We start from the raw sequence: 72,089 nt of genomic DNA, 5'->3' as shown, positions 1-72,089 counted from the left end.
GTGTATCTAAACCATGGCTTGTATAACTTATGAAGTGGTCAGGATGATGACCCCTCATATTTTCTTGCTTAGACCGGAATGAACCGGACCAGCAATATAAACGGTGTGACTCGAACCGTAAGCCATCGGTTTAAGAACTCGTGTGATTAGCACGTGGCTAGGGTTTATAGACTCCTGACTCCCAGAGGTAGCGAGAGATGAGTAACAGTTCCCGACTTTCTGCTCTTGCTATAAAGCTCGGCCAGTAACAAACCCTAGTTTTGGGTTTTCAATTTCGCCGCTTAGTTTTAGGGTGAGTGCGATTCCTCCATTAGTAAACTGCTCTTTCAAGATATATGTTTTTTTTATTTTTTTTCCTTGTTTAGAAGATTGCTTGTTTTTTGGTTTCTGATCAGAGAATCGGATCTGTATTTGCTTTGGGAGCCTTTGATGTTATTGATGGCTAGCTTTACTTGATTTTCAGGTCGGGAGAGTCTTTTTCTACAGGAATCTAGGGAGTGTAAATAGTAACCATGAGGTATTCTGCTTCTTTCATTTGATAATAGATGTTATTTGCTAAGAGAATTCATTTGATTTTATTTATTCGATAATGTTATTGTCGTTGACATTGAGAATCAAAGCAAAGGTTGTTCAAACTTGTTAACTCGTGGCCCAAAATCTGGAAATTTAGTTTCGTAAGAAAAGCCAGAGCTAGTGAATCCCTGGAAACAAGGGCTCCAAGCCAGACCGATATTGAGGCTGTAGCAATTAGATGAAAAGTAGCATTATTATCCTCTGGGAACATATGATACCTTGTATCCTCTCAAAATCAGGAAGCTTGTTGTTTCATTCTTTGAGATGTAATTGTTTTAAGGATTTCTCTTTTTTTCCTGATTCTATTTTACCTATTTGCTATTTCTCAACGTAAAATCTAAATGTGAAAGAGATATTTTTTTAGTTTTCAATCGGGAGTAGTTAGTTCTCTGTGTGAAATAGAAATTCTGTTTAGATTTGGGTTAACATTTAGTGTTTCAATTTATTGGTGCCATTTTTTTCTGTTATAAAAAAATCTCGAGTTTTTTATGCTCTAACATCTAGAGAGATTCTGGCCCGTGTTTTTAAAACCAATGCTGAATTCTTATTTTTTTGTTCTATTTCCTCTTACTTATTTGCCTTGCATAATTCTTCTTAACAAAAGCAACTCATGGGGGTTTTGACAGTCATACTGACCGAACCATGTACAATGTATGGATTACATGACTCAGTCGGCTACTTCAGGACAGTGTGTTAGGTTCTTAGACTGCTAGCATGATTTAATGTAGGTTGTTTGTTTTCTGGTCTATTCTCTTTACAATTTTGCTCCTTATCTTTCAGAGGTTTACAACTAAGTCTGGTTATTTTACTAAGGCTCAGTTTGGAAAGAGTACAAACACAAATATGTACAGTACAAATACATAGAGAATAATATAAAATACAAGGTTTTGCACTCTACATATTTGTATTTGTACTCCTTCCAAGCTGAGCCTAAGTGGGAAATATGGCGTATTATCAATGTTATACAATTCCTTTCCATGGTTAGTAGGTCTACTACTGTTGTATTTATGTGAAGCTGATATAGATCCTAGGAAATCCATTCAATTGCTGTTCCTTCTGTTTATATAGTATGGATGAATTTTGGTGTTCTGTTAGACATATCTATTGCCTAACTTTGTTGCATTTTTATTTTTTGAACTTCTATAGTAAGCTTCAGAGTGATGCATTGAGAGAAGCCATCTCTGGCATCATGTCAGATTCCAAGGAGAAGAAGCGAAACTTTGTTGAGACCATTGAACTCCAAATTGGCCTGAAGAATTATGATCCTCAGAAGGACAAGCGTTTTAGTGGTTCTGTCAAGTTACCACATATTCCTCGTCCTAAGATGAAAATTTGCATGCTTGGTGATGCACAGCATGTTGAAGAGGTGATTTTTCTCTGCTTGGACAAACTTCCATTGTAATGGTTATTTAATTGAATTTGATTGAATTTTCTTCAGCTTGATTCATTTCTAGTCGGATAGTTTGAAGATATTCTTGTATCGTTTTTATCCTTTATAACTTATAATTTGTGAAGTGCCAGTACTTATGCCATTACTTTGGTTTCTATGCTTGCATTGCATGCCCACCCAATACTGTGGATCTAAGGATCTCCAGAGAAGTCTGATATTCAGTAGTTATTTTTCATATTCCCCACCTCATAATTGTTTTGTCTGTTTGTACAATTAGGAAAAGTGACAGGTTGGGAAATCCGAGAAAATACAAGGGGGAGGATACTGTTTCATTGGTGGGGGGTTTTGGAAAATAAAACCAGAAAGCAAATAAAAATTTGTAAGGTTGGGCAAAGTGAAGACTGTTCATGATATTTTTCTGTTTTTTTATTTTCTTGTCTGATGGAGTTCTGAACAAAGAAGGTTAAGAATTAAGGGTTATTTGAATATTTTATTTCATGGGTATTTTCTTGTTTTTTGCTTGGATATTGACATGCCTTGAAAAACTGTTATGTATAATTAAATAATTTGTTAGATGGACCTCTGGTGTATGACATGTACGTACTATTTTTATGGCTTATGTGAAAGGGAAATAGGCAACAAGAATAACTCAAAGATAAAGTTTCAGCAATGCACTTAATCTATGGCTTCTCTTAGTTGTGTAATATGCTATTTTTTGGTTCACATTACCAGGAAACAGTATTACCTTATTGAGATTCTTTCTCTTGTTGACAATTCTGCATGCTTCTTTGTATGATATACTCCCCTTTATAATTTAAATTCTGGGAGAATTATATAAAATCTGAGTACTTGTACATTCCTACTGTATGGTGTTGGATGTGGCATGTTAATGCCTACTTGATGCAAAGCTGGATATTGCATGGATACTGTTGTACTTTATGAAATTAACACCTTCAAAATATATGGAATGGTATGTTTTAGAAATTTTTAAGTTGTAATTAAATTTGAAAAATTTAAAAATATAAATATGAAAAAATAACACTTTGCTCTAAAAACTAGTTAAAAAAGCATGACATAAACATCAAACGGAATTTCCATGCTTTTATTATTATCTGGTATATCCCCTTTTATGTATCAATGTCTGTGTTGGTATTTGTGCCTGAGTATCATTGGAAGAAATTTGATTCACTTGTGATAGTTTATGAGCTTTTAAAGGTTTCATTATTAGTATGCATTTTGTTTAAGGCAAACATTTATATTTAAGTTGGTATAATTTTATGGTGTTGTGCATTTATTGTGAATGATTTTTTTTTATTTGGACTGTAGGCAGAGAAAATAGGCTTAGAATATATGGATGTGGAGGGGCTGAAGAAACTAAACAAAAACAAGAAATTGGTCAAGAAGCTTGCAAAGAGATACCATGCTTTTCTTGCATCAGAAGCCATCATTAAGCAGATCCCTCGTCTTCTTGGCCCTGGCCTCAACAAAGCAGGCAAGTACAGTTTTTTCATGGATCATTATTATTGGTAAGGCTATTTAATAGTAGTAGCCGCACAATGACAACATTGAAATTATTTGATTGGTGTTTGCCATTTTTTGATCCAATAGGGATTATTTCTAAAGGTATAAATTAAAAAATAAAAAAGCATGAGAAGCAGAATTGGATTCCTGTAGTGGCTTTTGTAGGTTCCTTTATATGCTACATTTTAAGTAACTAGTTTGTGTTTTCCTTGTCTATTCACTACTTAATAGCTGTACCATAGATTTGATATTCCCCCTCTCCCAAGTAAGAGTTCCAAAGAAAGTTCCCTTTGTGATTGATGATCTTTTGGGTTGGTGGCTAATTAGCCAATCATGTACAAGTCTTATTGGCTCCATCATATGTGATTGGTCAGTAAGCTCACCTATAGCATATTGATGTTGGTCCATTGTTCATTGAACCTATTTGGTTTTGTGGATGCGACTAAACACCTAAATGTGCATCTAAAAGGTGACTTGAAACCTGATCAGGATTGCAGATCCTCTACGATCAGCTTTTTGATGCCTTCATGGCTAAGATCAACCTAGGGATGGGAATCAGATAAGCCTTGGTAATTATACCTACTTTGTAATTTTGTATAGTTACCCAATTGCCCCTGCTGTAGTGTTTGTTGCCATGTCATGGACTACTGGCTATTATTGGGACGACTCCTGGTATTGTCTCTACATTGTGCTGAAACATGCAATGTGAGTAGGTGGATTGGGGATAACTTTGGCTGTTGGGGGCCAACAGCATACGCTAGTGAAAAGTAAATGGACAACAAAAGAAGAAAAAACACATTCTAAATCATTGCATATTTGTCCTTGACATATTATATGTTTATACATCTGTTTATTCTGTTCATTGGATCACTAGGTCCATCTTTTAGTGAGAGCATCTGTGTGATTTGAACCATCTATTCAGTGGTATTTTTTAAGAAATGTTAAATAACTACTGATCAGAAAAAAAAGATAGGCTAAATACCTAGGAGCATTTTCTTAGTTGTCAACTGCATGGAATGTGATTTATGACAGTTTTTTCATAGTTACGAGTCTCATGTCCTTTGCTAATGCAGGGAAGTTCCCGACACTTGTGACTCATCAAGAAAGTCTGGAGTCAAAAGTTAACGAAACCAAGGCCATGGTGAAGTTCCAACTGAAGAAGGTTCTTTGCATGGGAGTTGCTGTTGGTAACTGCTCAATGGAGGAGAAGCAGATATTCCAGAATGTTCAACTCAGTGTCAACTTCCTTGTATCGTTGTTGAAGAAGAACTGGCAAAATGTGAGTTCATTTGCTTCCTCACTGATCACTGACTTTTTTTATGTGGAAAACTTGCTACAAAAAGCTATTAGGATTTTCAAGGAAACTAATCTGAGATAATTCTTACAGTGCTTGAAGTTTTTATGTTTTGTTGTTTCAGTAATTTCTCGTTGAGGATTTTGTTCATTGAAAATTTTAGGATAATAATGTCAATCAACTATTTCAAAATGACATTTTATCTACTAGTACAATCTAACGACTTTCTTATGAACAACTTGTTAAGGTAGTTTATTCGTCAGGTGCTTGTTTATTCAAATTAACTGCTTATTTTTCATTTAGTTAGTTTATACCTCAATTTCTGCATGTTCATTTGTCAATTTACAATTACACCGTGATTTCTATATACCATTATCTGCTCGAATAGAAAATAATTATTGTTTCTGTGACGAATCAGGTGAGGTGCTTGTATCTCAAGAGTACCATGGGGAAGCCATACCGCATCTTCTAAGCAACTTTGGATTCCTATTATTAGAGCTATGTAGTGAGATGTAGTGTGAGCAAGACTTCAACTTTTTCTGACAATTCTCAATTTCCTTTTTTTTGTTCCATTCACCCTCGTGGGTTTTTGCTGAAAGCTACTTGAATTCAATGTCTGTAAGTTCTTTATGGATATATTATTTAAGCAGATTTCTATGTTTTCATCTCTTTGATTCTATGTGTGTACATCGTTCATTTTTATTTGAGTCAGAATTCCGGTTGTGGCCTTCACAGGCCAAAACTGTTTTTTATTGCAGAGAGAAAATTCAATAAGAACTCGAAGACAAAACAAAAGCGTCCAGGTCCAGTAAAAAGCAGCGAGGCAGATGCTGCATTCAAATTACAACACTAATAAAAAACAACAAAACAACAGACACTGCAAAGCCTACAGTGCTAAATATCAAACTTGGGCCATCATCGACAGTCTCTATTATTACCTACCTGAGTTAACACGCTGTAGAATTTCTGATGGCCATGTAGAAGACCCTGAGACAATTCCCACTTGATCTTCCACGTGGGTCGCTTGATATACGTTCTCCTTACATGCTTGTAAACACTGTGAATAGACTTCGACCTTTGGGCTTTGGTTTCATGGAAATTATCGTGAAGTGTCAATATATATCTTTTAAGTTTTAATGGTGGAAATTACAAATCACACGTGGTGCCCGTTACCCCAACCCCACCTACCCCAAGCATGGCAGAAGTCAAATGCCGTTTGGTACGCAAGACACTTTAAAATGAAGAGTAAAATTGACAAGGATGCCCGTAATTTGTTTGTATTCTCTGTATGTGATTATAGGCGACTTATTTAGAATATCAGGCTTGAGTCCTTCAAGGGTGATCTTCCTATTCTATAAAACAGCTATTCATGCTTCCGCTTTGTAGACTTCTAAATCCTCTTAAGAGCAAAGTGCACCTTTTCATCCTCATCTCTAAACAAGTTCTAAATATTGACATGGGCCGATATGTCAATAGGGTGTATCAGCCTGTATCAGTATTTTTTTAAAGTCTCATTTATTTAATTTTTTTGAAACTGATTCAGGGGTCGGTTTAAGGCCCGACCACCCTTTGAATCAGTGTCTGACTTGATACAACTCCTGGAGGGGCATATCGTTAAGCCATCGGCATCGGCCGATACAACTCCCAACTGCACACTTTCCATTAGGGATGCAAATGGATCAAATTCTGATCCGATCCAATTCGATTCGTAATCTGATCCTAAATTAGCGGATTCGAATACCCCCTCTTCAGACTTTCAAATCGGATGGGATTGCGAATCGGATTCATTTGGAATTTGGATCAAATTCGAATCACCCCTTGATTCACTTCGAAAAGATCTGATCCGATTTGACCCTATATATAATCTTCCCATGGACGTAGGAGGATTTTCTCCAAACCACATAAATTCTTGTGTCTTCATCTCTATTTGCTTGAATTTTTATTTACTTTGCCATTTTGCATGTTCTCAATTTTTCTTCACGGGTTGATTCAGGATACGTGATCCAACGCTTCTACACCAACAAGTGGTATTAGAGCTAGGTTATTAAATCTATGAAGTATTTACGATGGCAAAGATGTCAACTATAAAGTTCGAGGTAGAGAAATTTGACGGCAAGATGAATTTTGGGTTGTGGCAAAAGATGGTGAAGGCGGTTATGGTACAACAAGGTCTTCACAAGGCTCTCCTTCGAAAGGAAAAGGCAGAGAAGATGACAAGTGATGAGTGGGCTGAGTTAGATTTGAAGGCATTGAGCATGATTTAGTTATACTTGGCAGATGAAGTGATGTGCAACGTACTCGATGAGGAAACCACCATTGGCTTGTGGACAAAGTTGGAGAAATTGTATATGACAAAATCTCATACCAATAAGTTGTACCTGAAGAGGTAATTATATAGTTTGCGTATGGTCGACGGAACCAATTTATTGGATCATTTGAATGCATTCAATTGGTTGACTGCACAGTTTCTCAATGTAGATGTGAAGATTGATGAAGAAGATAAGGCGGTTCTTCTACTCTCATCTCTCCTAGAATCGTATGATCATTTGGTGACGACCATCTTGTATGGAAATGATACGTTGGTGATGGATGAGGTCACAAGTACTTTGCTGTCAAACGAGGTGCGGCAAAAGCCTACTTTAAGTGGTAGTGAAAGTTTGACTACAAAGGATTTGGGTTATGGACATGGTAGATCTAAAGAGAGGGGACACAATGAGAATAGAGGTAGATCAAAATCCAAATTGAAGAAAACACAAGGAAAGTGGTGCAAAAAAAGATGGTCACTGGTTAAAGGATTGAAGAAATTTGCAGAGGCCCAAAAGAAGAAAGGCAAAGCTATAGACGAGGTAAACGTTGCTTTCGATACAGGGAATGATGGAGATATTCTTACGGTCTCTTCAAGTATGGATCCCTTGGATACTTGGATACTTGATTCTAGATGTTCTTATCATATGTGTCCTTATAGAGATTGGTTTTCTACATATGAATCACATGTTGGCGGCACAATTCTTATGGAAAATAATGCCGAGTGTAAAACTGTTAGGATTGGGACAATTAAAATCAAGATGTTTGATGGGATTGTTAGAATATTAACAAATGTTAGACATGTCCCAGATCTAAAAAAAAGTTTAGTCTCACTTGGTGCTTTAGATGATCTTGGGTGTACATATAGTGGGGTTGATGGAGTCATAAAAGTTAAAAGGGGTGCTATGGTTGTCGTAAAAGGAGAGAAAAAAAGGATCGTTATATAGGTTAATTGGAAAAACTAATATTGGGGATGTAGCTGTCACATCCACTTTAGATGATGATTCTAGTCAATTATGGAACTTGAGATTGGCACACATTAGTAAGAGAGGCATGATAGAACTATACAAAAGAAAATTATTTGATGGTGTTAAATCTTGCAAATTAGATTTATGCAAATATTGTATTTTTGGAAAGCAATGTAAGGTCAGTTTTATAATATCTACTAACAGAAGCAAGGAGATTCTTGAGTATGTGCATGCAAATATCGTGGTGGAGCACGATAATTTGTTAGCTTTGTTGATGATTATTTCAGAAAGGTTTGTGTGTACTTCATGAAGCATAAATCTAAAGCTTTTGAGAAGTTCAAGATTTGGAAGGCAAAAGTGGAGAAGCAAATCGAAAAGCAGATAAAATACCTATGGACAGATAATGGTGGAGAGTTTACCTCTACAGAGTTTGAAAAATTTTGTGCAATAGAAGGAATTACTTGACATCTTACTACTACAGGCACACCACAACAGAACGGGGTAGCAGAAAGAATGAATAGGACACTACTAGAAAAGGCAAGGTGCATGAGAATCTTTGCAGATTTACCAAAGCAGTTTTGGGCCGAGGCATATGGCCTATTATGTGGCAAACAGATCACCTTCCAAAGAATTGGGACTCAAGACAACAAAAGAGGTATGGATTGATAATTCTGTTGATTACTCAAATTTGAGAATTTTTGGATGCCCTTGTTATGTCTTGTTGCAGGAAAGAGAGAGGACAAAGCTTGATGCTAAGTCAAAAACTTGCATTTTTTTAGGATACAATGAAGGGGTGAAAGGATTTAGATTTTGGAATCCTAACACCAAGAAGGTTGAGATAAGCATAGATGTTGTATTTGATGAACCTTCTATGTTGAAGAAAAATCAGCAGCAAATCCGAGATGGTGAGAAGAGCAGTACCATAATTCAGGTGAAGCTAAGTGAGGAAGAGAAAATGGGTAGTGAACCAGTCGCTACAAATTCTTCTCATCAAAGCCAAGAAGTTGCACAATCCCAAGAGGAATCACCATATTCCATTGCTGCAGGCAGGGCTAAAAGGAACATCAAGAGACCAATCAGATTTGGTGATACAGTTGCATATGCATTAACAACTAATTATGATGATCCAATGATCTACAAGGAGGCAATGAAAGATAAAGACAACTCACTATGGATGGGTGCTATGAAAGAGGAGATGACTTCTCTTTGGAAGAATGAAACTTGGAAGTTAGTAGAATTGCCTAAGGGCAAGAAAGCTATTGGGTGCAAGTGAGTGTATAGAAAGAAAGGGGCTTCATCTGCAAGTGAACTTGTTAGGTATAAGGCAATGTTAGTAGCGAAAGGATATGCATGAAAGGAAGGAATGGACTTCAATGAGATTTCTTTTTCTTGTAGTGAAGCACTGTTCCATTAGAATCATGTTGGCGATGGTAGCTATGTGGGATATGGAGTTGGAGCAACTTGATGTGAAGACAACTTTTCTCCACGGGAGCTTAGAAGAGGAAATTTACATGGTGCAGCCTGATGGGTTTGTCGAGAAAGGCAAAGAACAACTGATATGTAAGTTAAATAGGTCGCTCTATGGCCTTAAGCAAGCACTGAGGGCAATGGTACAAGTGCTTTGACACTTTTATGACTTCACATGGCTAAATCGGAAGTAAGTACGACAGTTGTGTTTATTTTCGTATGGTGACTCCATTATATTATTGATGCTTTATGTCGATGACATGCTTATTGCTTGTAAAAGTTTGCATGATATTGCTAAGTTAAAGCAGGAATTGAGCATAAAATTTGAGATAAAAGATTTAGGTGGAGCAAAGAAAATCTTGGGTATGGAAATTCAAAGAAACAGGCATAATGAGAATTTGTGATTGACCCAAAAAGGGTATATTGAGAAGGTATTGACCAAATTCAATATGAAGGAGGCTAAGGTAGTGAGCACACCATTAGTTCAACACTTCAGACTATCTCTTCAACATTGTCCAAAGATAGAGGAAGAATGTGAGGAGATGATACATATACCATATGCCAGTAAAGTTGGATGTCTTATGTATGCTATGGTATGCACCAAATCGAACTTATCTCAAGCAGTTAGTCTTGTGAGCAGATTTATGGCTAATCTGGGGAAGGAGCATTGGAATGCTGTAAAGTGGATTCTGAGCTACTTGAATGGTACCCAAGATACATGTTTACTATTTTAGAATGGTTTGAAAGGAAACAAAGTGGTTGGGTATGTAGATTCAGATTTTGAGGGTGACCTTAACAAAAAGAAAGTCTACTACGAGATGTATTTTCACTCTTGGTTAGGGTCCTATTAGTTGGAGATCTACATTTCAAGATACGGTAGCTCTGCCTACTACAGAAACAGAGTGCATGGCAGCAGTAGAGGCAACCAAGGAAGCTATATGGTTGAGAGGATTGATTCAAGAGCTTGGAATTGATCAGAAGAATATTTATGTTCACTATGACAGTCTGAGTGCTATATATCTTGCAAAGGATCCAATATACCACGCAAGGACTAAGCACATATATGTGTAATATCACAGGCTTAGAGATTTTGTAGCAGATGGTGACATTCAGCTAGAGAAGATTTCTTCCCAAATGAACATAGCAGATATAATGACCAAGCCATTGCCAAGGGAGAGGTTTAGGCATTGCTTGAACCTTTCAAACATACAGCGGTGCTAAGTTGTGAAGACCCCAAGAAAGGGGGGTATTCTAGATAGAGAAATGAAGCAAGGTAAAGAAGAGAGTTGAAGAATTTTTTTTTTTTTAGTCAAGGTGGAGAATGTTGGAACTGACTCAAAAATAAAGTTAGTTACAGAAAGTGGCTATTAGTGCATGGTAACCACAAAGTTAGTTATAAAAAGAGTGGCTATCTTGTATCTTCTTCTTCTTCTACAATTTTAATGAAAAATCTCTCTCTCGAGTGTGTGCTCTTCCTGTCGACGTAGGAAGATTTTCTCCGAACCACATAAATTCTTGTGTCTTCATCTCTATTTTGTTGAATTTTTGTTTATTTTTCCATTTTGTGTGTTCTCCATTTTTCTTCACGGGTTGATTCCGACCTCAGCGTCTGTTTACCTCCTAATTTCAGCATCTGCTTATCTTAGCATCTGTTTACCTCATAACTTCTTCCAATCTTGTGATAATGCTCTCAGTCTGTAATCCCTACAGGCTTGTGTTATTGCTCTTGTAATATTAAATTGCTCTATAACTTCTTCCTCCCCATTACGAGTTAGCTTCTTGTTCCTTTCTTCTAACGATTAGCCCCTGTTCCTTCTTACCTAGATTCCTTTGTTTCCTTTTCCACTTAGATTCCTTTGCACCGTCCAACTTTATCTCTCCCGTACCACTTCTCCCTCCAAGGTCCCCACAGTGAATCTATTGGGAGGTAACTGCCTCTTATCCTTTCTCGTGAATATCAAATATCCACTTGGCCAAGATGTCTTCAAAAGGTAGAGAGATCATCTCCACTGCTGGTTTCATGCATGCAACGGAAGATTTTGAGACACTTCTTACATTCAGTTAATGTGGGTAGAGAAGATCAACCGCCCGGCTTTGAACCAATTGAAGAAGTTATTAATGTAATAGCACTTACCTTAAAATGACACATTTTTCCACGTCAACAAGTTACTAAAGATGCCCTCGCCAATCATGTTAGTGTTCAATGGAAAGTTACAACTCCTATAACTGCTCACTTTATTAAAGGAGGAAGTCTTGAGTTTTCTTTCACTGACCAGAATGATAGAAGAATTGCGCTAGAAGAGGGTCCATGGTTTTATCGTTCTAGTTGGATTCTTCTCGAGGAATGGCATGATTCATACACATGCACGGTGGACAAGGTCTTGACTCAAAGGGTATGGCTACAAATACATATGATACCCATAGGTACAGTAGAAAAAATTAGAGTTTACTCACTTTCTCAACAATGGGCTTCATTGTTCCCAACCAGGAGAAAATTCCAACAGGCTGTTTAACTCAAGGTTTGCATGTCCGGAAAAAATTATTATTGACCTTTGCAAACCTCTTTATACTGGCCATTTCATCTTTTATCAAGGAAAACCAATTTGGCTTTGATTCTGCTACAAGCAACTTCCTAGAGTTTGTGCCAACTGTGGTCTCATAGGACACGTTTGGTCAAATTGCAAGAGATTGATCCCTTCCATTGCCGACTATAGACAATTGCACGAAGAGAGGACTATTAACAATCCCGGAGAATGGTTTAGAGCAGAATTTCGTCCTGAGAAATCCTTCAACATTCCAGTTTACAATCCCACCAAAGCAAAGCCAGATTCTTGCAAGGTTCGTCATAGTGAACACGGGTCTGATGAAAACTCAGAGGATGGTTCAGGTGGTTGGAAAAGGAGATGTATCAACACTTCATGTGATCTGCTAGCAGTCGTCTCTGACAACTCATTCACCTCCATGCATGTAGATCTCGCCGAGTTCCCTCCTACCCAAAATGCCCCTACTCAAACACGTGGCCTCCATGCACCTTCAAGAAACCTGCATGCAAATTCAAGCCATGCCAAATGGCAAGGAGATTCGAAATCAGAGTTAACAACCCATTACTCTACCAAAACTGGGGGCTTAGATACAATAAACCTCCTCACTGGAAAAAGAAAACGCGACTGGCCCAGGAGCTATTACATGGATGTCCCTCCAATACCCTCTTGATAGTGTGAAACAGGTAGGTGGCAGAATTCTTCATTGGACAAGTGGTCCCCCCTGAATATCTCCTAACAAAAACCACATTGCATATTCCCTCCATATCCACCCCATGCCCGACCCAATAAGCCCATCCATTCCAACCACTGCTATACCAAGTCATCTCCACATTCACGAGCCTTCTGCCAATATCGAATATGAGGCAGCTACTATCCCAATCGATCACTGTTTGGAGGATTGCTACCAAACTGTGGATTTCAACAATTTCATTCTCCCTACCTCAAACCTATAACACCTTCATGTACATACTACTGATCTTGTTATATATTATTTTCTTTCTTTAGGAGAGTTATCCGTTTTTATTTATACTGCATTATTTTTATTTATAATACTCATCATGACAGTGCTAGCCCAGAACATAAGGGGAGCCAATGACAGCAAGAAAATAAGGGAGCTATCAAAATTATGCAAAAAAGAAAAAACCCAACATTTTATTTCTCTCTGAGACCAAACTCTCATCCTCCAAAAGTTCATCACTGGTTAAGAAATTAGGTTTCACAAATCATGTATTTTGGGAATCTTCTAGACAGTTAGGAGGACTACTCTGTTGCTAGTCATGCTCCTTAGACATGCAAGTCCTTCTTACACAAACTCATTTGATTCACTTACAAATACACAACCTCCCACCACATCACTCTTGGCAATTACTTCTCTTCTATGGTCATCCTGTTCGGCATATGCGCAAACCCTTATGGAGTTACCTAACTCAACTACAAGCAAACACCAATTTACCTTGGCTGCTTATAGGAGATTTAAATGACATATATCGTCAAGAGGACCATAAAGCTTTCAGGAATACCTACAACCTGATTGATCTAGATTTTATTGGTCCACCATTTACATGGACTAATGGTCAACATGGTAATGCTAAAGTTCTTGAAAGACTCGATAGAGATCTAGCAACCCCTTCATGGTGTCAACTTTTCCCCCACACCTTGCTATATAACCTTCCCATCACCACCTCGAACCATGGTCACATCTCCCTAGATACTAACCCATCCCCCCCACCACGGAGACCCCATTTTCACTTCCTACCCTTCTGGGCTGATTTCCTACAATGTAAAGAAATCATCACTCAAGCCTAGGACCTCAATATTACAGGTTCATCAACCTATCAAATAACCAAAAAACTGAAACAGTGCAAATCATTGCTTTAGGCTTGGAACAAATCATATTTTGGCCAAATCTAGGACCACATTCATACACTATCAAACAAAATTTCCAATTTGCAAATGTCCCATCTGAATGAGGAACAACATCACTTACTTAAGTCCCTAAAACAATAGTACCATTATTGGCTATTGAAAGAAGAACAGTTATGGAGGCTCAAATCCCATGAGCTATAGCTCCATGAAGGTGATAAAAACACTAAAGTTTTTCACCGCATGGCAAATTTCAAGAAGACAAAGAACAATATTGAGTGGCTTAAAACCTCTGATGGCTCTTAGACATCCAACCGGGAAACCATAGCTTTCACCTTCAAGAATGTAGTATTAAACACAAGAGGACAACTAGAAACCTTTGAGCCCAATATGTTAAGTGATGTTCCACTACCCATGTTATCTACCTCACAAAAAGATGCATTATTCCTTCCCCCAACCTTAGACGAACTATCCATAGTAATAAAGGGGATGGACCCTCACAAAGCACCGGGTCTGGATGGTTTCACAACTTTTTTTATCAATAGCTTTGGGAAGTGTTCAGTCATGATTACAAATTTCTTCAACACAATAGAAACCTAGTTTTTATCCCCAAAAATAATAAACCAGTGGATACCTCCAGCTATCGTTCAATCAGCTTATGCAATGTTCTCTACAAGATCATATCAAAATGGATGGTGCACCGACTTCAACCCATTCTACAAGAGTTGATATCCCCTTTCCAATTGGGTTTTCTCAGGGGCAGACAAATTACAGATAACATCCTCATAGTCAAAGAGATCCTTCACAAACTGAGGACCTAGAAAAGAGGAAAAGGCTACATTGCTCTTAAACTGAATATGTCAAAGGAGTTTGATAGGATGGGATGGTCCTTCGTATACCATGTGCTAAGTAAAATGGATTTTCCACCGAAGTGGTGTAACATGATTCCTCAATGCATTTCCACAACCACATTCTCAATCAAAATTATAGGTGAAACCTATGAGCAATTTAATTTGAACTGCGGGTTACAACAGGGTGACCCGATCTCCCCATACCTATTTATCATTGGTATGGAAGTATTCTCACAACTCCTGCTTCAAGCTTCTAAATCAGGTCAAATTGAAGGTGTCAAACTTTGTACAAGAGGCTCTCCCATCATTCATCTGCTATTTGCTGACGATCGCATCCTTTTCTACAAAGCTGACATATCACAAGTGAGAGCACTAGTAAATATTATTAAGTTGTTTGAATACTTGTCTGTCCAGCAAGTCAACTATGCGAAATCAAGCATATTCTTTAGTAAAAATGTCCCCTGTCAGCATAGGAAATTTCTCTCTCATATTCTTAGAGTTAACAAGCCTCTCATTAATACAAAGTACTTGGGATCTCTAGTAGGAGTGAACACTCGCCTTCGGGCTTCCCACAAAGATGTCATTAATTGTGTGTCTTCTAAGGTGAGTGCATGGAGCTCTAAACTTCTATCACAAGCGGGCAAAACAACCCTTATTAAATCGGTTCTGCAATCAATCCCCACATATGCAATGTCAACAACCGTCTTCCCAAGTTCAGTTAACTCACAACTTGACAAATTAGCTCGTACATTTTGGTGGAGTAACCCAAGTCATCCAACCCAACATACCATTTCCTGGAAGAAGCTCTACCGTCCGAAGACTCTAGGAGGATTGGGCTTTAGATCAAGTGGTGACATGAACAGAGCCATGTTTGGTAAACAAATATGGCGTTTACTCATTGATAAACGAGGATTATGGAGCAAATTGATAAAGGAGAGATATTTTCCCTCTACATCATTATTTGCAGCCAAGAAAGGACACATGAGCTCATATTGGTGGCAGCAAGCTCACCGACTATCACAAACCCTGAAGTCTAATCTGCTCTGGTCAATAAAGGATGGCTCAACCATTTCAGCAATAGCCGATCCTTGGATCCCATCTATACCTGGTCATATCCCACATACAGTTACCCAACCAAGTCAAAACAGTAGTAGGGACATCAAAGTAACAGAATTACTAACTTTTGACTTTAGTGGAACCTTGCAAAACTCCATCAAATGTTTGATGAATTTACCATTGCTCACATCCAATCCATCACACCTCAGCCCAACCAACTAGAAGATTTACTCATTTGGAAACATAACACTTCTGGAATTTATTCAGTAAAGTCAGCTTATCACTTCTTTAGCCATGCAGAATGCTCAAGTTCAAGTACACACTTCAATTGGAGTCTGCTATGGAAACTTTGAGTACCCTATCGATTTCAACTATTTCTTTGGAAACTACTATGAGACGGGTTACTCGCGAGAGATAAATGCCACAAATGGCTTAACCTTTCAGATCATCTATGCAGCTTCTACAAGGAACAGAAAGAAACAACTTTTCATATAAATTCTTTCAATGCCCATTCGTAAGAGCTGTTTGGTGTGGTTCAAAGATTGGCTTAAATCTAGCATCATTTACACCCCAATCACCACATATCATCCTATCAAATTGGTATGAGACAATGCGAATCCATTTTGGCAAAGCTCAAGCTCAGTCAAACCTAAGCAAATTCAGCTTGATTAGTTATTTCATATGGAAAGCACACAACAAACTGCTTTTTGAAAATATCATCCCAGATCCACTATCAGTTGTGCATATAGCTTCTCAACACTGCATTCAAGAACCAATGCCCTTCACAAGATCTCAACTTCATTCCCCAATATCATTGCACTCACTTACACTCACTTTGCATATTGATGGATCGTTTGATCCATTTATAGGGAATGCAGGACGGAGATTCATGCTGGGCCATCAACAGCTACGATGTCGAAATACAAGCGCTCTTAATGGGCCTTCAAGCAGCAATATCATGTGGCATCAGGCAACTTTTGGTATTTTCTGATAGCTCCAACTTGGTGGATCTTGTAAATACAGATCGACAAGCTAAACAATGGGTTGAACAACTACATCGTAGTAGGCTAAGTCACCTCATTGCAGACTTTTCGTCTATATATTTTGTACATATTAATAGACACTATAACCAAACTGCTCACCTTTTTGCTTATATGTCATGCATGGGGCAGTTACATATACACTACGACTCTAGACAATCTTCTCATGTAATATTTTCAATGATCAAATGAAGAAGGTCACATCTTTTTGCCAAAAAAAAAGGATACATGATCCAACTCTTCTACACCAACAATTTATACCCCATTTGAATATTTTGTTTTAAAATAATATAATGTAATTTAATTAATTACATAGGTCTAAAATTGTAAATTTAAAAATGAGGTCCTATCTAACAAAAGTAAAATCTAAAAAGTGGAGTCTGAATACCCTAGACTCTTCCTCTCTTCTAACTTCTAAACAACTGAAAGAGTGAAAGTGAGAAGAAGGCGAAGAACCCTAGCTGCCGCACGCCACTGTGTTGCCGCCTGCCACCATCGCCGGTGACCGGTCATAGGTTGCGACTTGCCGTTCGCCCATTTGGTTCAATCTTGACCATTGCTAGTCACCGGTTGCCTCGCATTCAGCCATTCACGACTCAATAGCGCCGCCGGTAATCTTTCTTCCCCCATCTTCTATTTATTTTTTTCCATTCCCTTTTCTATGAGTTTTATCATATGGAATAGGTTTAGCCGTTTAGGTTTGCCAACAATTGCTGATAATTCACAGGTTAATTTGTTGAAAAATTCACAGGTTAAATTGCTGAAATAGTGAAATTTTTATGTTAGAAGTCAATGTTAAATTGTTGATATAAGAGGTTAAATTACTAAAATTTTACAGGTTAAATTTGTGTTAAGTGTAAGTTAAATTGGTGAAAATTTACAGGTTAAATTTATGCTTAGAAGTGTGTTAAATTGTTGATAATGCATAGGTTACAGGTTAAATTGGTGATATTTGAATCGGATCGAATCAGATATTTGATTCAAAAATGCTCAATCGAATCGAATCGGATCTGTATTAGATATCCGATGAAAAGGTCCGAATCGAATCATTTGATTTTTGTTTATGAAATCAAATTCGAATCCACCTTGATTCGAATCCGATTCGATCCATTTGCATCCCTACTTTCCATCCCTTCTCCAAGTGTTAAAATTAATTTTGAATACTCCACATACCGGTGGCTTGTAGCTCACTAGCTCTGTAGCTCATGCTCGAGCTTGACTTTATGATAAGATGTTCTCATAAAAGGCTCTGGCTCTTTCTAAGACTAGATGAGGCAATATTTATTTCCTGGTATCAAAGGTCTTGATGTTTCCATTCTTTCATAGGGTCTTGGAAACTATTCCCAACAGGGAATTTCTATTGAGTTTTTTATATCCTTTTACTCTACCCCACCATGAAAGGATGTCCGCATTTACATGAACACACTAATTTTGGGAGGGCACCCTAGTCTCCATATTTCAGCACAAGGAAATCTATTTTCAGATTCCATATCTCCAGCCTAGTCATAAGCCGATCTTATTGAAAAATTTCCTTTCGGGTTGGGTTTTCAAATTAATTTGTTCTAAATCTTTTCCTACATCTCCACTGGAACTTTTTGCAGGATTTTTTCCTCAATCCAACTTTGGTTTTCTTTAGAGATAAAATTACTCTTTACAATTCTTGTTCGTGAGGTATTGGGACAATGGACCTACTCCGAACCGGTTGTCCTTTCAAAGGTAAATGGAATTTCCATTTCCAATTTTGTATCTTACTCCCTTAATTAATTCTCTTACAAAAGTCTTCTTTTTTGAGGTACTTGTGTTTGACCAATCTGGTTTAAAGATTCATTGGTTGGGTAAGGATTTTCCATCTTAGTGTTTGACAATACATGTTGCATTCATCCATTGAAGGTTCTTAAGGCCCCAACCACCATACTGCTTAAGTTTGCATAATTGCATAAAGTACTCCACTTTACTAAGTCTATCGCTTTTTTTTTTTTTTTTCTTTTTGTTGATTTTGTTCAATATTTCCTTTGGAAAATTGAAAGATCTCATAAAAAATTGTGGTACCATACAAATAGTCCATTTTAATAGGTTCACTCCCTACTAATGATAGGAAGTTTCTTTTCCACTTGGTTAACTTATTTTCAATTTGATCTTCCACTTTTTTGAATGTATCATTGATTACCCTTCCATTAATTAATGGAACACCCAAATAGTACTCATTTTTTCTCTCTATTGGAATTTTTAGTATCTCAGAGATGATTATCTGGAATCTTCTATGCGTATTCTTTGAAAAGAAAACAGGAAATTTCTTAAAATTTGGTTTTTGCCTTGAGGCTTCTATAAATAACCCAAATATTTCTCTTATTCTTATTGCATTATCCACACTTGCTCTAGAAAAAATGCGACAACCATCAGTCAACTAAAGAAGGGGAATATTTGGCCCATTTTTTGGGCATTGAATCCAAGGTGGATTTCCCTTTATCATCCTTATAGCTGATTAGATTACTTAGGACTGCACCACATAACACAAAAATGTATGTGGACAAAGGATCACCATGTCCGATCCCTCTTGTGGATCTGAATGATCCCCGCATTGTAATGCATTGCACTACCCAATTTATCGATTTCTAATGGAATCAAAATTTTTTAAAGAATTTTCTCTATAAAATTTCATTCTAGTCTATTATATGCTTTTTTCATATCAATTTTACACACTTTTTCTTTTTTCATAGTGTTCATAATTTCATAAGCAATTAATATGTTGTCCATTATTTGTCTTCTTGGGATGAACACACTTTGAAATGGGCCTATTAATTTATCCATAATAGGTTTCAACCTATTAGCTAGAATCTTTGTAATGATTTTGTAAATTATAATACATGCATTTAAATATTAAGTTCTTGACCATATTTCGGTTCTTGGACTTGTGGATTAGAGCCAAAAAAAGTCCTATTAATAGATGTTCCCACTATATCCCAATATTTTTTTGGACAAAATTCACATTGAGCCCATCAGATTCAGATCCCAAGGCTTTGAACTCATTGAACTCAAGGCATCTCAAATTTCTTGGGAAGAGACATCCTTGGTAAGGTGTCATTTTGATGATCTGATATTACTCTTTTTAACCCCTCCAGAGCTTTGTTCATATTTCTTGTTTCACCTTTTATGAATCTTTTGCTGAATTTTTGAACAAACAATTTTTTTATCCCTTTCACAGCCTCTATCCAGCTACTCTCATCATTTTTTATTTTTAAAATTCTATTTCTATTTATCCTAATGAAGATAAGAGTATGAAAAATGCTTTTTTATGTCCCAACTTAATCCAATTTATCCTTGATTTTTGTGCCTAAAAGTCTCCTCTTTGACTAGGATGTTGTTCAAATTGCTTTTGGAGGTCTAGTTCTTTATTGACAATGTCTCTTCTACTTGGGTTGTGGGATATACAATGTTTTCTTTGAAGTTTTCCAAGATTTTTCTTTTTCTTTTCAATCACATTTCCGAATATTTTTTATTCCAAACTTTTAGATCAGCTACTGCTCTATTTCACTTTCCTAAGAACTGTTGGCCCTTTGAACCATGATCCACAACATTCTAGGCTCGGATAATAGTCTCATTAGCATCATAATTATTGCTCCACAATCTCAAATCTAAATGGTTTGGTTGAAAGTTAATCGCACTTTCCAAAGTTACTAAGGCTAGGGTGTGGTCTAAGCTTGGAAAGGGAGAACTTCCGTATAAGCATTTGGATATAAAAGGCTCTCAAAGTTGGGTTAATTAAGGTATAATTTAGTTTTTCGTATACCCATTTATTTCTCCAATTATAATGGTTACCTCTCGAATCCATTTCTAAGAGGTAGCATTCCTCTATCACATTGTTGAATGCTCCATTTCTGCTCACTCCTATTAGGAGGAGAGTAAACATGTGCACACTAGTGGAGATTTTTTTTAGTCACTAACTAGGCAATGAATAATTTGGTCATTAGAGAAAATCATGTTGACATCACAAACATCTTTTTATCCATAGGACCCAAATACCACTTGAGAACCCCACAAGATTTACAACATACCAAAGATTCAAGACTAAGTACTAGAAACAAACTTGCTAAACCTATTAGCCTGCACCTGAGTTTCTAAAATAAACAAAACATAAGAACAATGACTTTGTATAAGTTTTTTGACTTGTCTTCTAAGATTGGGGCGACCAACTCCCCTAAATTCCATGCAAGAACTTTAAATCACACTAGTGGATCAATGTTGAAGTCGGTGTGGGCAATTGCCCCACTGAGAATTAAAAAAAATATTACATTGTTATGAAACATATGAATAAATTTAATTTTTTTTTTCACAATTTCCCCCACAAATCAATTTTGTTTTCTGAGATGAGATTATTTTTTAGTGCTGAATAAGTAAGAAATAAAGAACAAGTATACAAGAATGACATCAATGTCCCTATCCCATGTGAACTAAATTACGAGGTTTGGGCCTTAAGGTTTTACTTCAAAGTTTTTCTGCTTTCCTTTTCCTCTTCTTTTTTTCCTCATTTCACATCCTTCAACAGCTCACTCTTATATCTCTACTTTGTCTCCTCAAACCTAGAGATGACAATTTTCCCCAACCTTGTTGGGTACCTGGCCTCTTCGACTTAATCAGGTTGGGGATGGAAATTATCTTGGTGGAGATGAGAATTAATAGGGATACCCAATTGAGGATGAGGACAGGGATAGGGAGTAAAGTTCCTGCCCTACCCTAACCCCAATGGAGAACTTCAGGATTTGGGTAAAAATTTTTCCTTTATTTTAAGTAAATATTTTTTTCAAAAGAACTTTTTATTAAAAAGTAGAGGATTTGCGTTCCTGGTGGAGAACTTGTCTCATCATGGATTGGAGATGGAGGTTAACCTTTCTCTTTATGGATTAGGGTTGGGATGAAGAGTTGGTCCCTACCCTCAACTAGGGGTGTTAATTGAACTGGGTTTGGTTCAATCTGATCTAGTCCAATGTGAGTCTATTATAAATGGATCAGGTCCAATCCAATCCAATGAATATTTTGGACCATTTTGGACCAATCCAATTCAATGTTTGGACCATCCAATTTGTTCAAATTCGTTTTGATTTAAATTGGTTTTAACCCAAACCTGGTCCATTGACATCTATATTCTTATCTTTATATCAATGGACCAGATATTGGCTTAATCCAACCCAATCCAATATAAATTTCTTATATCAATGGACCCGGAAACAGAACCATTTTGGGCACCGTTTTCTGGTTTGGCAGTTCAACCGTCCGAGTCGAACATTTGACCTGTGATGTCATAAATAAATTAAAGAACAAAAATTATTTATATATAATAAAAAATACCATAAAAATTAAATAAAATAAAGAAAAAAGAACAACATATGAAAAGATAAAAATATCTAAATATAAAAATAATAAAATATAGAAAATACAAAAAAATACAGAAAAAATATAAAAAATATAGAAAAAAATCCAAAAAATATAGAAGACTAAGAAAGGAGAACTGTGAAGGGCCATAGGCTACATACAATAAATTCCTTCCCAGGCCCAGAGGATGAATTGTGAAGACTAAGAAAGGACAATGCTTGAATCAAGCCAATCAACGAGTCTTTTCAATTCTCCATTTCATTCTCAATGGATAGGTTAGCTAAACCAAGAATGTTTTTGATTGATAAAGTTTCTTGATTCTTAGTTTGTCCAACTCAAACTCAAAACTTTGCACACCCAAAAGGATTAGGCATTTTGAGATGCCTTCCATTCCACCCCACAGATGCTGCAAATGCAATCAGTAATTAATTGCTGAATGTTGAAGGCCTCTTCCCCACATTATTCACTGCCTTTTCCTTTTTCCATGCACCCTCAACTTCTCCATCTCGTCTCTCCTCGCATTTTTTACTGAGAAATTTTACAGCCAAGAATTTTATAGAGTATGCCAACTAAATGTGACAAAAAAATCTTATTTCTCAATGATGTTTTGACTTATTACTACCAACAATGCAAGATGCATTATATAAAATCCAAATTTTAAGGCTTTAAGCTTCAAATAAGAAAGAAATATATCAGTTTAAGATTTAAATCAAATTTGGAAAACAGGGGATGCCTAAATGGTGGTTCAGTTCCTTGAAAAATCATAGTATTGCAAAAAAAAGTTAATTAAAAATCATTCAAATGGATAAATAAGATATAAGAACTGAAATCTGAAGTTCTGAACTGAATAATGGTGGTTCGGTTCCTTGAAAAATCACAATGGTTGTTGGCTCACTTAGTACCTGAAAAATCACAGTGGTCACCGGTAGCCGCAGCGGAGATAGTCGTCGGAGCTGTTCCTTTCAAGATGCAGTTGAGAAAGACTCGAAAGTCAAAGCTTTGGTCACTGGCTGCCGCTGCAACTTTGGTCACCGGCAGGTGCTTGCTCGGATTCTGGGAAGGATGGTGCCGGTGTATCGCCGTCGTCGTCTTCGGTGAATGCCTGAAGGGGGCAAGGGGCTTTTGGTTTTGGGTTTGGCAAAACAAAACCCTAAGAGACTTTCAAAGGTATTTGTCATTTTATTTTTATTTTAAAATTAAAATAAAAAAAATAAAATTTACAAAATACTGAACCACTAACTGTTGTTTGAGTTGAACAAGTCGACAGTTCGACTGTCCGAGTTGACGATTTTTTTACTTTTTCAACGTTTTTCACTAAAAGACAATTTGAGGTAAACCCAGAACCATTCAAGTGATCAGTTTCCGATCCAAACGGTCTGACCATCCGTGTCAACGACGATTCGAAAACGTTGGTTCCCATTGACCAAGATACTCATGTTCTTTTTTCAGATTTATGTGGGGTCTATTAAAAAATTATTTTTCCTGTGTAAGTGATACCCATCCTCCAAGTGGGTAAATAACTTTTCCACCTAGGTGGAAAGTTGCTAACACTTGGATGAGACAAAATTGTCTTTTAAATAATGATTTTTTATGTCTAAAATGGTCCTTATTTTATTTATCTAGAAAATAAAAGAACATAGATAAATACACTTAGGCAGATAAATAACTTTTTGAAAAGCGACATGACGTGAAAAGAACAACATTTGTAATCTGTTTTTGGTTCCTACAATAAGTTCTCCATTTAATGCATGGGTGGGGAACTATCATTCATCACTTCAGTCTTAATTAATGAACTATCATTCATCACTTCAGTCTTAATTAATGAACTATCATTCATCACTCCATTTAATGCATGTCCATTACCACTTCATCTTGTTTCTTTTCTACTCTTATTGTTCCTTTTATCATTCGAAATAATCATGGACATGCCACTATGTCTTCGAGGCATTCAGTAATTTTCTCTTTGTTTCTCAATTTCTTAGAGCTCCAGGAACATTAATGAGTTGATTGTTCCCTTTGTAGTTTAATTTCAAACCCTTCGAATCTTTCAGTCATTTAATTACTTTGGGGGATTACAGGGGCTACCTCACCATCTGTTAGGTGATCCTTTGGTTTATAGCTTTACACCTCTATCCTCTTACCTAAGCAAATCTTTGAAGATTTTCCTATCTTCCCCATTAATGGCCATGGATTCTCATCATATATAGTTTCTCAGCTTCATATTTCTCTCTATCTTGTTTTCAATTCTTGTCTTCATATTTATTTGAATTCATTTCTTTTTTTTTTCGAAATCTTCAATTTTCCATTAACACGCCTTTAAAAAAAAAAAAAAAAATCCATTGACACTCGCCATTTCATGATTGTTTCCAGTGATAATGACTTCTACATTATTTTTTTCATGGTTTTCAAAACCAGGCCAGACCAGATGGTCAGGCCGGAAAAATTGGGAACCGGTTACCTGACCAGTTTTTCCCCAAACACGTTTTTTTTCTCAAAACCATTGATTTTGGTCAGCAAATCGCTGAACCGGTTGATTAACCGTTTGAACGGTTTTGACCGTTTTTCAAAATTATTTTATTTTTTTGTTAGAACAAGCTAGCCGTTCGGGTCGAACAGTCGGACCATTCGAACCGGTAACCGGACCCCTGACCAATTTGGTTTTAAAAACCATATTTTTTTTATAAAACCAAAAAGGGCTACACAGAACGAAATCAAAACAACTGATAACTCTTAAAGATAACGAGATGAATTACCTTCTACACGATTTCTTTCCCTTACGTTTACTTCCTGAATTAACAATCAATATTTAGTAATGCTTTCTTTCTTTTATACTTGGCATGGCCATTGTCTCTAGGGACCCGATACCCTATTTTCTTGAACGCCTGGTGGTTCAAAATTTGAATTTGCATATGCAGGTATTCTTTTCAAGGCAAGATCTTTCCTCATCCCACCTTTAACTACACTAGGATTCATCTGTTCAACTTTAGTATACCTTCCATTGATGTACTCATTCGTTGCTTCTTACTATTTGATTGTTGGTTCAACTTTTAAATTTGAATTGCAGGTTGATTTGGTTATCCCCATTTTAGTCCTTAGTTCATTGTTCATGGTTTTCCAATCAGTAGTGTTGTCACAGTTGGATATTATCTTTTTCTTTTTGATACAAATCACATTTAGGAATTATCATATCTACTTTCCCCAATCCAGTATAGGTGGTGCTACCACTTCTTAATTGAGGCTACACAAATTTGCATAATTTAAGGCATTCCTCCCTTTAATTTCACTAAATTTGTTTAACTTAAGATCTAATGAACCGAGAGGGTGTTGATCATCATTAACTTTATTACCACCTTTCAAACCTTTTCTTATGGAGTTGAGTCTGATCTGCTTTCTAACCTCTCACTTTATTCTTGATATAATTAATTCTGACCAGATTTTTTTCTTAACCAAAGTAATACGTCGCATCCTATGAACCCTAGTTCATGGAGCTTACATCGTCTGCATCCAGGGTGCAGAAAATTTTCTGCATCCACGAATAGGAAATTGCCACGTTAGTTTTAATTTTTCAACTCCAATTAAATGGAAGTTCAGAGTTAACTGAACTTTTGGCTCTGAAAAAATTTGATTTGGTTTATCCCGCCCAAGGTTTAAAATATCGCAACGTATCGGGCCGTATTGACTGAAACGTACCGTTCTTACAAGAACCCGATACATGTGTATAAATAATTTATTCCGTTTTTTTTCATATGTATCGACCAAAACAGTTCGATACATTTGATCGTTTAAGTCTAATTTCTCTTTAATTAATTAGTCAATTACTTCAAAGCAAATTTAAATTTAATTTTGAATTTTAGGGATTAATTCAAATTCTCTCATTAATTCCTTCGATTAATGATCCCCTCTCATTAATTTTGTTTTGTTAGTGTAAAAAGTTCAAATTTTAGCTAACCACAAGTTCGCCAATGAACTACACACATTTGTTTGTTATAATCATATGTATTTTTAATTTTAAGTAAATTTCCACTTTTCTTAATGAGTGACAAGTGTTAATTAATTATTAAAATTTATATACTAATAAATATTAAGATTAATTATATTGGTTATTTAAAAATTGACATTTACATTTTAGTTTTTTCTCTTTTTTACTTTTTTCTTTTACATTTTTGTTATTTTATCATTATTCGACGGTTACTAATTGTGTTCCAATATGTCACACTTTATATAAACCATTAAAATATGACTTTTTACATTTAAAATGACTTATTTACAATCATATAAAATTTGTAAATATTATTAGTAACATATCTTTAAGATTTATTTGAATTTTCTACTATATTTATACGTCTCTTGATTTTTCATTTGTATCCATACATATCCAAAGCATATTTCAATATGCCTCTTAAAATACACCTTGCTTGTCCAATACTTTTAACTTTGATTCCAATTCTGATTTCAATCACCTATTCCTAGAAACCAAACAGATTCTAAATCTCCCTCTTTCTTTGCCTGTCTCTGAAGAAAGAACTCCAAACTAACTTGAGCAAGAGCGGCAAAGGTGAAAGCTGGTAGTTTGTAGAGAAACTTTCAACCTCCCACCGGCCCCATCATTGAGTTTTGCACCTTTGATACCACTGATGGCATTTATAGTTGCAAAGAAACCTTCGACCTCTCTCTCTCTCTCTCTCTATTTCTCAAAATCAAAAATCCCCTCAATCAGAACCCAGCTCTAGATCTTAGCATCTTTGTTCTTTATCGCGTTTCACTAGTTTTGAATTTATGTTAAAATTAAATGATTTATCTAAAATCTACTTGTACATAGAGTAAAAGGAAGCATTGGCCTACATCATGGGTGATGGTCCTCATTGTAAAAAACCATCAATTTCAAAGCTAATAAATAGCACCAATGACAATGGGCGGATTTGTTTCAAAACCTCAAAACTAATTTAATGTTTATTTAGGTTCCAGGCTTCCAGCTAACCCCAACATTTGCTCAAAAATCAAACTACTCTCTTTGGAGTAGACCATGGGTAAAACCGTGAATCACGGTCCTTCATGTATTAACACGACCCCATCTTGAATCGGATGAAGTGATGTAAGTTGCAGTCACAGCAGTGCATCATAGATCGTGATTTTACAGTCACCATACCCTCCCATTTGCTCCACTCAAACGAGAGTTTCTCTTCTCCCCTTCTCTGAACTACAAACCCCACCCCATTCTCCAATCTGGCGACCACAGTACAGTGAGTTTCCTCTTCCTACAGAAACAAGTCTGAAATTAGTTGCCTCTGTCGCTTTCAGGGATGGGGCCGGAGTACAATACTTATTATCTGCAACTCTGGCGACCACAGAATTCGTATCTGCATCATCTCTGCGTTCATTAGAGTACAGTAATTTTGATATAAAAATCCATAAGGTGATCTGGATATTTTTTTTTATATATAAAAATCCAGACCGACCGCCTTATCATCCACTCACAAGTCTTTAACTGATGACTTTACACGTACTTAGAAAATGATGTTCCTAACCAAGCTTTAAAATAACTAAAAGTTATTCATGCGAGCAGACTTGCAGCTTATTGGGTAACATATCATCACTGTTGGCACAATGGTGTGAGAATCTTCATGATCACCTTCATGATGATAAACTATGTAAAATCTCAAGATCCATGGTTCATACCCAAGTAGTTGAAACTCGAAAGTAGTCAACCTTCTTCTGATTCTGCATATTAACAGTCAAAAGAAATAAACAAAAATAGCACTTGATGAGATATATCTATTTGATTTAAAAAGACACATACCATGTATCGCTTCCATGTTATCTTCCTTGTAGACTCCAAGGGGTGAACCATGGATAGAAAGAAGCATTTCACCATTCTTTGGTAATCTTCGAGTTTTGGGTGTCATTCCAACAGATAGCCTCTGGGTGCCAACCTATAATTACAGATAGGAACAAGTAAGCTACTGCATGCACCTTAAATGGTATAGGATCAAAACCTAACAGGGCATCAAGGAAATACTTTATACAGAATCAACAATATAAAAAAAAGTTATGAAGAGTCACTATTGAGCAAGTTACTTAACAACAGCAACAACCATTGTAAAAAATGAAAAGTGCCATATCAGACAAATGCAGAGCCACTATTGACCAAAGCTTCTTGCCTCCTTTTGTTCCTTGATTATAGGGTAATTTTAATTCATCTCCTCCATTTGGGTAAATTGCTTAAACCTCCCCTGTGTTTTCTGACAAATGCTTTAAACCTCCCATGATCTTTGACCAAGGATCAAAATATCTGTATCGGTGCACCCAGGTACCCATGTATACACTGATACAAAAGTGTTTCAAAATTTTCTTGTGACTATCAAAGGCATCCCTCTAATCATTGTAAAATAAAAAAAAAAAAAGTTAAAAGAGTAGCAGTGATATTGATATGCACCAATGTCCAATTTTGGGTATCAGGCGTATCGATATTTTGATCCTTGACTTTGACCTCTGCAAATTTCTACCTTGACATTTACAAGAAATTATACAAACCAACCCCTTCAGTTAGTTCAATGTCAACAACTTAACTGAAAATGATATAGTCATGCTTTAAAAAAATAAAAAATTCCCAGTTTGACCATGTATGACAATATTGGAGTCTCTATTGATGAAAATACCCCCTAAAGACTCTTTTACATATTTCAATAATAAATTTATATTCAATAAATTAATACAAGAGCCTTTTGGGGGGGTGTTGTGGTCAATAGAACTCCAATATTGTCAATCATGGGCAAAGTGGAAATTTAAAGTGTTCAAAAACATGAAGTCCATTGATCATGTGCCTCCATGTACCTCATTTTAGTTTCATCTTGTAACTCTATTTTTGTATGCTCATTTATCAAAATGCATTTTCCTTTTAGATCATTACACGATAGAAGATTTGAAATCACCAAGATTTATCTTATTTAATCAGTAACAGTTCAAGGAGATTTTATTCATGTAAATATAATAGTAGAATTATCTTAACATATTAAAGCAATGAGAAGGGGCAATAAGAAGTTGACTTCATGGTATCCTTACTAATAAAATCCATAAACCTATTCCACTGACCTCACATACATGCTTGGTACAGTAGTTTATCTTCAAATAATAAGAATAGTGGAAAGACTTCATTTGTTGGAATCGGTATGTCTGATGAACTGTGTTTTGCTTCCTAATTGATAAACGTACCTATATCTAGGTAATATAACCTACAAACCATGCAGATATGGTACACCATTGAGCTTAATATTGGATGAAACATTGTATGGTCAAGAATCTACTTACTCCAGGAGTTTGGAAAGCATCTTGCAAGCCAAGCATCTGAGTTTCTGATGGTTCCTCCAAAACCTACAAAAGGGAAGGATCAGAATGGAAGAAGGAAAAAGAGTACAAAGAAAAATGGGATTTTTTTGAGGTTCAAAAGTTTTGGCCATAATAAAAACATGGAGTTACATACCAAATCAGGGATCTTCAGGTTTGCAGCACCTACAAGATTTGTTTTCACTGCCAAGAAATTGAATGCAGCTTCTATTACATTATAGCTAGGATATGAAATTTATGCAGCCTAGTAAGCAAAGTTACCTGATTTACTTGAAAATTCAAAACCACCAAGTGCTGGCATTGCACTGGTGCAAGCAGGGTATGCTATGGCCATCTGATGTAAAAGTGATGCATGTATATTACTATCATCAGCATGACTAATGGATAAATGACCATCTTTATCTTTCCATTTCAGTTCAAATTGCCCATACTTTTCATTTCTTACTACTGATAGATTGGGCAAAGTTTCCTTGAAAAACTGTAGCACAGGGGTTTGCTGCTGTTCCTTGTTAAAATTTGAGCGAAGCAACCGCAACCCAGTTACCAGATGTTCAATCTCCACATCGCGAATAGCCCTGATAGCTGTAATTCTCCGTTCAACTGTATGCGGGAAAATAATATTTAGCACTTCAAGATCTTCTAAAGAGAATGAATAAAGAATAAAGAATGGTATGTATAACAGAAAGACAAGATTTTATCAATTTCTAATTACTATGTAATATCTACATACTATATGAACAGCATGTTTATGATAGCCCTGCAGCTTTTCAAAACATGCCATCAGAATTTCAATCTACAAGCTCTTTCTTATAAATGTAATATTCATCTAAGCTCCTAAAGATATATTAATAATTATATATGTCAAAAATAAAAAAAATGCATGCATTTTCAAACGATACAACTCAACTCAACTAAGACTCGTCCCAATTCCCAACCATATGGGCTAAGACACATGAATCTTGTTCCACCATTCCACTCAGTTTGTACCCATTTGCCTAAATGCACTTAGGGAATGACATTCCCTTTAGGATTCAAAGCAGTCCTCCTAGTTTCCTCAGACTGAACCAAAGCAAATACTTCTTCAAGACATGGAAACTCCTTACCACCCAAAATCTGAGCTCCAATAGGCTCATAAACTGAGTTCAAACATGCCAAAAACATAAACACCCTTGCCTGAAAGAGCAACTTTCTGTATGCTAAAGCATCCTCTTCACTTTTCCAAGTGGAAGGAGAAGTCCCTTACAGCCTACTATTCAACTGTTACTTCCATGTGGAAGGAGCTGGATTGTTACAATGTTGATGACCCCCGCTTGGAGTTGGTAGATCCAAGCAAAATGTCTTTGTTTTGAGTATGTTGCCTTTGCTTGGTCCCACATCTCCTTGGCTGTTTCAGCCTACATAATTTTTTTTTCCAAACAACAAGCTGAATCAAAGATGTAAGCCAAGACATAATCAGATAGTTCTCTTGTTCCTAATCCTCATTCTTAGCCCCTTCACTAGTAAGCTTCTTATGGTCCGTTTGGTTCACAGAAATAGGGGTCTGGAATTGTAATCGGAATGGGCCATTCCGATTCCAATTGTATCTCCTTACCATAGATACCAAGGGGGAGAGACATATACTTCTTTAGTGAAGTCACCATTCAAGAATGCATTCTTAACATCAAACAAATAAAAGGCCAATCATAGCTCACTGCCAAAGATAAAAGAACCTTCACAAAGTCATTTTAGCAACTGGACAAAAGGTCTCGATGTAATCTATCCCATGCATCTAGGTATATCGCTTGAAAACAAAACATGCCTTATATCTCTCCATCGACCCATCAACATGATACTTGACAGTGTAAACCCACTTACACCCAACAAGTTCCTTCCCAATTGGCAAGTCAACAATGTCCTAGGAATTATTTTTATAGAGTGCTTCTATTTCAGTCCCCCTCAAAAGGATGACTATAAAAGGGAATTGACTCTACAAAGGTGACATCCATAGAAACAAACCGAGAGCCACTAATGGGATCAAAACAATAGTACCCTTTTTGTATGGAGGCATAACCAAGGAAGATACACTTCTGAGCCTTGGGTTTAAACTTATGTATCTTGCAACTAGGAATGTGGACATAGCAAGTACAACCAAAGACACGCAGAGGAATAGAGAAGACATCAAAACTAGGAAAGAAGGCACCGAAAGGAGGCTTTAACCCAATACTAGGGAAGGCATAAGGATAATAAAATAAGTGGATGTTAAAACTACATCACCCCAAAATTTCACAAGAACATAGCTAGCAAAAAGAATACTCCTTGCATCTTCCACAATATATCTATTTTTCCTCTCCACTACTCCATTTTGTAGTGGAGTACAGGCGCAAGAACTCTGATGAACAACCCCAAATTTTTCAAGATACGTCTTTCTCAAAATATTCCTTAGCATTGTTTGATCGGAATATTTTGATGTGGGTATCAAACTGAGTGAGGAAATATTGGTGGAATTGTTGCACAAGTTTAGACACTTCAGCACAAGAGCACATAAGGTAGAACCATGTATATCGTGAAAAATCATCAATAAACCGGATGAAATATTTATAGCCACCCACACAAGGTAAATGGTAAGGCCCCCACACATCAGAGTGAACAATATATTCCTTTGAATAACTTTGGAAATAACTGACTCAATGAAGAAAAAGACAAATGATCCAAATGATAATGACATAACATAGCACAATTAGTGGACTCTAAAACAAAAGTAGTTAATTGTGCTTGGCTCTGCTCAGGCATGTCATAGATATATCATGTTTGCCTCATGGCCACTCCCAATCACCTTTTGAGATTTCATCTCCTAAAACACAATATGAAGGATTAAAGGTAACACTACAATTCAAGGAATTAGTTAAACTATTAATTGAAAGCAAATTGGTATTAAGTTTAGGCACATGAAGAACAGATGATAAGGTCAAGGCATGTGATGTTGTGATGTCTCCCTTTCCTATGATAGGGGCAAGAGAGCAATCAACATGGGATATTTTGTCTCGGCCAGATAGGAGTTAGTAACAGGTAAACAAGTGTAAAACACTAGTCATGTGATCAGAGGCACCAGAATCAATTATCTAAGGGATTTTATGAGTACCTGAGATAGAAGCATGATTTGCAGTGGCACAAATACCTGAGTGTGCATATGTAGAGGAAGGGAGTATCTCTAATGAAGTAGATGTTGTAGCAGTAGACTCTAAATGACTGATTATTCGGTCATACTTCTCATACTCAGCCTTGGCAACTGCAAGCTGCTCTCCTATTGACTTCTCACCACTCTGCCCCTATTCACTCTATGAGGAGGTGGCTACATTTGCATTTCCACCTTTTCCACTCTCAATCCTTTTTCCATTGTTTCCATTCTTGAATCTAAAAGGAATGAGCTCTAGGTGCAGCTTCCAACAAGTGCCTTTAGTATGTTTGGGCTTCTTGCAGTACTCAAGATAACATCTTTCTTCCCAGTGATGATCTTCGGCTTCATCCCGACATTAGTATAGTGATCAACCTGTGGATCTACAAACTGAACCTGTCATCTACTCTCCTCACTACTCACCATAGCATAAGCTTGAGGTAAAGTAACCTCATCCTTTGCCAAAACATCCAGGCTCACAATATTATACTTCGGGTTAAGTTCGGCAAGGAACTCAAAAACCCAATTTCTCTCCACCAACATCCTATGTGTTTCAGCATCCTTAGTGGTAGTGCATCCCTAAAAAATAGTTTCCATCAAATCAATCTCCTACCAAAGAAATTTCAGCATGGAGAAGTAGACAACTAAAGGCTTCTCTCCCTGTCTTAAATTATTCACATCATTCTTCAATTTGTTGGCCCGAGCAACATTCAGCTTCTGGGAATAGGTCTCCGTGACACTATACAACTAGGGATGGCAATTTTCCCCATTTCCCCGATCCCCGTGAGGATTTGCCCCAAATGGGGCGAGGATGGGGATGATTTCCCCCGCAGGGACGAGGATGGGGAAATTTTTATCCCCGTTAGCAGGAATGGGACGAGGACGGGGAGAGCACTCCCCGCCCCGCGGGGACCCCGACCCCCACCCCGTGGGATCCCCACTAATATATATATATATATGTATATGTGTATGCATCTATTATATATGTATATATGTAAGCATACATCTATATATTAATATTTTTAAAAATATGTTTGAATATGCTTGAATCTTTTCTATAGCATTGTAAATTTTAATTATTTTATTTTTATTTTTTTTAAATAAAATAAAAAACAAAAAGAAAATGGTTAACATTATAAAAAATCACAAGGAATGGGGATCCCCGTGGGGACAGGGATGGGGATAACCTTGTCCCCGTTTGCAGGGACAGGGACGGGGATTGGGATGGGGAGAGGCTCCCCATCCCCGCCCCGCCCCGCCCCATTGCCATTCCTATATCCAACACTTCCTTAGCAGTATCCATCCATAGATAGTGTTGACTAATATGTGGCTACATAGAGTTCACTAACCATTCCACTACTATGTAAATTATGTAATTTTCCCGCATCTACCTTTCATAGGCAGGGTCATCCTCCACTAGTTTCTTCTTACTCTCAGTGATGTAACCCCATTTCCCTCCATTACATACATGTATCTTTAATTGACTAAGACCATGCTAAATAATTGGTCACATCCAACTTCACAGTAGTCATTGCCCCTAATAGAGTCTTCACTGACCCCCCATGTCTAAACCTAGAATCTATGGGATATTTTGCTTCTCCAGTTTGCTCCATTGAGTGAATGGATGTAAATGAAAATCAAATTAGGGCTTTACTAAGCTAGAATTGCTATCCCAAGCAAAAAATCCAAAGGCTTCAGAACTCTGTCCAACTCAAATCACCCTTAATGAAAATCAAAAGGATTCCCTTTGATCCCCAGGTGCCAACTTCAAAGTGTCTCTAGGACCCGTAACCAAGTTTCTCCAATTTTCTAGGGTTTCCGGGAAAAAATCTCCAAGAACCTACCTTGAGCTTCAACTAAGGATGAAAAACTCCACAAAACCTCTCCAAAAACCCTCCCAAATGGACTGCATAAGCTGCTAATTAATCAGACAATAAGTTCTCCATACACATTGTGTATGGGCCAAGAAAAGAGAAAAATGCTGAATGTGAGAACCCACTCTAACACCAAGTTCAAAAACACACCTGTAGAATTCAGAAACAACAGAAAGGAGAGAAGAAAGAAAGAAGAGAGATTTCAGCAGAAGCTTGTAGAAGGAGATGAGAGAAGAAGAAAAGGGAAGGGAAAAGATAAGAGTTCGATCTCTTTCTCTTTTTTTTTTATCAATAACTCTAAAAATTTTCATTAATTAAGATGATTTAGGATACAACAAGAAGTTGCAAAGATATCAGCATAGAAGCTGACCCAGGACAGAATTACAAATGTGCCCAAAACATATCTGTTCTTTGAACCCCTTGCTTTGCTAAGCTATCAGCCAAACTGTTGGCCGATCTCCTAACCCAACCCACCTCAATTGACATATTCCTTGACATCCATTTGAACCTTCTGAAATCATTCTTCAGCTGCCAGATCACTCCTTCCCCTTTCTTCAACCATTTTATCACAGTTTTTGAGTCTCCCTCGATGATCAATCTATTAATCCCCAACTCTTTGGCCTTCTCAACCCCATATACTGCAGCTAGAAGCTCTGCCTCTCTCTAGCTCCCTTTGATCTATTTTATTCTTTTAAGTTTAACCTAAGTACAATTCCATGAGTGCCCTTAATGGGGCGTCCAACACTTAGAGAAACAATAAAAAAATAGTAGCAGGCCCATAACTAAGGCCCACTACTCAAAGAACATAAACATAACATGACTTAAATAAAATAAAAGAAACCAAGGCCCATTCAGCCCATTCTCACTACAATTTATAAATGTTGATGTACATCAATCTAATTGGAGCTAAGGGCATACATTGTCTAACATTATATCCCTTTGAGTCCTAGAGTCAAATTATATCCTAAAGTTGCTAAAGAATTAAGTGTGTATTTCTTGGATATTCTTTCACTCAAAGGGATATAATGTTAGACAATGTATGCCCTTAGCTCCAATTAGATTGATGTACATAAACATTTATAAATGAATAACATAAGTACATTATTGTTTTATGTTCAGATCGGTGTGTTTTTGTGAATTACTCTTTAAACTGAACACTTATGAGACTCGTGTTAGTTTAGAATGTTCTTAGCCATTGGATAGACTTGGAGAGTTTATCCTGACAAGGCTGACACTAATGTGCTACCGAATTGGTGGAGCAGCCTGTCTCAACTACTAGGGTTAGACCCCAATCATAGTTAATGGGTGTTTGGAAGAAACACTGAACATAGACCAATTTCCATTTTTGACTTAGACCTTGGAGACAAATGGGAAAACTTGGAAAGTTGCACTTAACCCCAGACTTGATTATGATACTGCACTAGGTCTTGGACTGAACTGTTTTTGATATGCCAACTAGTGAGATCCGTCAAGGGTCAAATAATTGGGCATGTTAGAGTAGTTTGGGAAATTACCTGAGTGGGTGATCATAATGATAGGATCGACTCCTTTTTTAGACAAAGTGAATATCAAGGTTTACACTCTCTCTGATGGAAACCTAAATTGTAGACAATGGATTTCAACCATATTTGAATATCAGGATTTACACTCTCTCATCCATGATAAGGCTTATTACCAAGTGGGCTTCATCTTGCATAAGTCTATTATCCTTGGGTCTTCATAGGGTGGTTGAATCCAATGATCATTTATGTTTAAATATTGAGTCCAAACTAATCCCAAGCCAATTAGGTTAAGGGTTCACTACCCTTAGGTAGTGACCACACAATATTCAGGTCTTAAGTGGCCATACAATGCCTTGGGACATGAGCCATTAAAGAAAATGGGCCTTAAGCCCATTATTAATGAGATTAATTAAGTGATCATCTTGCATAAGTCTATTATCCTTGGGTCTTCATAGGGTGGTTGAATCCAATGATCATTTATGTTTAAATATTGAGTCCAAACTAATCCCAAGCCAATTAGGTTAAGGGTTCACTACCCTTAGGTAGTGACCACACAATATTCAGGTCTTAAGTGGCCATACAATGCCTTGGGACATGAGCCATTAAAGAAAATGGGCCTTAAGCCCATTATTAATGAGATTAATTAAGTGATCACATGACATGGGTCTAATATGACATGAATATGGGTATGGAGCACCCATTTCTATTAAAAAAGATAAGGCTTATCTAAACACGGAGAGTCCTGATCCAAATCTGATTTGGATCAGTTTCTAATAGGATTAGGAGAGTGGTCTATATAAGAGATGAGAGGGAGGAGCAAACCATCCAATTTCTCTTCACTCTCTTGCATTTTTTCTCTCTTCCCTTGCACCCCAAAACCCTAGTTTGAACCAGCCACTGTAGGGGCTGATTCTCTTCAGTCCTTAGTTGTTGAGTTTTTAGAGAAAAACATCAGTCACATCAAGGTTCACATAGCTACGTCGATCTAAGGAGGTTGGAGTTCAATTTTGCTAAAATTGCATTTTTGAATCGGCTTCACACACACTGCTATACCATCTACAACAGGAGGCCAATCTAGGTCTAATACTAAGCGTGAACTACCAGTTTAGGAGCTGCTTTTGTAGACTCCATGCTAGGTATGACCAGCATTTAATTTGGGTTTCAAATCTGGTCCGATTCAATGCAAGATCGATCCATAAATTCATATTTCAAATTACCGAGAACTTAGTTCTCAGATTGGGTTAGAAATTTTTTTATAATTTGGCTAGCCACCAAATCTGGTTTGGCCATGTTAAAATTGATTTCTAACCTAACCAACATATAAGTATTATTACTCTTCTAGTACGAGTATAATTTCCAAGGATGTTACCTTTTTTACCATTAATCATATTCCCCCCCTCCCCCAGTGTACTGACTAGCAAAACTTGCATTATTTTCTAAACATAATTTTCCATGGGCCAGGTTTTGAAAGTTAAGATATTTCATGACTTACTCAATGAAAAAAATATAAAATTTTATAGAATATATCTAAATCGGATATCTTCTAAGGCCCTAAACTTCAACAGTTTAACTAGCAAAGATGGTGATCATATATAAATCTAATGATTTAAGAGAAAAACAAAAAGGTAAAAAAACAAAAGCAAGTTACAAGTGAAAAAAGTGTAACTTTTACCTTCATTGTCATTTGATGTATCACATTGCTTTTTGACTTGTAGCTCTTCATAGGTACCACCTAAGTTGTTACCAAGGGACACAGATTTTCTTTTGGCATTTTTCCTAGGCCTTCCTCTTGCCATTAAAAAATTATTATGAAAACAAACTTTGATAATATAATTTGATAGAGGCTCTCTTTACACCAATGAGAAGAAGTCATGATGCGCCCATTTATGAAACCGCTTCTTTCTATGGCATCATACATAATAAAGATGTGAGATATGCACATGGATAGAAGCAAAGTGAAAGAAGAGATCCATTAGGTTATAAATCATCATAGTGAAGTGCAAATATAAAATACATATAAACTATCTCTCAAATGAAAATGTCAGCAAAGTCAAATAAGCAGATATTTAACAACCCAACAAAATCAGTAAGTACAATTTTCTTCCTTGACATTTTACTTGTTTTTTTGCAATTTGAAACTTTTGCTCCCATTTCAAAAGAACCTTATGCTTCCATATTTTAGATAATTGCAATATCTCAAATTTTTAGAGAACATATCTAATCGCTTTCAACCCACATTGTACAATGAGATACACCATAGAAAATTTTCCAAACACTGGTGACCATAGTTCAGCTCATGAATGCTCACATTGTGGACAAAAAGGTTACACGGTTAACTTCTGCTATGATCTTTATGGCCCTCCATCTTCCTAGGCTAACCATTCTATGGTGGGAGGTGATTTTGGAAGTCTTAATGTGACTAAAGATGCTCCTGCTTCTAGTGTTGGTAAGGACAAAGACATAATCTCTATCTCACGTGAAGAGTATGAAAAGCTTCACCAATCTACTTCTTCCGATGCAACCACTGCTATACTTGGGAAGTCAGGTACTGCCTACCTTGTTTCTAGTTCTACACCTTCACCCTAGGTAATTGATTTTGGAGCCTTAGACCATATGACTGACTCGTCAGATATGTTTGCATCTTTGTAACCTCCTTCTACATCCCAAATTGTTATTTTAATTTATGGCTACTCTTCTACTATTACTAGTAATGGTAATGTGTCTCTTGGTTCTAACCTTAGTTTACACTTTGTATTTTATATTCCCAAGTTTCCCTTTAGTCTCTTGTCTATAAGTAAGCTTACTCAAGCCCTTCATTGTTTAGTAACTGTTGAAATAATTTATTTTATTTTGTTAGGGTCTGTTTGGTTGGTTAAAGCATTTTATTTTTCCTGTTATTATGCTTTACTTACAACAGGGGCACAAAGGTCTTTTCCTTTCTTATTTTTTGTCGCCCTATATATTATAATAGAAGCTAGCGCCGCTAGCACTGTTCCGTTGCCTCTAATCCTTCTTCCTTTCTCCTCTTCTCTTCTCCTCTTCTCTTCTCTTTTCTTCTCTTCTCTTCTCTTCTCTTCTCTTCTCTTCTTTATTTTTCAATCGGATTTATTGTCAAGATGGTATCAGAGTAAGGCCATTGAATCTGGGCGATCAAGTTTCTTCTCCAAGTTGCTGAATCGAGACAGAACAGAGGATTAATCTGGGTTGATTGAATCAGATCTGCAACTGGTACAGCCTTATTTTTTTTTCCTTTTTTTTTTCTTTCCTTGGTCGTATACCAAAAGAAAAACGAATGAATCTGAACAACTGAATGTCGGCAGACCCTTGTGAGGTTTATACCTCTTTTTGTTTTGGATCGTCTGATCCTGTACCTGTGAAAAGGTGTCTATAGGTCACGGATGACCTGTTTTCTCTGCTTGTTGGCTTGATTTCATGTGTGTAAGGATCTCTCTTAGTGTTTAATGCTTGTAGATCTTCTGGAAAACTAGTAGGCTGGAACTATTATTCTGTACAGGTCTGAAAATCAGTTTTGTCATATTGTTTTTTTTGGAAATTGGTGCTGTTCTTGTGCTCAAATTAAGTCCAAAACTGAAGTGTGTGTGGAGCTTTTTGTTCTGATAAAAGGAGGGATCCTAAGTTGAGAGTTTAGATAAAAAATTCTGGATTGACCATGTCATCTGAGAATTCTGCTACTTCAGGGGTTTCAGGAAGTCAAAATGGAGTGAATGGGAGAATGGATATGAGTTTCCCCATGGCTGTTATTCCCTTTGATGGTCTAGGGGAATAAAACTCTAATGCGTGTTTTTGGGTGTCGTTACTTTGATGGTCTAGGGAGAATGGATATGAGTTCAGCTTTTGTTTCCTAAAGCTCCGTTGTCCCCCATTCCAATGTGTGTTTTTGGGTGTCGTTACTTTGTCCATAACTTGTCCCCTACTCGGAGTAAACTTGATCCTCGTGCTATTCCTTGTGTTTTCCTTGGTTACCCTTTATCTCGAAAGGGGTATCGTTGCTATGATCCCACCTCTCGCAAGTACTATGTCTCCATCAACGTATCCTTCTTTGAGAATCAACCCTTCTTCTCGGTTTCTCCTTAGGGGGAGAGTAGGATTGAGAAACAAGCTCAGACTCAACTACCTCCTCTACCTGATCCTCCTCCATTCCGTGTCTTTCTTCGCCGCCACAAAAGCCAACAGAGTTCAAGAGCCGTGGAACCTAACACTATGCAACCAACATCATCGGCTTCACTGGAGGTTGATCCTTCTCATCAGCCAGGTACACTTGCTCCTATTGATATGCATGTTCCTCTCAATGTTGATTCCCCTGCCATTAATGATCTTGATGTTCCTATTGCTAAGAGAAAGGGTGTTAGATCTTGTACCACTAATCATCCTATCTCTCACTTTGTGTCCTATGACCATATTTCACCTTCATATCATGCATTCCTCTCTTCTGTTGACAGTATCCTTGTTCTTAAGAATGTGGCAGAAGCTTTATCCAAACCTGAACGGACAGATGCAATGAAGGAAGAAATTGATGCATTACACAAAAATGGCACTTAGGAGTTGGTGGATCTTCTTGAAGGGAAGGAACCAGTGGGTTGCAAGTGGGTGTTCACAGTGAAACACAATGCTGATGGAACTATTGAAAGGTACAAGGCCAGACTGGTGGCAAAAGGTTTTACACAGGTATATGGAGTGGACTATGCAGAGACTTTTGCTCCAGTAGCCAAGATTAACTTTGTCAGGATTCTTCTTTCATTGGCAACAAATCTTGATTGGGAACTTCATCAATTGGACATTAAAAATGCTTTCTTGAATGGTGACTTAGAAGAGGAAGTGTACATGACCCAATCTCCAGGTTTTTGTGCCGAAGGCAGTGAATAGAAAGTGTGCAAGTTAAAAAAATCTTTATATGGGCTGAAACAATCACCTCGGGCCTGGTTTAGTAAATTCCACTTAGTGGTTCAACAGATGGGGTTCAAACAATGCCATTCAGGCCACACCCTATTTGTGAAGAAAGGTGAAGGGAAAATTGCAGCTCTAATTGTGTATGTGGATGACATAGTGATCATAGGAGATTGGGAGGTTGAAATACAGAGACTAAAAAAATTCTTAGCCACTCAATTTGAAGTGAAAGATCTAGGCCCCTTACGTTATTTCCTTGGAATTGAAGTTGCCCACTCTCACAAGGGCATCTTTAATTCCCAACGGAAATATGTACTAGATCTACTAGAAGATACAGGAAAACTAGGGGTGAGACCAATTGAACCTAACCATCAACTAGGAGATAGTTAGGGAGAGTTCTTGAAAGATGTGAAGAGGTTTCAGAAACTTGTAGGGAGACTCTTGTATTTGTCTATGACCAGGCCTGATATTACTTATGCAGTGGGTGTCCTTAGTCAGTTCATGCACAACCCTAGGACAACTCACCTTGAAGTTGTAAAGAGGATCCTTAGATACCTCAAAAAGTTTCCCGGAGCCGGTTTGTTGTTCCAGAAACATGGACATTTAAAGGTGGAAGTATATACTGATGCTAATTAGGCAGGGGCAGTTGATGACCAAAAGTCTACCAGTGGGTATTGTGCCTTTGTAGGAGGAAACCTAGTCACATGGAGAAGTAAGAAGCAAAGTGTGGTGGCTAGATCTAGTGCTGAAGCAGAATACAGAGCTATGCTTCATGGGGTTGCTAAAATCATGTGGATAAGAAATCTGTTAAGTGAACTGGGTTTTGCAATTAGCAACCCTATGTCACTTTATTGCGACAATAAGGCTTCTATTAATATTGTAACTAATCCAATCCTCCATGATAGGACGAAACACATTGAACTAGACAAACATTTTGTTAGAGAAAAACTTGTGAATGGAGAAGTGTGCACCCCATATGTCAGCTCAGAAGAACAACTTGCAGACATCTTCACCAAAGGTCTTCATCATGTGCGGCATAATGATTTGTGTGACAAGTTGGACATGATTGACATCTATGCTCCAACTTGAGCGGGAGTGTTGAAATAATTTATTTTATTTTGTTAAGGTCTGTTTGGTTGGTTAAAGCGTTTTATTTTTCCTGATATTGTACTTTACTTACAGTAGGGGCACAAAGGTCTTTTCCTTTCTTATTTTTTGTCGCCCTATATATTATAATAGAAGCTAGCACCATCAGCACTGTTCCATTGCCTCTAATCCTTCTTCCTTTCTTTCTTCTTCTCTTCTCCTCTTCTCTTTTCTTCTCTTCTCTTCTCTTCTCTTCTCTTCTTCTTTATTTTTCAATCGGATTTATTATCAAGAGTAACCTTTTATTCTTCATATTGTATCTTTCAGGACCTAAAGACAAGGAAGACTATTGGTGACAAGAGTGAAGTTGGAGAATTGTACTGCCTAGATGACCATGGTCCTTAAAAGGCTCTTCATTCCTCTCTTAAACCACATCAATGGTATTGTCATCTTGGTCATCCTTCTCTACGTGTTTTAAAAAGGCTAGTCCTTACTTTGGAGTTTATAACTCAGTTGGATTGTGAATCATGTCAATTAAGCAAACATCATATAGTCATTTGTTTCTAGAGAAGATAAGAGAGTCCTGGGTCCTTTTGCTTTAATCCACTTAAATGTTTTGGGTCCTAGTCGTGTGTCATCTTATAATGGATTCAGATATTTTGTAACATTTATTGATGACTATTCAAGAATAACATGGATTTACTTAATGAAGAATCGTTCAAAATTGTCTCTATTTTTTCTATATTTTCATGTTGAGATCCTGACTTCAGTCCAAGAGTTGTTCACAGTGCTGTAGGTGGTTCTGTTTAGGACTGGCCGGAGTGGTCACAGTGTTCACAGTGCTGGTAGAAGTGTTCACAGTTCGGGTACAGTAGCAAGTAAAGGTCTGTAACTGAACCAGTTCACAGTGCTGGTAAAAGTTCAAGGCTGCAACTGTGCAGTGCAGAAGTAGGGCTAGTAACCGACCTGAAGAAAAATCTGTAACTGAAGTTGCCACAGTTCTGTAAGAGTCTTGCTGATGCACCGAAGCTGCAACTGTAGAAGAGGCTAAGTCTTTACCACTGTTCTGCGCAAGTCTTGCTGGAGCACCAAAGCTGCAACTGTAGAGGAAGCTCTCCCCCTTTCGACTAGTGCTAGGACTGCTAAAATCAGTCCTCAACTAGGTCTGTCCTATACAGACCTCTCTTAGTAGCCCAATAGCTACTACTTGCTGGAAATAACAACCTAGTAGGACATCTACTTCTGGGTCTTACTTCCCTTGAGTCCTACAACCAAGAGAAACCCTAGGTTCGAACTTGCTTTACTCTCTTACACTCCTAGATCTTTACTGCAACAACCCAGAAAAGGAAGAGACAAGATGAAAAGATAGCAAGAGAAGAGAGTGCGCCTGCTGAAACCAAGAATGAGCTAATGCTCTGATACCATGTAATCTGATGAGCTATACTCGAAGTAGCAAAGAAGAGAAGAGAACCACTGAAATGAAGAGAATGTCGAACTGTACTAGTCAGTCGACCAGTCTTTTATTTATAGATGAATGAAGTACAAGGTACAAGAAGTTACTGGGATGCCCCTGATTAGTGATGGGACACCCAAATGACTTAAATCATTAAATAGGATTAGGCCCATTAACACAGGCCCAGTTACAAGATAAGTTAAACATAAGAATGGGCTAATAAGAACTCTTATCAGCCGAACATCACTCTAACATTCTAACAATTAGCAACAAAGAAATGATTTCATTAATAAGAATAAAGCAAGGTTACAACAAGAGATTATGAAAAAAAAATAACACAACTTTCAAGAAGCTGACCCAATATTACAATTGAGCCCAATAAAGATGAGTTCTTTGTACCCCTTGCTTAGGTAAACCATCTACAAAGTTGTTGGCAGTTCTCCTCACCCATTTAACTCGGATTGACATGTCCTTTGATAGCCATTTAAATCACCTAAATTTAATCCTCAAATGTCATGTCACCTCCTCCCACTTCAACCATTTGACAACAATTTTCAAGTCTTCCTCAATGATAAATATATTAATACGCAACTCTTTTGCTATATTCACCCCATATACTACAATCAAAAGCTCTAATCTTGCCACATCTCCTTGTTTAGCAAGTCCAGAGTATAAAGCAACGACATTTCCTTCATCCCTAATGGCCCCCCATGCCTAAGGGGCCCGGATTACCCAAACAAATCCCATCAAAATTTAGCTTCTTCTTAGTTTCTTCAAATTATCAAAAAAGAAAAAAAAAAAAAGCTTTTTCCAACCGCCTATTAGGGGTGACCATGATTAATCTATTAATACCCAATTCTTTTGCCATTTTCACCCCATCCGAATTACCCAAACAACTCCCATCAAAATTTAGCTTTTTCTTAGTTTCTTCAAATTATCAAAAAAAAAAAAAAAAAGCTTTTTCCAACCACCTATTAGGGGTGACCATGATTAATCTATTAATACCCAACTCTTTTGCCATTTCCACCCCATATACTGTAGTCAAAAGCTCTAATCTTGCCACATCACCTTGTTTAGCAAGTCCTGAGTATAAAGCAACAATGTTTCCTTCATACCTAATGGCCCCCCTATGCCTAAGGGGACCGGATTACCCAAACAACCCCCATCAAAATTTAGCTTTTTCCAACCACCTATTAGGGGTGACCATGTCTCAACAAATTTTTGTCTTCTAGATGAAGAGGCAACAATAACACCCCAAGCCCTAAAAGTCTTCAACCTTGAAATGGTTTTTAGGCTTTTTAACCAATATGCCACTCTCGAGGTTATGGTTTCTACCAAGGCTTCCTTGCTTCTTTCTCTTTCTTCAAATATTCTTGCATTTCTTTCCTCCCAAATAGTCCAAACCACTACTGCTCTAGTGCACCTCCCCAAGATCCTACCCCTCCTTTTAGTGCAGCTAAACCTAATAGAGTTAAACAATCCTTCCAACCTATCAAGAGAAGACCATCTACAACCAAAGAGGGAAGCAAACCAATTCCAAATAAAGCTAACAAAAGGACAAGAGATTGGAAGATAGTATGCAATCTCACCATTTTGACTTACACGTGGCACACTAGTTGGAGGAAAAACACCAAGTTAGTCTTTTTCTTTGAAGCAAGTCAAAAGTACTAATACAACCATGAAACACTTCCCAACAGAAAGCACTAATTTTCGAGGGAATAGGGAAGCACCAAACTTCCATGACTAGTGTCAACACCCAATTTTTGCTTGCCTCCTTCACCCTACGACTTTGTACTCGCTCCCAACACTCTAAAATCATTCAGATATGTCAACCACCAAATCTCATTCCAAAATCCCAACAATCAACCATAGGAATTGACAAGATCTTATTTCAACGGCCCCAAATTAGACAAGATTGAAACAACTAAGACCTATGTGTCTTACAATAAATCTAAACTCCTCACACAAATCAACACCTTAATTTACACTCACATACTAAATTTCAATTCAATCTCTTTGACTGACCATCTCATTGACAAATGTTCCAATTCGACGTTTACAATTAAACCACACCAAGAGTTACAATCCTGATGACCAAACCCCTCTCAATAATAACAAAACCCTAAAAGTAACTCACCCGTTCAACTTCAATATTAAATTCCCCCATTTCTTTCTGAAATTAGCAAGATTCTGTTTTAAGCCTTCTCATTGGTCGATGAACTATAAGTTGAAACCTTAATCTAAACCAAATATTTCAATCCACACCTCTAATCAAAGATCCATCTCATCCACTAGATTCAAGACATTTAATAATGCATATCCACCAAATTTCATCTTGAGATTCCCTCATTTGGCTAATCAATCAAGCTAGGGTTTTGTTTAAACAAATCTTATTGATTAGAGCAATCAAGCCCTAGATCCCCATTATTTAAGATTTATTTGACCAATTGGACCTCACCACCACGTTCAAAGACCAAAAAACCCCAATACGTCAAATTTCACGACCTAACTCTTTCATTTGACCGTTAAACTGAACAGATTCCATTTTAGTACATCAAATTAAATTTCCCTTAGTTGGCCCTAATCTAGGGTTTTAAGGAGCTAGTGGCTGATGTTAGCCCTTCACTTAAGCCCCTCTAACCATTTGGACCAATCAAGATGCTCCTAATAGGCTAAATAAGCCCAAAAACCCTAAAATAACCCTTCTTGAACTTAAAAAATGACACAAAGGCCAGTATGGCCATCTCTAATTTATGTTTTCTTCCATTAACATGCCTAATTTGAGCCATTCAGGGTCAGATACGAAAAACACCTCATTGGGAGGCTAGGAATCCCAAAATCTCTTTAATCTTTCATGGGGAACCATCGAAAATGATGATAGAAAGCTTCTACAAGCAAAATCTTTGAAATTTCATGCATGAAGAGAGCCCTATAAAGCCTTGGACGCATGGAGAAGAAGTTGCAGACCTTGCCTGCTTTTTATCATCTATAAATAGCACCTTGTTAAAGGGGGAAAAAGAAGAATAGAGCACCTCCAACTCAAGAAAACTCGGCCTTGAGCGAAAATACAATCAAACCCCATGTAAATGGCAACCTTAGGGTTTTGAAATGCATCAAATCGTTACAGCTCTCTCAATCTTGTCTCCAACACATACCAAGTCTGAATACTTTGAAATATTCATTTTTTTCACATATTAGAACGTCTGGAATCAAACCGCTAGTCGAAATTCACCTTCAACATACATTTCAGAGTCCATCTTAGCTGCTGGAAATTGTCTGTCAAGGTTACACTCAAGAGGTAAGCCTCTCAACTCATATTATCAATGTTTTAGCTTGATTTTTAGTAAGTTACTTTGATTTATAAGTTCTTTGTTGCTTATTGTAATGATGGAATATAAGGTTCATGGAAAGATTCTTTTAGCTTTGTCAACCATGGTGCTTAAGGGAGAGAAGTGAGGGGTTTAGTGAATTCAGTACCCACTTTTCGAAAACATCCCTATTAAGCCATAGTTGACATTTTTAAGAAATCATTTTCCATGAACTTTGCAATCTTCAGCCCTTTCTTGTGTTCTAGTTTTGTTTAACTAAGTGAATTTAGTTTTTTTAAAAGCTTAGATAGACCTCAAGTTGGGTGGCAACTCTATTGGGCCAATCATGAGCTTTCCAAAGCTCACAACTAGCGACTCCATTGGCAATCGAACCCAAAATCTCTAGGTTTAAGAGGAAAAGAAGAAGCAAATAGGGATTTTAGAGAGGACTAAAGAAAGAGAAAAGTCACTACTAGAACTTCCAATGAAGGCCATAATTGATTTAGTACAATGCCTCTCACCTAGAATATGTACTAAAATCCCAAGCCTTGTAAGGTGATGTAATAAGTGCTTGAGAAAACAAAGTGGTTCCATCCGAAAAAGTGGTCAAAGTGGTTTTTGTTTCCTATTACCTTCAACGTCTAATATGTGATCCTATTTCCATTTTCAATATGTTGGTGCCTTTGAAAGGAAAAGCCTGTCATAGTTTTGACTGGAAAATTTTCCCATTTGAATCAGTTATTGGAAGACTGAATACCAATCAATTATTTTCTTGGCCTTAGCCTTGAAAGACATTGAAGGTATCGATTTCAATCATTTTAGGAGTCACTAAGAGCAGAAGATTTTCATGCTTCTATTGACATGTGGAGCTTTAATTTGCACTGCATGTGGTTTATATGGTTCTTTTCCATTACCCATGTAAAAGATTTTGCATCTTTTTGGGGTAAATTCATCTTGCAACATTCACATTGCCTTTTGTGGGTAAATTCACCTTCTATGCAACATACAATTTTCTACTTCCCTGTCATTTATAGATTATGATATTTACCACATGAATTCTCTGTGGGTGAATGCTTGGATACATTATTTAACCATTCTTGGCTCATATCTTTGATTGAAACTTGATGTTTTTCCATATGCATTTCTATCTGCTCTATCTTCCTAATTCTAATGTATAACAATCCATTCAGATTTTTAGCATCCCATAGAGAACTTAAACAAGCTGTTTGTGCAGTTCGTGTTTGTAGAATGAATATATCAATTGTGATTTTAGTAGCACTGTTTTTATTATCCATTACAACCAATTAAATGGAAAGAGTTTGTATGAACATTGAAGTTTCCATTATCTTATCTAAAAAGTTATTCAGTTTCTTACTTGTTTGAAATTTGTGCATGTAGATTTAATATTTGCAGTCATGGCAGGATTGGCACCAAAAGGTTCACAATTTGATGTGCATTAATATGATCCCAAAATGAATGAGCTACAAGTCTTCTTCCCCTTCAAAAAAAAAAAAAAAGAAAATAGAATGTGAAAAATAAAATAAAAGGAAAAGAGCAGGAAGAAATAAGGAGAAAAAATGCCGGTGATACATTTGGCCTTGCATGAATTTCCTTTGTGTTTGTCCACTCTACTCTTGTGAATTTAATATGTACATAGGATTTTAAAAACTTCCTACTGATGATTTTGATTTAATGAACAGGTTCACAGCAGATGGACAAGATTGTTTTACCTCGTATGATGAGGTCTATGAAAGTTTTGATGCCATGGGCTTGAAAGAGAATATTCTGAGGGGCATCTATGCATATGGTAGGTACAGGTCCTTCACGTTCTGCTATTTTTCAGTTAAACATGTTGTGTATTCACATATCACGTTTAGCATGAAGCATTAATTGACATGCCAGTTTATGAGATCTTTCATCAAACTTGGTCTGATTGACGGTACCTGATAAATCTGACCTGGGGTTCAAAAAAATAGAAGTTCGGTATTTCTAGGTGTATTTATGTGAAACCTGACATGGTCTGGACTCCCACCTAAACATTCCTACTGTTGTCATTGGTGGTTTTATCATGAAATTTTGTGCTGCAATACACCATAAAGTTTGTTTTCCATTCATGTTATGGAACTTTTTTCTGACCTATTTAGTTTATTTTGCATGACGTTTTGATGATTTGGCACTTCTTTTTCAAGGATAGATTATAATACTGAAAGTTTTTTACTTTATTTGTCTAAGGGTTTGAAGACTCTAAAATACAGCAAAGGGGAATTTTGTCCTGCAAAGGGCTTGATGTAATTCAGCAGGCGCAATCTAGAACGGGAAAAACAGCAACTTTCTGCTCTGGAATCCTGCAGCAGCTTGATTATAATCTAATTGAATGCCAGGCCTTGGTTCTTGCACCTAGGGGTGCTCATGGTTTGGCTTTTTGTAACCGAACCGGTACTACGGTTTTTGGAAAATCGGTAACCGAAACCGAACCAAAGCCAATCGGTTAACCGGTTGACCGGTTCGATTAACCGTCAATTCAGTTCGTCGGTTTTTCGGCTTTTTAATTTTTACAATGTATATTATAAAAATATAAAAATATATAATAAAAAATTATAAATATACATAATATTATATTTTAAATAATAAATAATATATCATATATTATAAATATATTTATATATATAATGCATATTTATTAATTTATAATATATAAAAATATATATAGTATATAATATAGAAATATATGTATACCGGTCAGTTCGGTTAACCACTGGTTTTCTATATTGGTTAACCGAAACCAAACCGGTACCTTCGGTTTTTTAAAACACTGAACCGACCGGTTCAGTTAACCGATCTTTCGGTTCGGTTTTTCAGTTTTTTTTGCTCACCCCTACTTGCACCACTTGAGAACTTGCACAACAAATGGAGAAGTGTCACACTTATGGGCATTTGGTTGCCTCTAAATGACTTGCATATGTGGTTTTGCTCATGATTTTCTGCAATATCTGTAAAGGACAGTAGGACATTACTGCTATTGAGAATGAAAAGTGTGGGATATGTATGGATGTTATCTTATCATTCTACAATAGACTGCTGCTAGCACGACTATGTCCATGGATATATCATGCATATTTTCTTGAAGTGTAATCAAATTTATATTTTAGATCATTTATCAAACATTTTTCTAAAATTTTAGATTTTATGTAGTGATGAATGTAAAAAATAAGATTTGGGGCTCCATGCTATTTCAGCATGATAACCTGAATTGCTTTGTTCTAGTTTAATCTTATGTCTTTTGTTTCTTCAAATGATATTTTGTAATTTGTTTATTTATTTTTTACCCTTAAAAAAATAAACTATTCCCATTCATATGTGGAGGGACCTATAGTAGCAGATTCATGTCACCTACATATAATGGTATTATTATAATGGGTCCATGAGAAATCTCTTTGAAATTTGAAAATAGGTTCACTAGAAAGCTCGAATTCAAGCTTGAATAAGCTCGATTCATTATCGAGCTCAACCTGAATCAAGCTCGAACATAGGAATTCTTCATTCGAGACGAGCTCGAGCTCGAGCAGATTCATGTCACCTTACATTTCTAGTTTGAATCGAGCTCGAGCCCGAACTCGAGCCTTGTATTTTTCTACCGAGCTAAGCTCAAATACTCAAATATTTGGCTCGGCTCAGCTCGAATCCACCCCTAATTGAAATGAGATCTTATCAATTTCTATGGTTGATTGCTGGGATTTTGGGATGGGATTTGGTGGTTAACGTACCTAAATGATTTTAGAGTGTTGGGAGCAAGTACAAAGACGTAGAGTGAAGGAGCCAAGCAAAAATTGGGTGCTAACAACTGCAAAAAAAGGAGAAAGAGATGAGGCTATCAAGAAATTAAAGAAAGATTTACAAGAAAACAACTCATCAGAATTAATCCCCCAAACCGTAGAATTCGAGCTTCCTTCTCCCAAAACCATTGAATTCAGCAAGCTTAACAATTCGGACACACTAAGAATTTCAGATTCTCTAAGGTTCCAATTAAAGCCAAGGTTCTAATACAGCTCTAAAGGATGAGGGTGCTGACTTATGAAGTCAGAAATAGGTTTACCCTTAAACCTGAAAAGAGCAAGCAACAACTTTGTGCCATAGTTTCTCATTTTCATTAGGGAATCTCCACAACCATTTGCTAAGCAAAATCCCTCATGCATAGTTTTCAAGGCGTCAAGGCGTGGCTAGGCGATAAGGGGGCACCTTGTTGCCTAGTCACCTAGGCGATGGATTTTTTGAAGTAAAAACCACATATCCTAGGGCAGTTCCCTAGGTTCCATAACCATCTTTCCTTACTAACTATCCATAATTTTCATAAGAAAATTATAAACCTAATGTGTAAGTCTAGAAAATCAACATATTCATGAGAAGAAAAAGAAGAAAGAAAAGAAAATTCAAAAAATAAAGGGGCTGAACCCCTATTTTTTATATAAGGAAAAGAAGAAAAGAAAAGGTGGAAAAAGAAGAAGAAGAAGAAGAAGAAGAAGAAGAAGAAGAAGAAGAAAAAGAAAAAGAAATGTGATAGACAAAATTTCAAGTTCTTCCCTTATTGGTTCAGATTTTGAAGTCTTTGAGGGTTCAATAAAGCAATTAGCAAAGTTAGTGTTGATTAAACCCAAACAAATAAGAAAATAATAAAAAGAAATTAATTTATAAACACAAAAAATGAATATTTTGGTTTAATATCTATTTTATAAAAAATAACAATATAAAAGTATTTTATAAGACAGTATAAAAAAGTGCTTGACGACTGGGCAAGGTGAGCCTCCAAGGGCACCTTGTTGCCTAGGCGTTGCCTTGACAACTATGCCCTCATGATTTTTTCAATTTTCCTCACTATCTCTTGTGGCATCCTAAACACTAACGTGTAGTACACTGGAAGATTTGCATGGGTGGACTTAATAAGAGTTATTCCCCACCCCCCATCGAAATGTAGTTCCTTTTCCACCCAACTAAACGCTTCTCAACTCTTTCCACCATTGTAGACCAAAAACTAGCAGATCTGGGGTTATCACCTAGGGGTAATCCTAAGTATTTCAAAGCCCACTCTCCTTTCTCACAACCTAGGGAACTTGCCATAACCCTTAATTCTTCTTCTATATTGGTTCCAACAACAAAACTCTTCAACCAATTGATCCTCATATTAGACAACCTCTCAAAGAGTTTCACCACCAACTTCAAGTTTTCTGCCCCCTCACTATAGTCTCCACCACAAAATATCAAAATATCATCTACAAATTGCAAGTAATCAAAATACGACCTCTCCCAACTGGCCAACCTCTGAACAACTACAAGCAATTTGCTCTTGAAATCTACTTACTGAGTAATAAATAGATTGTAAGCAGCCTCTAATCCATTTACACCACAAATTCCAATCCACCAAATCATAAGCTTTCTTCAAGTCCAACATTACAGCCACTCCCTTCCTCTTTAATCACTTTTGGGCCTCCACACATTCATTAACAATTAGAATTTATTCAACTATTTTCCTATCTTGTACAAAAGCCCCTTGAGATTGTGAAATAAGCAGGGGAATCACTTTCTTAATCCTCAAAGACTGCACCTTTGCTATTACCTTGTAGATACCGATGACTAGGTTTATAGGTCTAAAGTCCTCTGGTCGGTTAGCATTGCTCTTCTTTGGGACCAATTCTATAAATGTAGAGTTCATATCCAGACTAGTAACCCCTCTTCTATGAAACTCACTAAACACTCTGAGTAGATCTCCTTTGATTATGTCCCAACAATCTTGATGGAAGGCCATTGTAAAACCATCAAGCCCCAGAGCTTTTGATCTATTCATAGAAAAAAAAAAAAACCTGCTTCATTCACCTCATCCTCTTCAATCTTCTTTCCAAGAACTGCACTTGAGTCACCCCAATGTCTCCCTATCAATGCCTTCAGCCATCCACCTTTCAATTAGAGATCTTCCATAAATTGACTTGAAATGCTCCAAAAATGCCTTAGCAATCTCACTTGATTTGTAATCTCATTATCCCCATCATTATAGATGTAATCAAGCCATGGAAAAATCTTCTATTTCCATCCCCTTCTTTGATCCACCTCTCTCTAGACTTTTGCTTCCAACTCATTTCCTCTCTCAATACTGTGTCCTCAAAGACCATCTCAATTCCCTATCACCACCAACTAAGGAGCCCTCTACCTCTTTCCTATCAATTTCCTCAATTTGAAAAATCAAATCAGCTTTTTTCTCCTCCAATCTTCCAAACTTCTCCTTATTCCATTCTTTAATTTCCATTTTCAACAGTTGTAATATCTTTACGAATTTTTTGACTTCCCACATGGTGATTGACCCAGGCTATCCCACCAAATCTTGACCTTCTCTTTAAAATCCAGGTGAGTGAGCCACATATTTTCAAATCTAAAAGGAATTGGGCCACCATCATTAATCCTCTTAAACAAACAAATGGGCCAATGGTTTGAGGTGATTCTAGGTAGAGTTCTCCCAAATAATCCTAGCCAATGCTCTTTCCAATCTAGTGAAACTAAAAATCTATCAATCTTAGACAAAATGGAATTCGCTTGGAGGTTTGACCAAGTATAGCAAGATTATCCCAACTAAGTATCTCTTAACTCAAAGGCCTCAATGAAAGTATTGAACTTTCTCATGCTTGATGTAATCCTTTGTCTACCCCCATTTGACTCACCCACAAATTTGACAACACTGAAGTCTCCTCCTGAGCACCAAGGTCCATTGAGAATTTGCCCACCAACTCTTCCAAACATTGAACTACCTCTTCCTTCCAAATTGTTATTATGCTCCTTGATGCGCCCTATGGTGGATTAAAGCTCCAATTAATATTCCTCTCTGGCCAAATAATTCTTATCTACATCTTGAATTTTAGATGTCTGGATCAAGACAAAGTCCAATCTTTCCTTCCTCATCACCTCTTTAATTGCTCTTCTTTTTGTGGCACTCCCCTAACCCCTTTACATTCCAACTAATAATCTTCATGATCACAAAGACTGAACCCAACCCCCACCTATCCTATAGGCCTCCCTTCCTTCTTCCTCCTCTAGCACTAATCTCCTTATCCCCTTCCACATCATTAATATGTTTCTCAACTTCATTTAACTTCCTTCTCCTTTTTACCTCCCTTTCCTTTGATTTCTTTGCTTTGAGGTTTCACTTCCTTAACTTTTTCCATCTTCGAGCCCATTTTGTCAACCAGATCCATCATCGGGTCATTTGCATTCTAAGCTTCTTCACTTCTTATATTCTTTCCAACTCCATCCTTTTCTTCCTTCCCCGACTCCTCACCTTCTAGTCTCTCCTAGGTCTGATTTCCTTTTGAAATCCCTTTTTCCCCATACATACCCAACCCCTTACTAGGTACAAGTACAACAAGGTCTTTAGTTTTCTTCAACCTTTCCTCCCTAGCCCCAAAATCGAGCAACCCTCCTTCCCTGTCCCCAACTATTTCTTTTCCACCAACTCCTCTTCCAAAGCCCCTCGCAAACTCTCTTTCTATAGGCACTACGAAATGCACATTGGAGCCATGGATGGGATCTGAAAAAATCTGTAGAACTAGAAAGGTAGAGATTACAGATTAGTATCAAAAGCTAAACCAACAATGTTACAGAGGTTACCAGTATTTGATTGAGAGGAAGACACAATAGGAGATAGAGTAGCAGCTCCTTTGAATCTCTGTTTCTTTTAGTGACTCTCCACACCCCTAGCATCAATACTATTCACTTGGGAGTTGGGAGGGCTTCAAACTTGCACTAGACTTAGCCAACTCAAGTGTTGATCTCCCTGCCAAATTATCCTTTGCAGTTTCTTGGTTCCCTTGCCAAATCATCAACTAGTCATCTTGTCCTTGTCATTCGCATGGACTCTTGTCCTTATCCCTTGGATACCTTTGTTTACCTCCTAACATTGAAATTGATTCTTTAGGCCACTACCTGAAATTCGCCACACTTCCCTACTTCTTCCTTTATTGGTGTGAAATTGCTTCTTGCTTTGTACACCCTTCTTGTTATCATCGATCTTTCTTCCCTTAAAGAGAGAAACTAGGTGAAGGTCATTGTCACTATCCAAACAAACTTGAACCGTGTCTTCACAATCGACCCATTGCTCATCTTCTTCATCTTCTCTCCATTCAGCCTTGGCCCCGGCATAGCAAGGGTTAGGCCTGTCTCGCCTCACCCATTGCATCTGGGAAGAATTTGCCCATGTTCAACTGTCAAAGTTGATGGGGATAATAATAGATCAATTTTATTGTCCCCCCTCACCTCACACTTGCTCCTGCACATGCCTCTTAAGTCGTCATGTGGTGGGTTCCTAGAAATCGAGTCAGCTCAACAATTCATTCTCAGTTCAACAATTGCCCTCCCTTTTTAATGCTTCTGCATAGGATAAGTCTCCCTTTGTCTCAATCGTTTTGATAAAATTCAAAAAAAAAATTGAAAATCCCAAATTTAATGGTAAGATGGAGCAAAACGGTATATTATTCAGCGGTCCACCTTCTAAAATAGGGAACCTAACATTGGGCTTATTAATGATAAGCATATGATATTTGGCTTCCAACTTATTGAATATATCCCATTTGGCACATCTTTACACGCAGTCTTTCGGTTGTTTACAAGTCGGGGCAGACCGCACCACGGTCTTTTTTCCGTTTGGTTCATAAGAGATCTAACCGCCAAAAGTCAGTGTGCCGAAAAGACGCGAGAAGCCCATTTTGGGCTGATTTCGGGAAGCTCCAGATGGAGCTTTTCGCATCTTTCTCGCTTTATTCTCACACAGAAAGACAAGGAAAGACGCATGGTAGCCAAAACTAGCTTCGGGCTGCTCAAATCTTCATGCAAAAGCTCAATGCGTCTTTTGAATGTCAAAGCTACCAGAAGATCTTCCCAAAAAGACTTTCCAAACAGCCGCATAATTATTATCACCTAGGACAAACAGGCCCATTGATTTGCAAACTTCAACTTCTACATTTACAACCTTTTCCAAATCCACTAATTTTTCAATTACATGGCTTTCATCCAATAGACTAATTCAACCTCTTTCTTTTCCAAGACCCACCATATTATCTCTCAAAGACTCTATTGTATTTTTTTCTAGACCAATGAACACCATATACACATCTCCTTTCTTCTCTCTAAACTTTTCTATCAATTTTCTCAAAAGAAAGATAGCTTCCATGGTTGATCTCCCTAAAGTAACATGGACCCAAAAGAAATAACAAAAACTTGAGAAAAAAAAAAAAAACAATAGTAAATCTATCTCTTATACTTCATAGAACCTCAAGGGGTGAACAAGTATTGCATGCTTCCCCCATTGTTCTGGGATATAGCCATGATACTTGAATTGGCAGTCATGAAGAATAAGACCTACTTGTTTGTATTCCATTTTTATAATTTATAATTTTTTTTTTATTTACTACCAAAAAATATATGAAGAAACAGAAGCAACTAAACCTCCAAATGTGAGTTCAAGGTGATAAAATCAACTAAGCACTAACAAGATAGAGTGAGATAAGATTGAATTTGAATTAGAAGAAAAGACCAAAAAACTACAACTAGATTCAATGGTACAAGTTGAAGATGTGACTAAAGTTCTGGATTCTTGCACTATTTATCTCATGCTTCTATTCCTTTTCCCTGTGAAGTGATGAACCTCTCTTTTCTTGTAGGGATCAACTCGAAGGAAAAAGGAGTTGGCAAAACTAATGTTGAAGCGAGGAAGAAGGGTCAATTATGGTGTTAAAGAGTGGAAAAAGCAGACAGAAGTAGGACAGGGGAGATCAAGATAGGAATGATGAGAGGACTAAAAGATAAGAGAAAAAGAAAAGAGAGAGAATTAGGATTCTTACCAGAGATTGTCATCAGCGACACAGTTTCAAGTTTCTTTGCTGCCTAGTTAGAGTCATTTGGAGAGGACCACTACCGCCTAGAAATCAATCTTTTTTGTTGGGAGGTCTATCACAATAAAATTAATACTATGGAAAACTTGCAATGGGAAATACAATCCTAGTGTTTATCTCCTCATTTATGCCCAATGTGCAAAGCTAATGGTGAAAATTCTTTTCATCTGCTAAATCTCCAATTTTATGATTGCTATCTGGGTTAACTTTTTGTTGTTGTTTGGGTGCAGGTGAAGGCCGCCAGATGACCTGAAACAATTGTTTGATGAATCCTTTACTCCTTCAACGAAGGAGGCAAGATGTTGTGAAGGTGTGCAAAGGCTGCTACTTTATGGTGTCTGTGGGAAGAGACGAACAATCACATTTTTAATGATAAAAAATGGTCTAAGGATAAGCATTGACAACATATCCATCAAATTGGCACATTGATTTAGGACTGAGGAGATGATTGCCCCATTTAAGACCGAGTGTGTTATAAGAAGTTAAAGGGAAGTTGCTGATTCTGCTCCAAAAAGATCAAGAATACAAGCAGAGTAGCAAGCACCACTGTTTCCATTTTTTCAAACTGAACTTTGATGGGTGCAGCTTACGCAACCCAGGCCCATCGGGATATGAGATGTGGTAAGAAATCCTTTCTGTGATGTTTGATCATGCACTTTGGAGCTATAGATGTGGGGGTTCGACCAGAGCAGAATTGAAAGTTGTTAACAGGTTTAGAAAAGGCAAAAGAAATGGGATATAACAAGCTAATAGTAGAAGGGGACTCCAAGGACATAATAGGCTGGTTGGGAACTAATGAAGAGGGGCCATGGGAGCACGGATATGAAATCAGAGAAGCAAAAGAGAAATTGAAGGAATTGAGAGCAGTCATTCAATGGACACCAAGGTCTGCTAATTGTTTTTCTGATGGGCTGTCAAAGCAGGAGGTAACAAGGAATTCAATGTATTGGGGAATAGTACAGTAAGGAGGAAGACTGACCATATCCATTCTCTCTTATGTACTATATAGCACATGGGAGCACCATAATTTAAAAAGAAACTTTTTCTTGAGGCACCAAGACCTTCTGTACTTCATTTGTTGAACTATAAGTTGGGACTTGGGATTAGCTGAACACCCACGTGCAATAGCAATACCCCTAACGGAGACTGACAGGAGTGGATTCAAAATGTTCATTTGTTTTGTTTTTATTTTCATTTATTCTCCTCAAGCCCTAACCCTCTTCCTTGCCCCTTTCTCCCCCATTCCACCCTCTACTCGCCCACCATCAACTTCTACCACTGGCGCCCCCTCCCCCGTTCTCCCCGTATGGGATGTCTTCTACTTCCTTATGAGCAGAAAGTTGAATACTAAATGAAGCAGATTTAGTAGTTCCAGATTTGAAATACGAAATTACAAAGGAAAACTAGATGAAGTCACAATTTCTAGCAGAGGGAAACTTCACCCATCCATATATCTAGCTTTATTACAGGAGCCAACGTCATATAAAATGTAATTAGAAAAGTTAAAATGGAAGAACTGACGAGTTACGAAGGAAAAACAAGAAATTCTCTATCCTAAATTCTAGAATTTTTGGCGAAGGCCACATTTGCTTTTAACCACTAAATACCATAATCTGTTGTTCAGTTGCAAATCCCAATTATGGTTTTCAAAGCAATAACACTTGCATTAATCTCCATCATAACTTTCCAAGCAATAATACCTTAATCTGCATTCCAAAGCTTGCAGTTTCAATTTCAAGCCATCAACAAGGGGAGTTGAAGGAAGAGCTTTTTCTCAATGGGATTGGAATTCCAAATCATTGGCCATGATAGGAAAACTCGATGATTGAATAGAACCACTTAAGCCTACAATTCAGACTCGGATCAGTTGGTGCAATTGATGCAGACCGGGAGAATACCTAACTCGATCAGATAATATACAATAGGTATCGAAGTCTACAAACCAAATGCAGATATATTTGACTAATAACAGAGTTGTAGAAACGTTTAACTATTAACCAAGTTGTATATTTCTATAACTTACCTGGTTTTGTGGTGTTGTCGCCGGGCGTGGGAGGTGGCCAGATTTGCAGCGGCGCGTTCGTGGCGAGAGAAGACGAATAGAACAGGGACTACCGAGAGGGTGAGGGAGGGATCGCCGGTTGTGGAAATTGATGGTGACCGGCGGGGGAGTAGAGGGTGGAGGAGTGAGAGAAAGGGGAGAGGAAAGTGTTGGGGCTCGAAGAAAAAAAAAAAAAACATGAAAGCAAAATAAAACGAAACAAAATGCAAAATTTTGAAATTATTTCCGCCAAATGACCCATAGTTGAATTTGTGTTGAGGCATCTGACATCTCCATCCCTCCAACTCCAGTGGAGCCGCAAATCTTCAGGCTCTCTCCCCCCACCCTTAAATCTAGGGGTGACCATCGGCATTCGGCCAGCCTACCTCTAATAAGGGTTATAGCCTAAGCCCCGGCCCAGCTTCTGGGCCTGAAACATAAGCTAGGGCGGGGTCAGCTCTGATTTCAGCGCTTAGTCTTATATTTAAAATAATTATTAGCGGAGCCCATTGTGAGTCAAATTGATTCTAACCTAAACATTATTTTTGGGTTATTATTGTTAGATAATAAATAAATTTGTATTATTTTTTGAAAAAATTTTTAAATTATCCCTAAGTTGTAAGAAATTGACTAGAACATCTACTCTTTGCAAAATCCCCTACACCCCATTCATTTACCATTATCTTACTTATCATCGTTTACTCAAATAAAATTTACTTGGGTAAGTTTGGCCCTGTTTGGCAATGTTTCCACTTGTTTCTGTTCTTTTAGAAATTTCTGTGTTAGAATAAGAATTTTATTTCTTGCTCTTCAAGAATAACAAAGGTGTTTGACAAATTGTTTTTCAAGAATGGATTTTCGTTCAACAGAAATAGAAACGATATAAAAACTATTTCTTAAGGAATCCCCTAGTTTTAGCCTATCTTCCCCTTAGATAAGGGAAAAATTATTTCACTATAACTGATCAATGCAACACAAACAATAAACATGGCTCTTCTAAAAAAAATTAGACAAGAAAGACATGGTCGGGAATACTGAAAAGATCGCCCATAAACACATTTTTACATAGAAATAAACATCGTTCTTCTAAAAAAATAGAGAAGAAAGACATGGTTTGGGAATACTGAACAGATCGCTAATTAACACATTTTTACTTAGAAATAAACCAGCCACAAGAAACCAGCCATCTAATTGTGTAGCCTCAACTAACGGCTCCCTGGGTTTGCAGTGGTAGAAGCTCAACCGAATGAAGTTTTGAACTAGGGCTTGGAGTTGGAGGTTATAAATTTCATGCAAAATGACAACATTACCCCTTTTCTCACCTGGGAGCACTGTGCATGTGTTCGTAAATCCTTTAGGACATTGTGGGAACCGTGCGTTCCCTAAGAACGTGTTCTTTGGGAGTATCGATTTATCACTCTCAAAGAACACATTTTTTGGCTGTTGTTCTCACTCGGGAATAGCTTGTTTCTTGTAATTTTTGTTACCAAACATGTTTCTGTTTCACAAGAGAGCCTTTATTTATCCATGTTCTTTTTGTTGAAATTTACTAGGATAAATGAAACACCCCAAATCTAAGAGAAATAAAGATACCTTAAACATAAGATAAATGTGACAAATAAGAATTATTTGTGACATAGGATTTAATAAAGATACCTTAAGCATAGGATTCAATGAGATAGAATAGGAGTTTAAAACCTTAAATAAGGTATTTATGAGAGGGAATAGAATGAATTGAATATTAGTGTTTAAATTACCATTTCTGACCTTACCATAAGAGAAGGAATAATGTTCAAAGAGAGGTATTTTAGTTATAAAAAAAATGTCTAGAAGCTATGTAGAGCTATTAGAATAGTATAATTTTATTATTTAATAATGATATCGTGGGTTAATCCATTTGATTTAAAAGATTTGACACATTATGACATGTTCAAAGAGAGGTAATAATGCATGCTACCAATACGAACTGAAAAACAAATTTATGAGCAACCCTTTGAGATCTAACATCGAAGTACTTACTAAACCAACGCTTGCTTCTCCATAGAACTAAAATTTAAAAGTACTAGTTCTCCTGTTTTGGAAAGTTGTTGGTCCTCTTATTCGAGATCATTTTAATGAAGTTGCTTTTTTAGCTAAAGTTTCAGCTAGGGTTCCCATCCATCTGTTCCTTGGATCAGTAATCACATGGGCTTCACGAGCATTTCGTAGTGTCTCCAAAGATCACCAAAATCTAGTCATTGCGGAACTTGGTTCACTCAAGATAATCAATGGACTTGCATTTGCTTCAACAAATTATGCATACCCAAATTTATTGAGAGTACCATTGATTGGATTTGGATTAAGAGAAGGAATGACATTTTTTTTCTAAAAAGGCTTATTTAGAAGAACAATCCCCCTTCTTCTCACAACTCTTGGCTATAATGATATTTGCCATTCCTACTCTTAATCCAAATCCAATCAATGATATTTGTAACTTTAGAAACAGGGTTTGGGTTACCTGATGAGGCTGAGCTAATGGGATTATATCAAGATTAAAACTAGCAGTTTCTAAAATCTAGAAAGGCATTATGATCTGCATGGATAGCCAAACAGTGTTCTCAGCTCTTCAAAATGGTGGTTCTCTTTCCTGGCAGTTCCTCTCTCCGTTGAGTCTCAGAAGCTGTTACTTCAACTCCAGCCCATCTGTTTTACATAGAAAAGATAATACCCCAAACCAGTGTTTAGCCAATCTGCAAAGAACTTTTCTGTACCCTATGTATGACAAATATAAGAAGTGAGATTACTTCATGAAATAAGGGTACGGGACTGGGCATTGTAAACCCTCACTCTTTTTCAAGATACTTCGTCTGGGCTTCATCTCTGATTAGACCATTGCTACTACGGTACACCTCGTCCAGGACAACTAGTAGGAATAAGTGAGATTACTTAATTCTTCCTATCATCAAAAGTTACTCTCGTCTGCTTGTGAGACCTGGTTAATTTTATTAGCTTGTTAAAGTTTCTTGTTTGGAATTTGATTTTCACCATTCATTTCTTCTTTGTTTTCTCAACCATTCAATAATAGATGAAACCCCATTTGTCGCATTCGAAACAAATTCAGTCATGTTATTACTTCACCAAATTCAAATTCGATAGATCATGTTAAAGATCCATTGAATATCGAATGGAATTCAATCATCTTTGTAGAAAGATTAGAACCATTCAACTGAAGAATGAGGCGGGTGCAGAACCACAAAACCGGTATGTGATAAAGCAACATGGATTCTTTATCTAGTCACTAAGAAGAGAACAGGCCTCAACACAAAAGAAATAGAATTTCAGTCAATTATTTACTTATTTATTTTTATGGATGACCCTGGTGAGTATAGAAACTATATGCGCAGCAATACACAAATAAGATAAAGTTCAAATGCAGCAACTGGAACTTATCCAAAACTGAGAAATCAAGGCTCAGTGCCCTCACCCAATTAACACATAGTTGCGAAAGTCAAAGTATTGTAACCATCTCAACATTCTCAGTCCATGTCAACTCTCATGTCAAAGTGAAGTTATGTTGGCTTTACAAAAATCAGCTCCTGCTCCTCCTACTTCTGCTTTGACTCCTGCTCCTGCTCCTGCTCCTGCTCCTACATTGATCTTTGACACCATTTCTGCACACCAGTATGACCACAAATAATTAGTGTTAAAAGGTTTATTAAATATCAGTGCAATGCATTTGGTCCTACAAGAATATGCAAGTCTAAATGCTGAGAAAAACCATAATAATTAAAAAGACTAATTAGATCAAATTGTTGGAGCATCACACAATTAATACAAACTTGAAATCTTGGACAGATCCTACATAGGCTAAACTGTTAAAAACATATCTACAACCTATAACGTAGTAACTATTAAATTACCTATTCAACATCAAATTCAAGGATAAAAAAATCAAAATATAGAAACAAGCCAGGTAAGATATACCCCGCAGGTATGAACCCACTTGTTAACCAAGCTGTGCCTTTTAAAATAAGAAGTAAACTAAAAAAAGTTGTATAATTTAGAAAAAAATAAAGAAAAATCCATAATAATTTGTTTAGATGGGATGAAAGGACCATCTGCAAGAACAATTCCTAGATCAAATGATCAGTCATCTTACAAGTTGGGGACTTTGGACCAAAAAAATGTAGGTCCAACTCCACTGCCTGGAACCAATATGCTGTAGGTGGGTGGGGATTGCTGGAAGGTTTGGCTTAAAAATACGAATTTTACGTAATAAGCCAAAGTAATGTGAGATTTTACCCGTTAACATATTGTGATTCCTCATGTTCATGTTGATGCTGTGGTGACCTGCTACGACTATGACCATGAGATGGTGATGCACTGTGGCGCCTGGGTGAACGACCATGAGATGGTGATGCACTGTGGCGCCTGGGTGAACGCCCTCGTGGACTGTAATCCCTGCCAGAAGTTGAAGCAATCGTGGGTGATGAAACAATAATAAATAAAACACAGGCAATCTCCATATCTCTTAGGTGGATTTTGGTTGATGGTTGAAAGTACCTGTGGAGGGCGGAAAATTTGGCCCCACAGTCCTCACAGCAAAAATGTTTTTCTTTTTGAACTACACTAGTTTTCTATATCCTACTTATATTTTTCTATACAAGGTTTCACTTTTGGGGGAAAAACATATGCAGTATAGTAATTGTGTTTGTGTCGAAGGGTATGATGTTAATCTCAATGTCAGCAATATGAGCTTTACCTGTTAGCAGCATATGGTAATTCCTCACGTCCACCTTGAGGCTGTGGTGACCTGCTACGGCTGGGACCACGGGGTGGTGATGCAGTGCGGCGCCTGGGTGAATGCCCTCGTGGACTGTAACAAGGTGAAGCAATCATGGCTGAATCAATGATGAAATAATTATAAACAAAACAAAGGCAGCCAATCTCAATATCATTTAAGTAGCTTTGGTTGCCAACTGAGGGGTAGTTCAGTTAGTACAATAGCTGGTTTGTTCCAGCAGAGACATGGATTTGATTCTCACTACGCCGACTTTGGGGAGGGGGTTATTAGTGTGGCACTGCACCATTGAAACGACCCCTATGGGGGATTTAAGCATATCACCAAACACCAAAAAAAAGTGACTTGGGTTTGTGGTTGAAAAAATGTGGTAGCCATGAAACATGAAATTCTATATCCTACTTGCTTATGCCCCAGTTTGAGAGTGCTTATTGGAATAAGCACTTATTTGAGGCTGGGTCTACACCAACAAGAACTTATTGGTGTTTGATAAATAAGCCCCAATAAGTGTTTATCCATGGAAATAGGCCCATTTTGAATAAGCACCCAAGAAAGCACTTATTGCTTTCTGACCCACTTGGCCCACCGCATAATTTTTAAAATACCTCTACTACCCTAGTTTGAAAGAAGCACTTTTCACCAAACACTGGTAAGTGCTTCTCTGAATAAACAATTATTTTTACAATAAGCACTCCCAAACAAGGTCTATATTCTTCTAAGCCATGCAACCAGCAAGAGGGTGTCTATATAAGGTTCACTTTTGGAAAAAGAAAAACATATGTATAATAATTATGTTTGTGCCAAATGGGGATGTAAATCTCAATGTGAGCAGTGTGAGCCTTACCCATTAACATATGGCAATTCCTCACGTCTACGTTGTGGCTGTGGTGACCTGCTACGACTGCGGCCACGAGGTGGTGATGCATTGCGGCGCCTGGGTGAATGGCCTCGTGGACTGTAACTCCTGTCAGACATTGAAGCGGCCATGGATTATAAAATGATAATAAATAAAACACAGCCAATCTCTGTAGCTCTTAGGTGGTTTTTGGTTGGTGGTTGAAAAAACCTGTGGTGGGGCTGAAAATTTGGGTCCCACGGTTCTCAAAACAAAAAGTGATTCTTTTGAACTATTCAAATTTTCTATATCCTACTTGCATATATTTTTCTGAATCATACACATGTATAATAGTTGTGTGTGTGCCAAACAGGGATGTAGATCTCAATCATTGTCATTGATCTTTGATCAAACAGACATGTTTGCATGAGTTTATTTCGGCATTATCATAAAATATATGCAAAAAAAATTCTTGCTAATACCATAAAGCAAGGGAGATGCGCAATCATCCAGTGTATGAGATATACACTGCATCACACATGATGCTATGCTTGAATCAGCAAAATACTTTCCTGGAACCATGAGGTGTATAGTTCCAGAACATAAATATTTGTCAAACAACAGCAAGTTGTGGTTTCATGTTCCCAAAAATGGACACAAAATCAACCACCGACCCACTTTAAATTTTGAAATAACCATCACAAAACCAACCACCACCCATGGTCCCATCTTACCAAACAAAGCCTAAGATGAAAAAGTGCCACAAAAAAAAATAAAAGACATTCATAGATTAAATTGTGAAAAAAGTCTCCATGGTCTCACCTTCTACCATAGCTTGGACTCCTCCGGTATCTAGGACTACGGCTGCGGCGCCTCCCGGGACCAACACGTAGACGACACTCTCGAGCAAAATGACCAGGCTCACCACATTCATAGCACTTCATGTCATAACCTCCAGAACGTCCACGATCACCACCACGGCCACCACCACCACGGCCTCTAGAGTTATGAGAGAGCTCCACTCTCCACCCATTTTTACCTATTCCAGAAGAGAGAGAGAGAGAGAGAGAGAGAGAGAGAGAGAGAGAGAATAAAATCAAATCAAAATGCAACTAAACTACAATAAATTAGTACTCAAACAAAATTATGAAGGTATAGTTCTGTTTCATTTAGAAAAGCAAGTTCAGCCTTTCCTTTTTTTTGTCTTGGGATGCACATACCATCCAATTCATGAATTGCATCTTGTGCATCTCTTCGATCTTCAAAATCAATAAATGCATAACCCGGTGGTTTTCTTGCAACCCACACACTGCATCATAAGTATTTGGCATGTCAAATAATTAAGCATCAAAAGTTCAAAGTAGAAATACATTGTACCTAATTAGAATAAAGAACAATGACTAAATCAAATTAAGGGAAATTGGTCAATAATTATCTCAAGCATTGGCAGTAAACAAATCATGCAACCAGAATAATGTCAGCCAACCAACTCTAGTTACAGTTAAATAATACAATATATAAATATATACAAAGTTCCTCAAGACTGCTTTTAACAGTAAATTTTTACAGTGAAGCCATGAAGGGTGAATCCCATGGAGGTGGACAAAATCAGATGGACCAAAGAAAATTCTGGTATTTTTACAAATAGTAGTCGATCAAGACTACAATCAGTCTTGAATCCGAAAGTAAAAGAAAGATTTCAGATGGAGAAAAGAAGAAGAAAAGAGGGAGAAAGCAGAAGCACACAAAGGGTTTTAGAAAAGGAGAGAGAGGGTCAAATAGAATCAATCTGCCGACCCACTCTTAATATTTATATGTTTACTAATTGTAAAAAAAGGCTGAATTGCCCTTAATGCTTACATGGCAAATAAACTAATAATAAAGCTAAAATAACAAGCTGTAACAACAAAACTGAAATAACTACCAACTAACATTGACATAACTAACAAAGAATACATGTTGTGCTGCCATACGAACACAGTGGGGACCACAGCCGTGGGGTCCACATCAGTGTTCTCTACACTCCCCCTCAAGTTGGGAATAGATATTTGTCATTCCCAACTTGCATAGGTTTGCCTCTAACTTCTTCCTTGGAACAGCCTTGGTGAGAAGATCTGTGAGCAGCATGCTGGAGGTGATATACGAGAGACACTTCTTGAGATGAAACCCTTTCTCTGACAAAATGTCGATCAAGTTCGATATGCTTAGTTCTATCATGTTGTACCGAATTGTGAGCATATAGCTCAAATACAGCATTAAGGGCTTCTCATAATCAATACCCAACTCTTCAAGTAATGACTTCAGCCATATGATTTCAGCCACACCATTAGCCATCGATTTATATTCAGCTTCAGCACTAGAGCGAGAAACAACACTTTGTTTCTTACTCCTCCAAGAGACAAGGTTACCTCCTACAAAGGCACAATATCCAGAGGTAGACCTCCTGTCATCAGCACTCCCTGCCCAATCAGCATTTGTATAGACTTCTGTCTTCATGTGATCATTATTCTTGAATAATATACCTCTACCTGGACATCTCTTCAAGTATGCTAATATTCTCTCAACTGCAAGGAGGTGAGTAGTTCTAAGAGAACTAGCTAATATTCTTCATGTATTGACTGACAACGCTGACTACATAACTGATGTCTGGTCGTGTGAGACAAAGATATAGGAGTTTTCCAACCAGCCGTTGGAACATAGCTTTGTCTTCAAGAGGCTCTCCACCCTCTACACTGATCTTGTAATTCTGTTCAATGGGTGTATCTGCAGGCTTAACACCCAACTTTCCAGTTTCTGCTAACAGATCTAGAACAAACTTCCTTTGAGAAATAAAGATCCCGTGTTTAGATCTAGCAACCTCAATACCCAAGAAGTATCTTAGCTCACCCAGATCTTTCACCTCAAACTCTTGATGAAGGAGTTATTTGAGGGACTCAATCTCACTATTATCATTCCTTGTCACCACAATATCATCCACATATATAGCAAGCAAGGTCAAAGAAGAGTCCACTCTTTTAATGAACAATGTATGGTCTGACTGGGCCTGTACATAGACGAATTTTTCAAGGGCTTGTCTGAATCTATCAAACCAAGCTCTGGGGGATTGCTTTAGTCCATACAAGGCTTTATTCCTGACACCTCTAACAACCCTCTCCATTACATCCCTCATCACTCAATGGAATGGGTAAAGGAACTTCAAATGAGTTAACCCCACTCTCACAAACCCCATTCTCACTACTCTCCCCCTGAGGAGAAACCCTAGGGTAATAGGGTATCTCTTCAAAGAAAGTAACATCCATCGAGACAAATCTCCTCCCGGAAGTAGGTTCATACCAGCAATAACCCTTTTGAGTTTGTGCATAACCGAGAAAAATGCATTTGGAGGCCTTAAGGTCAAATTTGGAACGATGAGGTCCAAGAATCTGAACAAAGCAGGTGCAACCAAAGGTTTTAAGGGGAACAGTAAATAATTCTGCATCTGCGTATAGAAGGGTAAACGGAGGCTTAATGTCAAGAACCCGTGAAGGAACTCAATTAATGAGATACACTGCTGTGAGAATAGCATCGCCCCAGAAACGGATAGGCACATTGGAGGTAAACATAATGCTTCTAGCCACCTCCAAAATGTGCCTATTCTTCCTCTCAACAACCCCATTCTGCTGCGGTGTATAAGGACAAGTACTATGGTGAATAATCCCATGATCAAGTAGATAAGAGGCCAGTGGCTTGGTAAAGTATTCTCTCGCATTCTCAGATCTGAGGATTTTGATTTTGACCCCGAACTGGGTTAAAATCATCTGATGAAAGGTCTGGGTCAGAGCAGGAACCTCATCTCGATGATGAAAGGTCTGGGTCATAGCAGGAACCTCATCTCGAGAACGCATAAGGTGAACCTAAGAAAAACGGGTATAGTCACCAACAAACAACAAGAAATATCTGTACCCCCCCATAGAAGGGATGTGATACGGGCCCCAAACATCGGTGTGCACAACATCAAAAGAATTACTACTTTTATTACTCAAGGAATAAGATGTTCTACAATGCTTTGCAAGCTCACAACTCTCACATCTCAAATTTGACATTTGAACAAACTCAAACAAATTAGGAAACAGACTTTTCAAAGACCGAAATGATAAATGACCTAACCGATTATGCCAAAGCATAACCGGACTAACAGACTGAGAAACAAAAGACTTCTTATCTTCATGATCTTTCCAATGAGAACTCTCTCCAAGCAGATAGATCTCATTCGTCTCACGGCCAGTCCCAATCACCTTCCTTGTCTCCAAGTCCTAAAAAACACATCGGTTAGGGAAGAAGGTTACTGAATAGTTTTGATGTTTTGTAATACTACTAACTGAAAGCAAGTTAGTATCAAGCTTAGGAACATGCAAAACTAAGGATAAGGAAATGGTAATAGACAACTTGATGTCTCCCTTGTCAGAAATGGGAACAAAGGAACCATCAGCAATGGACACTTTATCTCTACCAGAAGATAAGTGATAGGTAGTGAACAATGATGGCAAGCTAGTCATATGGTCAAATGCACCTGAGTCTATTACCCAACAATCTTCAGTGTTACCTGGAGCTGAAGCATGGTAAGCTGAGGTCCGAGTACCTGAATGAGCAAAAGCTGATGTGGAAGGAGCTGATGATGACTGAGATGACTGAGCTGAATTCCCAACCTCCTTTTCCAACTTTGTTAGGACAGCCCGAACAGTAGCTAAGGTGTCTAGAGGCATGCCTTTTGTGCCCGATGAGGGTGCAGAATCGGTATTAACAGCCACATGAGCATTACCCCTTTTGTTCCTCAGTTTTACTAGGACTAGATGAGGGTGCAACTTCCAACATGTGTCTTTAGTATGCTTAGGTTTCTTGCAATGTTCACACACTAGATCCCGCTTATCTTCCTTCTTCATATCCCTTTCTGTATCACCCCCAGACTTAGGCTTAACTACTGCCAAGGCTGGTGGAAAGGGCCAATGTTGCATCATAACCTTTTTCCTAGTCTCTTCACTATGCACCAATGAGTAGGCTTGAGATAAGGTCACACTATCCCTTGTTAGTATTTGTTGTCTCACGATATCATAATCAGAATTCAGACCAGCTAGGAATTCAAAAACCCTATTAGTCTCAACTTGCTTTCTATGAGTCTATGCATCCTTCATGCCACAGAGATTTCAAAGTAGAGAAGTAAACGAAGACTGGTTTCTCTCCTTGCTTGAGGTTATTAACCTCACACTTCAATTCATAGGCCCTAGCAACATTAAGGGGTTGGGAGTAGGTCTCTTTCATGACATCCCAGATCTCCTTGGTTGTTTTTTCCCACAAATAGTTTCGGCTGATATGTGGCTGCATAGAGTTGCACGGCCATGTCATAACCAAGTAGTTCTCCTGAATCCACTTGGTATACATTTGGTCCTCCATGGATGGTTCTTTCACATCTCCCAATAGGTAGCTAAGTTTTCCTCTACCCCCAATAGCCATCATGGCCGATAGAGCCCATTCTAAGTAGTTGGATCCATCAAACCTCACAGTTGTAATCTGAAATGCAGTCTCAGACATATTACCAGAATTGCTAGTCACAAAAACACCTTCCCCCTGATTCTTGAACTCCATTCTTGGCTAAGAATTAGCAATCAAAGGCTTTTAAAGCTAATGTAATAGAAAACAGCACTTAAACAACTGATAACAGCCAGCCTAGGCCTTCCACAAACAAGGGGAAAACAGAATTCTGTATGAACTCAGTTCAGATCTGATCTGAAACCAATTGACAGTTCTGACTGTAAGAGGTTCTCACCCCCAAAAACAGGTTTTGAAGCTGAAACAAGTCTAGAACTCACTTTGAAAACAGCCAGCCTAGGTCTTCCACAAACAAGGGGAAAACAGAATTCTGTATGAACTCAGTTCAGATCTGATCTGAAACCAATCGACAGTTCTGACTGTAAGCAGTCCAATTCTTGATAAAGGTTCTCACCCCCAAATCTGGAATGCTGAAACAAATTTAGGAATTACCCAAAAGGTGATAAAGATCAGGTTTGATCGTAGGGTTAAGGAAAACTTGGAGAAATCTTTGTGAGAACAAAAACAATTCTCAGTCGCACCTTCCAAATAGGTCCACAATCAAGTCTGGTCGTAGGGTTAAGAACAAACCCTAGAAAAAAACCAAAGAACTCTGATCGCCTCTAAGAAAATAAGGGAAAGCTCAACTGCTCCTTCTAGATAAGTCCAACCTATCTTTGACTGATGACAGTCTCAAGAAAAGATAAAAACTTACCCAGAAAACTCTGATCGCTTCCTTCAATCTTGGCCTGAACCCTAATATTGATCCCTTTAACCTTCTCTGATTCTTCCTAATTACCAAAACACTCTCCAAGCCTCTACAAGCCTTTGGATAGCTGCTAAACCCTTATGGTAACCTCCAAGAATCAGCCAATGAACAATTCTTTCTAAGCTTCCAGCCCTAGGCAATTCTCATGTGGTCAGCTAGATTAGACACACATGAGGAACCCGAAAGTAAAAGAAGAAAAGAGGGAGAAAGCAGAAGCACACGAAGGGTTTTAGAAAAGGAGAGAGAGGGTCGAATAGAATCAATCTGCCGACCCACTCTTAATATTTATATGTTTACTAATTGTAAAAAAAGGCTGAATTGCCCTTAATGCTTACATGGCAAATAAACTAATAATAAAGCTGAAATAACAAGTTGTAACAACAAAACTGAAATAACTACCAACTAACACTGACATAACTAGCAAATAATGCATGATGTGCTTCCATACGAACACAGTGGGGACCACAGCCGTGGGGTCCACATCAGTGTTCTCTACAAAGGTAATGTTGACTTCCTTACTTTCAATTGATGCTCCTAACCCTCCTTGGATCTGGTTTTGGAAAACTTCAACTCTGCTAAAAGTTCAATTCATTTGGGTTGCTATAAAAGAAAAAAAATTCCCAAAATAGATGTTCTGAGAGAAAAAGGGCATGATCCTAGTGAACCACTACTGTTTATGTGGGGAGGACGTGGAAACTGTCAATCGCATGCTAATCCTTTGCAGTTTTTCTCACAGAATATGGGCCAGTGTTTTAAAAGGCGTGGGAGGCGTACGCCTGGAGGCACACCTCCAGGCGAGGCGCTCCCAAAACGCCCTGAGGCGTATGCCAGAGGCGCTGATACCTCTGAGGCGTACGCCTCTTGCGCCTCATGCACACCTGATATGAAAATACAGGAAAAAAAAAAGAAAAAAGAAAAAAAAGGAAAGGAAAGGAAAGGAAAAGAAAGGGAAAGAAAAGGAAAAGAAAGAGAAGAAAAAAAGAGAAAAGGAAAGAAAAGAAAAGCAAAGGAAAGGGAAGGGAAGAAAAGATAAGGGGAAAGAAAATGGTTTGCCCCTACCCCTTCGGCTGGGGAGCGAACCCCTTTTCAATGCAGCCCAATTTGGTTTTTTGAGTTAGGGGGATCTTGCTCCACTTCGGTGACCTTCGCTTCAACAAGACCCCCCCTTTAAACTACTGTTATGCATCTTTATTCTTCTTAATATAAATTTTTTTATTAAAAATAAAGAAAAAATGAGATCCCCCTTCCTCTTCATCCTCCTCCTAACCCCCCCTCCTCTTAAGAAGGCTTACGCCTCCTTGTGTTCGGGAGGCTTACGCCTC

General features: G+C 37.5%; 3 protein-coding genes across 7 annotated transcripts in view; 1 reads left to right on the top strand and 2 right to left on the bottom strand.

Annotated features, from left to right (window-relative positions):
* Positions 1 to 187: 187 nt before the first annotated feature.
* On the top strand, positions 188 to 5,443 carry LOC104605335 (large ribosomal subunit protein uL1). The gene is made up of 6 exons (XM_010270056.3): positions 188 to 292; positions 464 to 517; positions 1,720 to 1,939; positions 3,290 to 3,455; positions 4,558 to 4,763; positions 5,197 to 5,443. The coding sequence occupies exons 2-6, from the start codon at positions 513 to 515 to the stop codon at positions 5,248 to 5,250; spliced, it is 651 nt and encodes a 216-aa protein (XP_010268358.1). The 5' UTR covers positions 188 to 292; positions 464 to 512; the 3' UTR covers positions 5,251 to 5,443.
* Positions 5,444 to 27,155: 21,712 nt separating this feature from the next.
* On the bottom strand, positions 27,156 to 59,199 carry LOC104605336 (uncharacterized). 4 transcript variants are annotated; one of them, XM_010270059.3, is made up of 8 exons: positions 58,804 to 59,199; positions 58,481 to 58,678; positions 37,778 to 38,007; positions 29,840 to 30,178; positions 29,715 to 29,761; positions 29,543 to 29,605; positions 28,035 to 28,167; positions 27,156 to 27,955 (listed from the first exon to the last, which is right to left on the bottom strand). In XM_010270059.3, the coding sequence occupies exons 3-8, from the start codon at positions 37,899 to 37,901 to the stop codon at positions 27,939 to 27,941; spliced, it is 723 nt and encodes a 240-aa protein (XP_010268361.1). In that variant the 5' UTR covers positions 37,902 to 38,007; positions 58,481 to 58,678; positions 58,804 to 59,199; the 3' UTR covers positions 27,156 to 27,938. The 4 variants fall into 4 exon arrangements, with proteins under 4 accessions (XP_010268361.1, XP_010268359.1, XP_088749561.1 ...); XM_010270057.3 differs by having other exon boundaries at positions 58,481 to 58,625; XM_088893435.1 differs by lacking the exon at positions 58,481 to 58,678 and adding an exon at positions 48,233 to 48,355.
* A 2,937-nt stretch (positions 59,200 to 62,136) lies between these two features.
* Positions 62,137 to 72,089, bottom strand: part of LOC104605337 (uncharacterized) — a 15,922-nt gene continuing 5,969 nt past the window's right edge. For both annotated transcript variants that reach the window (XM_088892682.1, XM_010270061.3), the window contains exons 3-8: positions 65,657 to 65,745; positions 65,259 to 65,475; positions 64,446 to 64,565; positions 63,563 to 63,676; positions 63,103 to 63,261; positions 62,137 to 62,471 (exon numbers count right to left, since the gene is read on the bottom strand). In XM_088892682.1, the coding sequence (XP_088748808.1) occupies positions 62,390 to 62,471; positions 63,103 to 63,261; positions 63,563 to 63,676; positions 64,446 to 64,565; positions 65,259 to 65,475; positions 65,657 to 65,745 (781 nt within the window). In that variant the 3' untranslated portion in view covers positions 62,137 to 62,389. The remainder of the gene's footprint in view (positions 62,472 to 63,102; positions 63,262 to 63,562; positions 63,677 to 64,445; positions 64,566 to 65,258; positions 65,476 to 65,656; positions 65,746 to 72,089) is intronic.

Source organism: Nelumbo nucifera, chromosome 8 (genome assembly GCF_055504915.1).
Source record: "Nelumbo nucifera cultivar China Antique chromosome 8, China Antique-T2T, whole genome shotgun sequence".
Classification (NCBI taxonomy): Eukaryota; Viridiplantae; Streptophyta; class Magnoliopsida; order Proteales; family Nelumbonaceae; genus Nelumbo; species Nelumbo nucifera.
This window is presented reverse-complemented; position numbering and strand designations above follow the sequence as displayed.

Coding starts and splice junctions, on each gene's coding strand:
- LOC104605335 (XM_010270056.3), top strand. Junction 3,456..4,557: donor CCCTGGCCTCAACAAAGCAG/GCAAGTACAGTT, acceptor TTGCTAATGCAG/GGAAGTTCCCGACACTTGTG. Junction 4,764..5,196: donor TGAAGAAGAACTGGCAAAAT/GTGAGTTCATTT, acceptor GTGACGAATCAG/GTGAGGTGCTTGTATCTCAA.
- LOC104605336 (XM_010270059.3), bottom strand. CDS start 37,901: ATGGCAAGAGGAAGGCCTAGGAAAAATGCCAAAAGAAAATCTGTGTCC. Junction 29,762..29,839: donor TGAATTTTCAAGTAAATCAG/GTAACTTTGCTT, acceptor ATTTCTTGGCAG/TGAAAACAAATCTTGTAGGT. Junction 29,606..29,714: donor ACCTGAAGATCCCTGATTTG/GTATGTAACTCC, acceptor TCCCTTTTGTAG/GTTTTGGAGGAACCATCAGA.